Raw genomic sequence first — 72,089 nt, forward strand, 5'->3', positions numbered from 1 at the left:
GTCTTTTGTCAAGACCGGCGCTAAAAATCGCCCGATAACAACAATTCCTAAATCCCGGGTCAATCCTGAGAAGGAATTAATTGAAAGGTTCGAGAAATTGTTTAGTGATGTGAATATGTTGGAAAGCGGAGAAGGGTGTAGCAACGCAGAAGTTCAATTCATTGGGCCAGAAACAAAGCTCAATAATTGGAAAGCCACTCCTCTCCCAATTCGAAAGGAGTCTTGGTAGTTTATTTTGATTTTCTTTCAGTTTGTTTGGGTTATTTCAAGGTTGTAATCCCAAAGTTTATTTTACAGTCGGTTTGAAGTGTGCAAAACCTTGTTATCTTTCATCATCCAATAAAAAGCAGTTTCCTTTTTCTTATCATTCCTAATAGCTTTCTTTTCTTTTTTCTTTTTTCTTCTTTCTTGTACAGTTCCTTTTACGCTGGCTCTAGTGATATGGCATGCATGAGGAATCCTCAGCCCAGTCTTAAAAATCAATCTGGTTCCGAAATATTAATTCAAGAAATATATTGTGATTATGAATCAGAATATGATGAAGATGAGGTTTTTGAAGAGATTAGTAAAGAGTTAATTCACTTTGAGGAAAAAATCAAACCTAACTTGAGTGATACCGAGGACGTCAATATAGGGGACACGAGTAATGTCCGGGAAACTAAAATAAGTGTCCATCTCGAACCAAAGATCCGAGAAGAGTTAATTAAAGCACTCATAGAATTCAAAGATGTTTTTGCATGGTCGTATGACGACATGCCGGGCTTGAGCACTGATTTAGTGGTCCACAAATTGCCCACCGATCCAACGGTGCCTCCTGTCAAGCAGAGGCTGAGAAAATTCAAGCCTGATATGAGTATGAGAATTAAGGAAGAAATCACCAAACAATTGGAAGCAAAGGTCATTCGAGTCACTCGATATCCTGTTTGGTTGGCTAATGTCGTTCCTGTGCCAAAGAAAGACGGCAAAATTAGAGTATGCGTCGACTATCGCAATCTCAACAAAGCAAGTCCAAAGGATAATTTCCCATTACCCAATATCCATATTTTGATCGACAATTGCGCCAAGCATGATATAGGGTCTTTCGTGGATTGTTATGCCGGGTATCATCAAATTCTAATGGATGAAGAAGATGCAGAAAAGACGGCATTCATCACACCATGGGGAACTTATTGCTATCGGGTAATGCCATTCGGTTTAAAGAACGCCGGGGCAACCTATATGAGAGCAATGACCACAGTGTTTCATGATATGATACACAAGGAAATTGAGGTGTACGTGGATGATGTGATCATAAAATCAAAGCATCAGGCCGACCACGTTGGGGATTTGAGGAAGTTTTTCTTGAGACTTCGCAGATACAACCTCAAGCTTAACACTGCCAAATGCGCATTTGGAGTTCCATCCGGAAAATTGTTGGGATTCATAGTCAGTCGACGAGGCATCGAGCTAGATCCGTCAAAGATTAAAGCCATCCAAGAACTGCCACCTCCAAAAAACAAAACTGAAGTAATGAGTTTGTTGGGGAGGTTAAATTATATCAGCAGGTTTATTGCTCAGCTCACAACAACCTGTGAGCCAATTTTCAAATTGTTAAAAAAGGATGCTGCAGTCAAATGGACCGATGAGTGTCAAGAAGCGTTCGACGAAATAAAAAGGTACTTGTCAAACCCACCCGTGTTGGTCCCGCCAGAGCCAGGAAGACCTTTGATTCTTTACTTAACGGTTTTGGAAAATTCATTTGGTTGTGTATTGGGGCAACATGACCTCACTGGCAGAAAAGAACAAGCCATCTACTACCTTAGCAAGAAGTTCACAGCTTATGAGGTTAAGTATACTCATCTGGAAAAGACATGTTGCGCCCTAACATGGGTAGCTCAAAAATTGAAACACTATTTGTCATCCTATACTACTTACCTCATTTCTCGGTTGGATCCATTGAAATACATTTTTCAAAAGCCTATGCCAACGGGAAGACTTGCAAAGTGGCAGATATTGCTCACGGAATTCGACATCATCTATGTGACTCGAACTGCAATGAAGGCTCAAGCACTGGCCGATCATTTAGCCGAAAACCCGGTCGATGAGGAATATGAGCCGTTGAAGACTTATTTTCCTGATGAAGAAACAATGCATATCGACGAGGTGGAGCAAATTGAAAAGTATGGCCGGAAACTTTTCTTTGATGGAGCCGCTAACATGAAAGGAGTTGGGATAGGAGCTGTAATCATTTCTGAAACAGGGCATCACTATCCTGTTACGGCTCAATTACGATTTTATTGCACCAATAATATGGCTGAATATGAAGCTTGCATTTTGGGGTTAAGGCTAGCTGCAGACATGGGTATCCGAGAAATCTTAGTCATGGGAGATTCGGATCTTTTGGTACATCAAATTCAAGGAGAATGGGAGACCCGAGATTTAAAGCTCATCCCATACCGGCAATGTCTACATGATCTTTGTCAGCGGTTTCAATCAGTGGAATTCCAACATATTCCAAGAATCCATAATGAGGTTGCCGATGCATTAGCTACCCTAGCATCAATGTTGCACCATCCGGACAAAGCTTATGTAGATCCAATACATATTCAAGTCCACGATCAGCACGCTTATTGCAATATGGTTGAAGAAGAATTTGATGGTGAACCATGGTTCCACGACATTAAGGAGTATATCAGAATGGGGATATATCCTGCACAAGCCACAGGAGATCAAAAGAGGACCATTAGGCGATTAGCAAATGGATTCTTCTTAAGCGGAGGAGTTTTGTATAAAAGAACACCAGATCTTGGATTATTAAGATGCATAGATGCCAGACAAGCTACAACTGTCATGTCTGAAGTACATTCAGGAGTTTGCGGACCCCACATGAGTGGATATGTGTTGGCAAAGAAAATCCTCCGAGCTGGTTACTATTGGCTTACCATGGAGCGAGATTGTATCAGTTTTGTGCGCAAGTGTCATCAATGCCAAATACACGGAGATTTGATTCATTCTCCACCATCCGAGTTGCACACAATGTCGGCACCATGGCCCTTCGTTGCCTGGGGCATGGATGTGATTGGACCAATTGAGCCGGCAGCATCCAATGGGCACAGGTTCATTCTGGTAGCTATTGATTATTTTACCAAATGGGTTGAGGCCAAGACATTCAAATCAGTGACCAAGAAAGCTGTGGTCGATTTTGTCCACTCAAATATCATATGTCGATTCGGAATCCCGAAGGTGATCATCACAGATAACGGTGCTAATCTTAATAGCAACCTAATGAAGGAAGTATGTCAACAGTTTAAGATTACACATCGCAACTCTACCCGATATCGGCCCAAGGCGAATGGAGCAGTAGAAGCAGCCAACAAAAACATAAAGAAGATACTTCGGAAAATGATAGAAGGATCAAAACAATGGCACGAAAAATTACCATTTGCATTATTGGGATACCGCACTACTGTTCGCACTTCAGTAGGAGCCACTCCTTATTTATTAGTATATGGCACTGAAGCAGTAATTCCTGCAGAAGTTGAAATTCCTTCCCTTCGGATCATCGCCGAAGCAAAGATTGATGATGATGAATGGGTCAAAACCCGTCTGGAACAGTTAAACTTGATTGATGAAAAACGATTGACCGCAGTATGCCATGGTCAATTATATCAAAGAAGAATAGAAAGAGCATACAACAAAAAGGTGCGTCCTCGGAAGTTTGAAGTAGGTCAGCATGTGCTGAAACGTATTCTTCCACATCAGGTTGAAGCAAAGGGCAAATTTGCCCCGAATTGGCAAGGACCATTCATTGTGACCAGAGTATTATCGAATGGTGCACTATGCTTAACAGACATTGAAGGCAAATGCATAGATATGGCGATCAATTCTGACGCGGTAAAGAGATATTATGCATAACTTTTTGAGTGTTTGTATTTAGCATTATTTCGAAGATTGGAATGACAAAGGCAATTTATTCTGCTATCCAAACACTATACCATTTGCTTCCCTTTTGAGCCATACTTGTTTCTTTCCTACCCTCTCTTGGAATCAATATATAAAAAAAAAAATCAATCAAAATCATCACTATTATGTAGTGAACTACGTTTGACCTGATTCCTCAAAGAAGGATACGTAGGCGCTTCACGGCTCGGTCATAGGGTGCACAATATACATAAAATGTGCACAAAAAGAAACATCAAGCGACCCCAGTCAAGGAACTGGGGCAAGAATTGTATTGGGAATAAGAAAAGATTCCAAGAGTTGTAATTTTAAACACATACCAAAATTGTTTAAGCTTTTCCATTTCTAACCCCATACCAGAGAGACCTTTCGACCAATCTTAGAAAAATGCTAAGTCAAGCAAATGAAGATGGTTCATAACATTCTGGTATAAACAAGAAAAGAAAGTAAAAACGAGAGAGTCTTATAGGTGAAAACCCAAACGGGCACCATAAGGCGACGGAAGTTGAGAGAAAAGTAAAAATGAGAGAGTCTTATTGGTGAAAACCTTTGTAGGCACCATAAGGCAAAAAGGAAGTGAGAAATGAACAAATGAGGAAAGTTTATCGGTGAAAAACTCTTTGAGACGTTACAAGCCCAACAGGTCTGTGAAATGAAAAATGGAGTTGGATTATGGAAATTTTGGGGGAAAATGAAAATAAGACAATTGAGAGGAGATTGATTAAAAGACTGGGTTGATTAATCCGAAATGCATACCCTGATCATTGGTGCCAGTAACTCCAATCAGATAAGTTTTTATTCTTTCTCAAACAGTCATCCAAAATTGGATTTTTCTTTTCATTCTATAATTATCGAAATCAACGTATTTCGTCACTAATAATCTTACCTTTCTAAAAAGCTTTGAGATAAGTTTTATTCCAAACAAATAAGAAGGAATGTCAAGGTATACTACCAAGATTCAAGGTTACAAAGTACGGCCACAAAAGGTGGGAGATAAAAGATATAAGAAAAGTGAAATCAAAAGTGGATCAGCAAAGTCAGAAGGGACATATGATTACAGTTAAAAGGTTTTGGAGGAAAACATACAGAGGGAAATCCTATAGTCAAGAATCAATTACAAAGACAAAACAGTCTTTTCAACCATTCTAAGGCAACAAAGAGAAACGAAGAGAAGCATCACCATCGGCAAGAATACCCCCAGTCAACCACCCTGCTTTAAACTAACGAAGTTTTCTTTGATTTAAAACAGGGGCAAATACAATATTTGTGTCAGGAAATGCCGGATGAAATTAAAGAAGTCAGGCGTCCACCTAGAAAATGAGGACAGAAAATTAAAGAAGTCAGGCGTCCACCTGGAGAATGAGGATGAAGAAATTGAAGAAGTCAGGCGTCCACCTGGAGAATGAGGACAAAGAATTGAAGAAGTCAGGCGTCCACCTGGAGAATGAGGATAAAGAAAAGAATAAGTCAGGCGTCCACCTGGAGAATGAGGATAAAGAATTAAAGAAGTCAGGCGTCCACCTGGAGAATGAGGATAAAGAAAGAAGAAGTCAGGCGTCCACCTGGAGAATGAGGACAAAGAATTAAAGAAGTCAGGCGTCCACCTGTAGAATGAGGATAAAGAAAAGAATAAGTCAGGCGTCCACCTGGAGAATGAGGATGAAAAATTGAAGAAGTCGGGCGTCCACCTGGAGAATGAGGACAAAGAATTGAAGAAGTCAGGCGTCCACCTGGAGAATGAGGATGAAAGAATTGAAGAAGTCAGGCGTCCACCTGGAGAATGAGGATGAAGAAAGAAAAGAAACAGTCAAGGCACCCACCTGAAGAACGAGGGAATGAAATTGAAATGTTGAAATCAAAAGCCCGCTCATATGGAAGAGGAGCACACTTAGAATCAATAAAGCAGAGAAGTCCAACAGAATCCCCAGCAAGAAACAACAAGAGTCCCAAAAGAAAATTCGGGACATAATGAAAAAGAATACGGAATAAGCCAAATGCCCAAGAGTCACCAAGATATCAAGACAACAAGAAACACAAGGGCATGATCTAGATAAGATTTTTATAATTCTTGTACCATAATCTAGTTTAATTTTGTATTTCCTTTAAAGTAAGGTGTAATAAGGAGGTCAGCAAGCAGTAAAAACAGCACGAAGCAGCAGTAACATCACAGTCCCACGGTAGTCCCAGCTACCCAAAACTTCCCGAACTACATTGACCTGATTCCTTTATAGCCAAGGATATGTAGGAAACCTTTGAAGCAGAGGTTCGGTCAAATCTTTCTAAAAATGCTTCCCACGGAGTATTCGAACGGGCAAAAATCGCTCGTATCCGCTCACTTTATCTTTGCACGAAAACTCTTCGAGTTTCCGCACAAAGAGGGGCAGCTGTGAGCACGTAATTTTTGCCTTAACGAAAACTACTCCAAAAATAAATCGAAAAATAAAATAAATTTCTTTTATTGTATAATTTTTGAATTTTGCGTGGTGTTAAATATTTGTGTTATGTCTTTAAATGATTACTTTGTCATAATAAAATGAAAAAATAAAATAAAATACATGTTGCATGCATATAGGGTTTAATTATGCATTTAAGAGATAATTTAAATAAAATCACAAAAATATGCATTGGTTCTATTTTAAATGCTTCACTGTGTGATTGATATTTTGTCTATGTGTTAAATAACTGTTATAAAATAATTAATATATTTTTGTGAAGTAAAACTTGTTTTATAATTAAAATTAGAAATTTAAATTAGAAAATGAAATAATTGAAAAAAATATATAAATGTACAGGTTGTAAAGATTGGACCTGGATTAAAATCCAGGACCAAATCAATTTACCCCCCCTGTCAGCCCAATCCAAACAGCATGTCCGTTCCAATTCAAAGCCAGAACCAAACGACGTCGTTTGGTAACCTCTCATCAAGGGCCGTTGGATTAAATCCAACCAACGGCCAAGATCTCATCACCCTAACCCAAGACCCTTACCCGATCCATTGACCCGATTCAGTCCGACCCCAACTTTAAATCAAACGACGTCGTTTGGTTTAATGAATTAATCCTGGCCATCTATTCTCCTTGATCCAATGGTCAATATCCACCCACCATTCCCCTATATAAACCCATAACCCTTACCCCGGCCCCCCTAACTGAACACCTCCCCCCTCTCCGCTCCTGTTCATCATCGTTCCAAACAGACCCCTAACCCTAGCCGCCCCTATTCCCCTTCGCCTGAAACCCGGCGGCATCAACGCCGCCGGTCACCAACTTAACACCCTAGGACCTCCTGAACCTCCCCTACCAAATATGTTATCTGCTTGGTTCGAATCTCCCTGAAGGTTCTCGAATCTTCATTTGAAGATTCGAGCCAAGTTCAGATCTAAGCCTAATAGTCCCAAATCGACACCATAGCTTCCCCTAGTCACTCTGAGTATGGATCTATCGTTTGTTTGGTTCGAATCAGTTCGGAACTTCTCGAATCTTCTTTTGAAGATTCGAACCAAACAAGAACAGACTCAGATCCGTTTCAAACTAACACAAAATGACCCCTAGGCTACCCTCACCCTTGTATCATGTTTGGTTCCCTTCAAATCTGCCCAGAAATGTTCGGATTTAAGATCCAAGAACCTGAAACCCTAAAAATTTCCAATCTTGGAATTTTTCCGATTTCGAGTAAAAGATTGAGGTTCAATCGACCTTAGTCAAAGTATTTTCAGTGGAAAATACTTCGACTAAGGTCTGTTTGATTTCAAACAAAAATCCAAATCCAAGCTGAGTTCGAGTCGGATTAAAATTGAAGATTCAAAGGTATTTTTTCTATTATTTTGTGTATTCTACGTGTGTTGTTGTTTGTCTTAATAGCTTGTTAATTTTTCATGATTTTATTTGATTAATTCTGTCACCTTTGTCTCATGCCCGTCTATATGGTCAAATATGAAACTGTTTCAGTTGGTTGTGATTGTTCATAATGTAAGTAATCGACTCGATTAAGTTCGTCGATTAGTTATATTATGAATTCTCACTTATGATAATGCTAATGAAAAACAGTCTGCTTCTACTGTTTTAGACCAATTATGGACAATTGTTGTAGATAATCAGTTTAAATTAATACTCGTCAGTTAAATCACCCTTGTTTACATTTATATGAATCTGTCAAAATAAGTGTTGTATATATGTTATTGTCCGAACATTAAAGTTTCAAGGGCATTGTCAGTATTGACAATGATCCTGTGTTTGTTTGATTTATTGTTCAAAGTTAAAGCTCAGTTACTGAACTCAGTGTAATATGTTGCTATAATGATTGTTTCTGAATTCAGTATGATCCTATCAATGTTTGATTAAATGTAATTGTGTTAGGAGTTACCCTTTTTAATCAGAATTCAGTCCAAACTTTAGGATTGGTTATAGCTGCTTAAACAGATTGTAAAATCTGTACTGTGAAATTCTGAGTTTAAAGGCAGTAATAACAGAATTACAGTAGGATTTCTGGGGTATTTGAGGAATGAAACAGTAGGGTAATGTAATAATAATAGTGTGCTTATAATGGAATGTTAGTGGCTATAATTTAAATGGGATAATGGGAAACAAAGGGTAATGGGCTGCTGAAAAACAGGATAAATAGCACTTAGTTTTAAAATATTCAAAAGTAGTTTTAATGGAAAAACTTTCTGATTTTTAAAAGATAAAAGGGTGCAACCAGCCCTGTATAAATACAGGAGCTGGACAGACCTTAGGGAGGAGAGACTAGGGCAGACTTTAAGAGATTTTGAAGAGAGAAAAAAAAAATCAGTTTTCAGAGAGAGAAAGAGTTTTTTTTTCAGAAAAAAGAGAGCTTAGGGAGAGTTTTTTTTTCCAGAGAATAGGGGCAGTTTTCAGAAGAAGAGAGTTTAAGAGATAGAGCTTAAGGCAGATTTTAGGAGATTGAAAGAGGAAAATCAAGCAGAAACAGAAATTTGAAGAGGAAGATAGAAAGAAAGGAAAACAGAGACACTAAAACAGAATTCTACATCGGAAATTAGTATTGAAGCTGATTCTGTGTTCTTGAAATTGAAAGTTTTCAGTCTGCTTTGTTCTAAACATCAAAAATCAGAAATATTACTCTTGGTATTGAATCTGTCCGGATTTGTTCGATCTCATTCTTCAGTTAAAAATCTGAAGTTTCTTAAAAGTTCTTTTACTGTGCATCTGGGCTCTTCGAATCCTATTCTTGTTCAGATTTGCTGTGTTATCGGTATATTCTACTGATTTTGTTACTGCTGCTACTGCTGAAATTTACTCCTCCTACCTTCATTTTCAGGTACATGTCTTTTAAATTTTATGTTGGAAAGAGATTCAACATGACAGATAAATAGAGTTTGAATTGTAATATTGTCATCTACCCATTTGAGTTCTTTAGTTGAAAATTTCAGCTTTAGTTTCATGTTGGTTAACCAGTAGTGAGTTCGACTCGATGGCTACAAGTTAATTGTCTTATTTTGAAATTCATATAAAACTTTGTAATAATGTTATCCATGTCAAATTTCATTAGTTTAGTTATCTATGAGTTGTGTAAATAGGAAGCATGGCAGAAAGTTGGTTTTTTTTTTATTTACACTTCATGGTATTGTTAGATAGGTATAGCATAATATGGCATTATCAAAGAAAATATGCTATTAGTTTATCTTGTTAGTTAATTAGTTGTTGTTTAAAAGCTAGATGATGATTAGTTGCAATTTGCCATCTTTTGGCATAACATTGGTTGTGTTCATAATTTATAGTTGAAAGATGCGTTAGTATAATCCGTATGTTCAAAAATGTCAAATATAGTAAGTAATATTGTACGCAATATCATTTTATTAAGTCAACAAGACTTGTTCTCTTTCTTAATAATAAAGGGCTTAGGAACTTATACAATGTGAAAATTAATAATTAGTAATAACTCACATAGATTGAGAATCAAATTGGTTTGATTATATCTATATCTATCCTAACTCAATCATAGGCATAACTAAGTAAATTAATTTCATCTATTAAGATTAAAACGAGTATATGAGAATAAGTTGAGTTGTATATACACAAATGGCAACACTTTAAATCAATGGTAATTAGAAATAGAATTTGCATTAAATAAATAATGAAAATTCTTGGAAAATATTTCCTTCCTTTAGGAATCATTCATTTTCAGTTTCATATGTAATTTATTCCTTGGCATATATATATATATATATATATATATATATATATATATATATATATATATATATATATATATATATATATGTCATATTTGTTTTAAAGATAGTATTAATCATATTTTTATTTTGTCCTTTGAATTTGAATAATTGGAATGAATATAATTTATATTCGGAAATTATAATCAATGGTCAACATTTAATAAATTGTGGGTTCTTTTCAAAAAAATTAAAGAATATCTTAAAACGAGATTTCTCGTGATATAACAAACATTTTTGTGAAAATTCCATAATATCATTACAAATATGTTGCGCAATTAGGGATACGTTCGCGTACCCTGATTATACTTTTAAAAGCAAAATTTCGGATTATGTGTACGCGCAATTTCGAGCGAATATTTAATAAAAGGATTTTTCCAAAGGTGTTAAATCAATTTCATAAAAATCCGAGATGTACGGTTCACTATTCAAGAAAAACAATTATTCTTGATTCAACACAATCTCGAAAAAATGTGCTTAATAAATATATTGTCAAAAGTTATTGTGTACACGTGCGCGTGACACAATTCCGCATCTTTTCAATTTATAACACGAATATACGTACGCGTAATTCGATTCAAAGAAGGGTCCTTAATCACAATAAGTAAAAGCGGTAGAAAAATCACGTAACAAAAAGTATTTAATAAAAATCAAGACAATTAAGCCAATAATAAAAACAGTTAAGCGACCGTGCTAGAACCACGGAATTCGGAAATGCCTAACACCTTCTTCCGGATTAACAGAATTCCTTACTCAGGATTTCTGGTTCGCAGAATAATAAACAGAGTCATATTCTCCTCGATTCAGGGATTATAATTGGTGACTTGGGACGCCTTAAAATTCCCAGGTGGCGACTCTGAAATAACTAAATAAATCCCGTTTCGACTGTCCTTCAATTGGAGAAAACTCCCCACGCGCCCCGCGGGTGCGGCAAAAAAGAGGTGCGACTGGTAGCATGCGTCCTCACCATCTGTGAGAGAATAGAATAACAAAGGTTTAGTACTTGGGTCAACAAATTCGCACAACAAGAATTTCAAGAATATGAATTTTTTCTAAAGGTTCTACAGCCTCTTAAGGATAAATACAGACGTCTCCGTACTGATCTGCGAGACTCTACTAAACCTGCTCATGACTCGTGAGACCTATGTAACCTAGGCTCTGATATCAACTTGTCACGACCCTAACCCGGACCCGGTCGTGATGGCACCTCTCATGAAGACAAGGCTAACCAACTATTCCCAATTCGACGTTAAACAGTTAATCAACAATAAAATAGCAAAAACCATGATTAATAATATGAAGTAGCAGATTATATCAATAAAATACGAAAGTACAACCCAACACAGCCCTAATCGGGGTGTCATAAGTCACGAGCATCTACCAACACTAAGTCCTCAAATGTAACTATAGAGTTTGAATACTGAACTAAGGACATAAAGGAAAGAGATAGGAAGGAGCTCCAGGATGTGAACGCCAACAGCTACCTAAAGACTCCTCGAAGCTCCGCCTGAAGCTAGAATGAATCAGCACTCGGGAGCGGGACCAGCTACGCCTGAATCTGCACACGGGGTGCAAGGAGTAAAGTGAGTACTCCAACTCAGTGAGTAACAAATCTAAATAAAGACTGAAAGCAGGAAATCATGTAGGGCAAAAAACATTCTATAATGAAGCAGTAAAACCATTACAAAACAGTAAAACAGTGAAAGATAGGTAAAATCCTTTAACTCAAAATTTAACTTCATGAAAATGCCCTTTCAATGATTAAGAAGGTAATTGATAGTCAATTATGAAAAGTAAACACGTAAAGGCTTGTCTCTCGGGCATAGTATTAACAAATCCGCCTTTCGGGCAACATCTCAGAACAGTACCAGCCCCTCGGGCAATCATATAAAACAATACCAGCCCCTCGGGCTCAATCTCACATCACAATGGGTACCCGTACTCACTAGGGGTGTGCAGACTCCTGGAGGGACCCCTTACGGCCCAAGCGCAATAACAAGCCATCTCGTGGCATCAAAACTAGGCCCTCGGCCTCATATCAATTAAGCCACCTTGTGGCGTACATATCTCAGGCCCTCGGCCTCAAATCAGTGTTTCCTCACAACATAGGCCCTCGGCCTTAATCAGTCAAAAATCCTCACAAGCCCCTCGGGCAATAGTAATACAATGTTTCTCAGCCCAAATATCATTTGAAATATCATTTAAGTATTAAAACTAAGTAAACATGGTTGAGTAGTAAAACAGTGGAATAACATGACCGAGTTCAAGTATAAAGTCAAAACAGTGAGGAAATATCAATAAAAATCCTCGAAGGGTTCAAGTAGTTGGCACTAGGCACAATATGACATTCAGCCCAAATAATGATGATAGCAAATAGTTTTCAATCAAATACACGGTAAAATCATCAATCGGGACGGACCAAGTCACAATCCCCAATAGTGCACGACCCCACGCTCGTCATCAAGCGTGTGCCTCACCTCAATATAGCACTACGATGTGCAATCCGGGGTTTCAAACCCTCAAAACACCATTACAATCATTACTCACCTCGAACCAGCTAATTTTTTAGCTCGCAATATATTTTCCCCTCGAATCGGCCTCCACGCATGTCGAATCTATCCAAAATTAGAACAAGGACGTCAAAGTATGCTAAGGGAACAAAGTCCAAGCGAAAATAATCAATAAAGGGCACAAATCTCGAAATTACCAAAACCCGACCCCCGAACCCACATCTCGAAAGTCAGAAATTTTTACATCAATAGATTCCTCATCTCCCTACGAGTCTATGCATATCAAGAACACTAAAATCGAAGTCCAAATGACCCCTCAAATCCTCCTTTAAAGGCCTCTTAAATTTAAGCCCTAATCCTCCATTTTTAGCCATTTAATTCCTTTAATTACAGCCTTAATCCATGAAATATTACCATAGAAATGTGTTTTAGGTCCAAAATCCTTACCTTAGCTCAGTTCCCTTGAAATCTCCCTCCCTTCCAAATCGTCCAGAAGCTCTCATGCCGAAGTAAAAAATGGTGAAAACCTTCAAAAATCACGAAGGAAAGCTTATATACATTCTGCCCAGGGACACCCGTATTTGCGGTCCAAAACCCGCTTCTACGGTACTTCATTTACGGTCCACCCTCCGCTTCTATGGAAATAACTTAACGAACCAAATACTGCATCTGCGGTCCACTCGCCGCATCTGCGACTCCGCAGGTGCGGTCCCTCTACCGCATCTGCGATTCCTGACTATACCTCTCCATTCAGCATCTGCGCCTCCCCTTTCGCACATGTTACACCGCACCTGCGGTCCCCAAACCGCAGGTGCGAAAACACCAGAAGCAGAAAAATCTCAGTAGTTGCAATAACCTTTCAACTTCTCCGATGACCACCCGAAATCATCCCGAGGCCCCCGGGACCTCAACCAAAAGCACCAACCTGACCCAATACCTTATTCAAACTTTTTCCAATCATCAAAATACTTCAAACAACACCAAATCAACCAAAACACCTCGGATTCAAGCCTAAGTTTCTAAAATCTTCCGAAATTCGCTTTTGATCAAAAACCCAACCAAACCACGTCCGAATGACCTGAAATTTTACACACACATCACAAATGACACAATGAAGATATTACAACTCTCGGAATTCTATTCCAACCCCTATATCAAAATCTCACCTATCAACTAGAAATCGCCAAAATATCAACTTCGCCAATTCAAGCCTAATTCTACTCCGAACCTCCAACACTCATTCCGACCACGCTCCTAAGCCACAAATCACCTCCCGAAGCTATCCGAACACCAGAACTCACATCCAAGCCCTCTAACACATAAGTCAATATCCTGTTGACTTTTCCAACATAAACTCACTCTAAAGAGACTAAGTGTCTCAAGCTTACCAAATCCTTTCTGAACTCGATCCGACCAACCGATACCACTTAACACGGATAAATAAATCATAAGGAAGCAAAAATGGGAAAAACAGAGCGGTAACTCATGAGACAATTGGTCGGTTCGTCACATTGAGGGCTCTGGAAGAGCAGCCGTATTAATACCTGGAGGAACGATATTAACTATTAATAATGCATTGTATTGTAGTAAGTCTCAAAGAAATTTTTTGAGTTTTAAAGCTATTCGCCAAAATGGCTACCATGTTGATACCTCTAACGAAGGAAAGGTTGAATACCTTTATATTACTACAATAAAAGCGGGGGAAAAATGTGTGCACAAAAAATTACCCCGCATTTTCTTTTGAGTTGTACCACACAAACATTGGTGTGGTTGAATCACATGTCATAGTAAACAAAAGGTATACTACTTCTAATGATTTTATCATTTGGCATGGTTGGTGGGGCCATCCCGGTTCTAACATAATGCGCAGAATAATAGAGAATTCAAATGGGCACACATTGAAGAATAAGAAGATTCTTCAATTTAAGGAATTCTCTTGTGTTGTTTGTTCTCAAGGAAAATTGGTTATTAAACCATCAACATCTAATGTTGGTATTGAATCCCCTGCATTTCTGGAACGTGTACAGGGTGATATATGTGGTCATATATACCCTCCTTGTGGGCTATTCAAGTATTTTATGGTCTTGATAAAGCATCTACAAGATGGTCACATGTGTGCTTATTGTCAACTCGTAATATGACATTTGCGAGATTGTTGGCCCAAATAATAAGGTTAAGAGCACAATTTTTAGATTATGCAATTAAGACAATTCGTCTTGATAATGCTGGTGAATTTACATCTCAGACCTTTACTAATCATTGTATGGCTACTGGAATAAAAGTTGAGCATCTGGTTGCTCATGTTCATACTTAAAATGGTATAGTGGAATCCTTGATTAAACGCTTCCAATTAATAGCTAGACCATTGCTAATGAGGACAAAACTTTCCCTTTCAGTGTGGGGACATGCTAGCACTTGTGCGCATATGTGATGACCCAAAAGGTCATCACTCATTTTGAAAAGTAAATTCTGTATTTCAAGGCCTTAAAAATCTCTTTTTATCTCACCTCGAGTTGCGTGCGCAGTCTGGGCGCATTTTCGAAAAGCTTTTATGTGAAATCTAAGAAAAATAAGGACATTGGCTTTTAAAATTGATTAAAGTTGACTTTGATCAATATTCTTGGTAAACGGACCCAAACCTGTAATCCGATAGTCTCGTAGGGTCCGTAGTAAAATATGGGACTTGGCGTATGCCCGGAATCAAATTCTGAGGTCCCAAGCCCGATAAATAAATTTTTGAAAGAAATTTTTTAACTGAAATTATAAGAGTTTTTGGAAATGTAAAGATGTTTGAAATTGATGGTATCGGGCCCTTATTTTTTTTTCGGAGCACGGTAAAGGTGTTATATAATAATTAAGTTGATTCTGTGAAGTTTGGTAAGAATCGGAGTTCGTTTAGTATAAATCGGACATTTATTTGAGAAAATGGAAATTTTGATGTTCTTAAGTAATTTCATAAATTTGAGGTTTAATTCATATTTATTGATGTTATTTTGATGATTTGATCGCATGAGCAAGTCCGTATGATGTTTTTAGACTTGCGTGCAAGTTTGGTTTGGAGCCCCGAGGGCTCGGGTGAGTTTTGGATAGGCCGCTGAGTGTTCTGAACTTAGGAGCAACAACTGATGTGTTGCAGGTCTGCAGGCTTCGCATTTGCAAAGCCTGGCTCGCAAATGCGAGCTTGCATTTGCGACTAAACATCGCATTTGCGATGACTGTGCAGGGGGGGTGACCTTCGCATTTGCAAAGCTCCATGTCGCAAAAGCGACTCCAACAGTGATCGCAAATGCGAACGATGGTTCGTATTTGCGAAGTTAACAGGGTAGACCTGCCTTCACATTTGCGAAGCCTGGGCCGCAATTGCAAGTTCGCATTTGCAAACCTGACATCGCAAATGCGATATCTTGCGCCTGTATAAAAATCAAACTTAGACAAAATTTTCTTTATTTTTCAAACTTCGTCCAACCCTAAGCTCTCTTGGGCGATTTTCTAAATAAACGTTCTTCTCCAAATCATAGGTAAACAACTTCTAACTTATTTTCTTCAATATATAACATCTTTTCACATGATTTCAATTCAAAATCAAGGGTTTTCATGGGAAAATTGGGTGTTTTGGGGTAAAACTTAGGATTTTCAATTTTTGGGGATTTGGACCTCGATTTGAGGTCCGATTTCAAAATAAATTATATATTCGCATTCGTAGGTGAATGGGTAATTGGATTTTGGTTCGAATCTCGGGTTTTCACCATGTGGGCCCAGGTCAATTTTTGACTTTTTAGGGAAATCATTAGAAAACCTATTTTCATGCATTAGAATTGATTCATTTAGCATTTATTGATATCGTTAGGTAAATTGTGGCTAGCTACAAGCGAATTGGTGGTGGAATCAGGGGTAAAGAGGTTGTTGAGGCTTGATTGTGTTCGTGGCATTGAGGTAAGTGTTTGGTCTAACCTTAGCTTGAGGGATTAAGAGTTGTGTCTTATTTGCTATGTGTTAATTGTTGAGTACGACATATAGGTGTGGTGATGAGTATCTATACGTCGGTGTCAAGCATGTCTGTGAGTCTTATACTATGATTTATGTGACTCCGTATGTATTGTCCATGCTTAATATGATGATTTCTAATGTTGAACAAGTCTTGTGGAAGTATTCTTGGTAATTGAACATTGTAGACTGTTGGCTCAAGTTGAGAATTGAATTGTGAAGTAACTGTGGAAAAGAGAAGAGAAGAGGTTTATGATATTGTCTCACTTGCCGAGATGTTATTGCTTTTGATATTATTTCCCTTGCCGGGATGTTATTGCTCATGATATTGTTTCCTTTGTCAGGATATTATTGTTACACTATTGTTCCCTTGCCAGGATTCTATTACGATTTTATTTATTCCCTTGCCCGAATTGCTTTGTGATTGTTGCTTGGGTAAGGATGAGTGTAAAAGCACAAAGGGTGATGTCATGCGTGATATTTGTTAGTGAGTGTTAATGCACGAAGGGTGATGTCATGCCGATACTGTAAATGTAAAAGCACGAAGGGTGATGTCGTGCCGAATATATTGATTCTTATGGTGAGGATGAAAGTAAAAGCACGAAGGGTGATGCCGTGCACTTGTCATTGATTTCCTTATTCTTGCTTATAGTTGAATTTGGTATTCCGTATGCTTCTTTACTGAATTCTTGTTTGTACATAATATTCCCCGAGCATGTTTCCTCTCCCCATCTTTAACTGCTAGTTTCTGTCGTTATTACTTACTAATATGATATAATTGCACAGGTTTTTTTGGTAGTCTTGTCCTAGCCTCGTCACTACTTCGTCGAGGTTAGGCTCGACACTTACCAACACATGGGGTCGGTTATGCTGATACTACACTTTGCACTGTGTGCGGATCCCGATGCTGGAGCTTTTGGACCATAGTGAGGTTGCTGCCTTCAGTCCATCAAGAAACCCGAGGTAGTCCTGCAGGCGTCCGCAGGCCGTGGCGTCCCCTTTCTATCTAGTTTTTCTTCTATTCTTTACTATTTCAGAGACAGACATGTATCTATTTTGTTCGGTCACTATTTGTAGTATTCTTATATAGTTTGTGAGATATTGGCACCAGTTCTGGGTGGATTATGTTTATGTGTTCGTATCGGTATTACTTTAAATTGTTATATTTCATTCTTCCTCTTTATTATTTCCGCTGTTTATAAAATATTAACTCACAACTATTAAGGGATTAAAAATGAAAAGGGTAAAATAATTGGAATAATTGTCTTGCCTAGATTTCACTAGTAGGCTCCATCACGACCCCCGAGGGTGGGAAATCCGAGTCGTGACTAGTTGGTATCAGAGCTCTAGGTTGCTTAGGTCTCAAAAATTCACGGACAAGCTTAGTAGAGTCTGAGGGATCGGTATGAAGTCATTTGTATTTATCCACCAAAGGCTACAGAGTTAGGAAAAACTTCACATCTATTCTTTCTTGTCTTGCGACTTGATTTTCTCAATGCTAATTGAACTTCCACTTTATTCTTCTGCAGATGGTGAGAACATGTACCGCTTTATCAGCTGACCAGCAGCCCGAGCCCCTAGTAACAGCTCCTGCGAGGGGCAGAGGTTGAGGTCGTGCTAGGGCCCGAGGCAGAGGTAGGGCTTAGTCTATAGCTCGAGCAGCAACACCAGCGGCGAAGCCTCAGGTTGAGTTTGATGATGAGGTTCCAGCCCAGACAGTTCCAGCAGGACCAGCACAGGTCCTAGAGGGGTTCATCGTCATCTCGGTACTTCAGGATGCTCTGGTCCGTCTAGTGGGCCATATGGAGAGTGTCGCCCAGACAGGCTTGCTCCCTGTAGCACCAGCCGTCTCTCAGGCTGGAGGAAGAGCCCAGACTCCTGCTACTCACACTCCAGAGCAGGTGGCTCCCAAATTTCAGACTCCAACAGCTCAGCCAGTTGGGGTAGTTCAGTCGGGTATTGTGGCACAGACCGGTGAGGGCCCATCCATATCTACTGATGCCTTGTGGAGGTTGGACAGTTTCACAAAAATTTTCACTACTATTTTTGGTGGTGCATTTTCTGAGAATCCCCAGGATTATTTGGATAGCTGTCATGAGGTTCTACAGAACATGGGGATAGTGGATACCAATGGGGTTGACTTTGCTGCTTTTTATTTTTCTGGATCCGCCAAGACTTGGTAGAGAGATTATTGTTTGGCTAGACTAGCTGGATCACCGGCTTTGACTTGGGATCAGTTCTCTCAGCTATTTCTGAAGAAGTTTCTTCCTATCACTCCGAGGGAGAACTATTAGAGGCACTTTGAGCGTCTCCAGCAAGGTTCTATGACTGTTACATAGTACAAAACCAGATTTATTGACTTGGCCCATAATGCTCTTCTTATACTTCCTACTGAGAGAGAGAGTGAGGAGGTTCATTGAGGGACTCGTTCAGCATATTTGATTGCAGATGGCTAAGGAGACGGGGAGCGATATTTCTTTTCAGGATGCGGCCAATGTGGCCCGGAGAGTTGAGATGGTTCTATCACAGGGGAGTGGTCAGGGGTCGGACAAGAGGCCTCATCATTCGGGCAGGTTCAGTGGTGCCTCATCTAGAGGAAGAGATTCTTTTGGTAGAGGCCATTCTTCTAGGCCGTTTCATTCAGCACTTAGTCTTCTCACGGTGCTCCAGGTGGTCATGGTTCTCATATGCAGTATTCTGATCAGCTGCCCTATAATGCACTTCCATCTCTTATCAGTGCACCTCCGCTCCAATGTTTTCAGAGTGGTTATTCAGGCCGTCAGGGCTAGCAGTCTCAACATCCGAGGGCTTGTTATACTTGTGGCGATACGAGGTATATTGCTAGATTTTGCCCTCGAGCACCGAGCAACTCTCAGTATCAGGGTTCCCATACCATGGTTCAGGCACCGAGTGTTCTACCGCCTGCTTAGCCAACTATAGGTGGAGGTAGAGGTGCTATAGGTAGAGGTAGAGGTATTAGAGGTGGAGGTCAGACCGCTAGAGGTAGAGGCCAACTAGCAGGAGGCCATCCTAGAGAAGTAGTTCAAAGTGGTGGGGCCTAGCCCTGATGTTATACTCTTCCAGCCAGACCTGAGGCTGAGGCCTCCGATGCAGTTATCACAGGTACTGTTCTTGTTTGTGGTAGATATGCTTCAATTCTATTTGATCCAGGATCTACATTCTCCTAGGTGTCATCTTATTTTGCACCGTATATGGTCATGCCTAGTGATTCCTTGAGTGCTCATGTATATGTGTCTACACCGATAGGTGATTCTATTGTGGTAGATCGTGTCCATCGTTCATGTATAGTTGTGATTGGGGGTCTTGAGACTCGAGTAGATTTGTTACTTTTTGATATGGTTGATTTTGATGTCATATTGGGGATCGACTGGTTATCACCTTACCACGCCATCTTGGACTGTCATAACAAGACTGTGACATTAGCCTTCCGGGTTTACCTCGTCTAGAGTGGACAGGGACTCCTATTCATTCTACCCATAGGGTTATCTCATATATGGAGGCTCGGTGTATGGTTGATAAGGCATGTTTAGCCTATTTGGCATATGTTCGTGATTCTAGTGTCGAGGTTCATTCTATGGATTCTGTGCTTGTTGTTCATGAGTTTCCTGAGGTATTTCCTTCAGACCTGTCGGGTATGCTGCCCGACAGGGATATTGACTTCTGCATTGATTTGGCTCCGGGCACTCAGCCTATTTCTATTCCGCCGTATCGTATGGCCCCACCAGAGTTGAAGGAATTGAAGGAGCAGTTGCAAGACTTGTTTGATAATGGCTTTATTAGACCTAGTCTCTCACCTTGGGGTGCACCAGTGTTGTTTGTTAAGAAGAAGGATGGATCGATGAGGATGTGTATAGATTATCGGTAGTTGAACAAGGTTACAATCATTAACAAGTATCCATTGCCGAGAATTGATGATTTGTTTGATCAGCTTCAAGGTGCCAAGGTATTTTTTAAGATTTACTTGAGATCTAGCTACCATCAGTTGAAGATTAGGACATCTGATGTCCCTAAGACAGCTTTCTGCACTCGGTACGGGCATTATGAGTTCTTGGTGATGTCGTTCGGATTGACAAATGCCCCAGCAGCTTTCATGTATTTGATGAATCGAGTGTTCAAGCCTTACTTGAATTCATTCGTTATAGTCTTCATTGATGATATTTTGATGTATCCCCGCAGTCGGGAGGAGCATGAGCAACATCTGAGAGTTTTTCTTCAGACTTTGAGAGATAGTCAGTTGTATGCTATGTTTTCGAAGTGTGAGTTCTGGTTGAGTTCAGTTGCAATCTTGGTTCATGTTGTTTCAGTAAAGGGTATTCAGGTGGATCCGAAGAAGATAGAGGCAGTCAAAAACTGACCTAGACCCGCGTCAGCTATAGAGATCCGGAGTTTCTTGGGTTTGGCAGGCTATTACTGTCGGTTTGTGCAGGGGTTTTCATCTATTGCAGCCCCGATGATCAGGTTGACCCAGAAGGGTGCCCAGTTCAGGTGGTCGGACGAGTGTGAGGCGAGCATTCAGAAGCTCAAGACAGCTTTGACTATGACGCCGATGTTGGTTTTGCCTACAGGTTCAGGGCCATATACAGTTTATTGCGATGCATCTCGTATTGGACTTGGTGCGGTGTTGATGCAGGATGGCAAGGTCATTGCTTATGCTTCGCGACAGTTGAAGATTCATGAGAAGAATTATCCAGTTCATGATTTGGAGTTAGCAGCCATTGTTCACGCACTGAAGATTTTGAGGCACTATTTGTATGGCGTGTCATATGAGGTGTTCACAGATCACAAGAGTCTACAGTATATGTTCAAGCAGAAGGAATTAAATTTGAGGCAGAGGAGGTGGTTGGAGCTATTGAAAGATTATGATATCACCATCTTATATCATCCTGGGAATGCCAATGTAGTGGCTGATGCTTTGAGTAGAAAGTCAGCTAGTATGGGCAGTCTTGCATATATTTCGGTCGGTGAGAGGCCGCTTGCTTGGGATGTTCAGGCTTTGGCCAATCACTTCATGAGGTTGGATGTTTCTGAGCCCAGTCGTGTGTTAGCTTGTATAGTTGCCCATTCTTCATTATTTGAGTGTATCAGAGATTGTCAGTATGATGATCCTCGTTTGTGTGTCCTTAAGGACATAGTGCGGCACGGTGGTTCCAGGCAGGTTACATTAGGAGATGATGGAGTTTTGAGGATGTAGGGTCGCGTTTGTGTGCCTAATATGGATGGACTTCGAGAGTTTATTTTAGAGAAGGCCCATAGTTCCCAGTACTCTATTTATCTGGGCGCCGCTAAGATGTATCTGGACTTACGGCAGCATTATTGGTGGAGGAGGATGAAGAAGGATATTGTCGCATATATGGCTCAGTGTTTGAATTGTCAATAGGTAAAGTACGAGCATCAGAGACCTAGTGATTTGTTCCAGAAAATTGAGATTTCTGAGTGAAAGTGTGAGCGTATCACTATGGACTTCGTTGTTGGATTCCCACAAACTCAGAGGAAGTTCGATGCCGTGTGGGTTATTGTTGATAGGCTGACTAAGTTAGCACATTTCATTCTTGTGGCAGTTTCTTATTCTTCTGAGAAGTTAGCCGAGATATATATCCGAGGATTGTTCGTATTCATGGTGTGCCCGTGTCTATCATTTCAGACCGAGGTACGCAGTTTACCTCACATTTCTAGAGGGCAGTTCAACATGAGTTGGGCACATGGGTCGAGTTGAGCACAGCATTTCATCCTCAGACGGACGGGCAGTCCGGGCATACTATTTAGATTTTGGAGGATATGCTCTGAACTTGTGTTATGGACTTTGGAGGCTCGTGGGATCAATTTTTGCCTTTAGCGGAGTTTGCCTACAACAACAGCTACCAGTCGAGCATCCAGATGGCTCCATATAAGGCTTTATATGGTAGGCGGTGTCGGTCACCGGTTGGATGGTTTGAGTCGGGAAAGGCTCAGTTATTGGGTACAGATCTAGTACAGGATGCCTAGACAAGGTTAAGATCATTCAGGATAGGCTTCGTATAGGTCAGTCCAGGTAGAAGAGTTATGCCGACCGTAAAGTTCATGATGTGGCTTTCATGGTAGGCGAGCGGGTGTTGCTTCGGGTGTCGCCTATGAAGGGCGTGATGAGATTTGGGAAGAGGGGCAAGCTTATCCCTAGATTTATTGGCCTGTTTGAGATTCTTTATCGAGTGGGAGAGGTGGCTTACAGACTTGCATTGCCGCTGAGTTTATCAGCCGTGCATCCAGTGTTTCATGTGTCCATGCTTCGGAAGTATCACGGCAATCCATCCCACGTGTTAGACTTTAGCACCGTCCAGTTGGACAAGGACTTGTCCTATGAAGAGGAGTCAATAACTATTCTAAACTGGCAGGTTTGTCAGTTGAGATCGAAGAGTTTCCCTTCTATTCGTGTTCAGTAGAAAGGTCAGCCTGCTGAGGCAACTACCTAGGAGTCCAAGTCCGATATGCAGAGCCGATATCCCCATCTTTTCTCTGACTCAACTACTTTTCTTATGTCCGTTCGAGGACGAACGGTCATTTTAGAGGTGGAGAATGTGATGACCCAAAAGATCATCACTCATTTTGAAAAGTAAATTCTGTGTTCCGAGGCCTTAAAACCTTTTTTTGTCTCACCTCGACTTGCGTATATAGTCCGGGCGCATTTCCGGAAAGATTTTATGAGAAATTTAAGAAAAATAAGGAAATTGGCTTTTAAAATTGATTAAAGTTGACTTTAGTCAACATTCTTGGTAAATGGACCTGGACCCGTGATCTGACGGTCTCGTAGTGTCCGAGGGCTCGGGTAAGTTTTGGATAGGCCGCAGAGTGTTTTGAACTTAGGAGCAGCAACTGATGTGTTGTAGGTCTGCAGGCTTCACATTTCTCGTAAATGCGAGCTCGCATTTGTGACTAACCATCGCATTTGCGATGACTGGGCAGGGGGTGACCTACGCATTTGCGAAGCTCCATGTCGCAAAAGCGACTCCAACAGTGATCGCAATTGCGAACGATGGTTCGTATTTGCGATGTTAACAGGGCAGGCCTACCTTCGCATTTGCGAAGCCTGGGCCGCAATTGCGAGTTCGCATTTGCGAACCTGACATCGCAAATGCGATATCTGCGCCTGTGTAAAAATCAAACTTAGACGAATTTTTCTTCATTTTTCAAACTTCCTCCAACCCTAAGCTCTCTTGGGCGATTTTCCAAAGAAAGGTTCTTCTCCAAACCATAGGTAAATAACTTCTAACTTATTTTCTTCAATCTATAACATCTTTTCACATGATTTCAATTCAAAATCAAGGGTTTTCATGGGGAAATCGGGTGTTTTTGGGTAGAACTTAGGATTTTTTATTTTTGGGGATTGGGACCTCGATTTGAGGTCTGATTTCAAAATAAATTATATATTCACATTCGTGGGTGAAAGGTTAATCAGGTTTTGGTTCAAACCTCGAGTTTTGACCATGTTGGCCCGGGGTTGAATTTTGACTTTTTGGGAAAATTATTAGAAACCTATTTTCATGCATTAAAATTGATTCATTTAGCATTTATTGATATCGTTAAGTAAATTGTGGCTAGATACAAGCGAATTGGTGGTGGAATCGAGGGGTAAAGCAGTAGTTGAGGCTTGATTGTGTTCGTAGCATTGAGGTAAGTGTTTGGTCTAACCTTAGCTTGAGGGATTAAGAGTTGTGTCTTATTTGCTATGTGTTAATTGTTGAGTACGACATATAGGTATGGTGACGAGTATCTATACTTTGGTGTCAAGCATGTCCGTGAGTCTTATACTATGATTGATGTGAGTTTGTATTTTCCATGCTTAATATGATGATTTCTAATGTTGAACAAGGCTTGTGGAAGTATTCTTAGTAATTGAACATTGTAGAGCGTTGACTCATGTTGAGAATTGAATTGTGAAATAATTGTGGAAAAGAGAAGAGAAGAGGTTTATGATATTTTTCTCCCTTGCCGGGATGCTGTTGCTTTTGATATTACTTTCCTTGCCGGGATGTTATTGCTCATGATATTGTTTCCTTTGCCGGGATATTATTGTTATATTATTGTTCCCTTATCGGGATTCTATTGTGATTTTATTGATTCCCTTGCCCGAATTGCTTTGTGATTGTTGCTTGGGTAAGGATGAGTGTAAAAGCACGAAGGGTGATGCCGTGCGTGATATTTGTGTGTGAGTGTTAATGCACGAAGGGTGATGTCGTGCCGATATTGTAAATGTAAAAGCACAAAGGGTGATGTCGTGCCATGATATGAGTAATAATGCACGAAGGATAATGTCGTTCTATGATTATGTGAGGTAAAAGCACGAAGGGTGATATCGTGCTGCATATATTGATTCTTATGGTGAGGACGAGAGTAAAAGCACGAAGGGTGATGTCGTGCACTTGTCATTGATTTCCTTATTCTTGCTTGTAGTTGAATTTTGGTATTCTGTATGCTTCTTTACTGAATTCCTATTTGTACATGATATTCCCCAAGCATGTTTCCCCTTCCCATCTTTAACTGCTAGTTTCTGTCGTTATTACTTGTTGTATATGATATAACTACACAGGTTTATTTAGTAGTCTTGTCCTAGCCTCGCCGCTACTTCGCTGAGGTTAGGCTCGACACTTACCAGCACATGGGGTCGGTTGTGCTGATACTACACTTTGCTGTATGTGCAGATCCCGGTGCTGAAGCTTTTGGACCATAGTGAGGTTGCTGCCTTTAGTCCATCAGGAGAACCGAGGTAGTCCTGCAGGCATCCGCAGGCCTTGGCGTCCCCTTCCTAACTAGTTTTTCTTCTGTTCTTTATTATTTTAGAGACAAACATGTATCTATTTTGTTCGGACCCTATTTGTAGAATTCTTAGATAGTCTGTGAGATTGTGACACCAGTTCTAGGTGGATTATGTTTATGGGTCTGTATCAGTATTATTTTAAATTGTTATATTTCATTCTTCTCCTTTATTATTTCCGTTGTTTATAAAATGTTAAATCACAATTGTTAAGGGATTAAAAATGAAAAGGGTAAAATAATTGGAATAATTGGCTTGCCTAGCTTTCACTAGTAGGCGCCATCACGACACCCGAGGGTGGAAAGTCCAGGTCGTGACATCATAAGGCCAACTAGTTATCATGAAGTCTCCCCACTACAGTTGGCTTTTGGTCTGAAGCCAAATATTTCCCATCTAAGAATTTTTGGATGTGCGGTATATGTTCTAATTGCTCCACCACAAACCACAAAGACAAAGACGGGTCACCAAAGAAGGTTGGGAGTATATGTTGGTTATGAATCTCCTTCTATTATTAAATATTTGGAGCTTATGACAGGAGATTTATTTACAGTCAGATTTGCTGATTGTCATTTGGATGAATCAGTTTTCCCAACATTAGAGGGAGAAAGTAAACAACTAAAAAAGAGATCGATTGGAACATTATCTCTATATCATTTAGATCCTCATACAAATTAATGTGAACAATAAGTTAAAAAGATCATTTATATGCAAAATATTGCAAATCAATTGCTAGATGAATTTACTAACCTTCCACGGGTTACTAAATTGCATATTCCAGCTCTAAATGCTCCAATTCGAGTTGATGTCCCAGCTAGACAGTATGATAATGAAAATGAGTCTAGGCCATACCTTAAACATGGTAGACCAATTGATTCCAAGGATAAGAATCCCCGAGAAAGGAAAGGAGAAAATGATCAAGTTGATCATAACATGGAGGTAATTTCTCAAGAGGAGCATAAAGACATAATAATTGATAAGACCTCACAGGAGGTTTTAGTACCTAGAAATAATGAAAATGAAAAGATCTCAATAAGTTATGTCTCTAGGGGAAAATGTGAAACCGAAATAATGTTGTTGTTGACAGTAATTTTTCATATAATGTTGCAGTTGAAGTAATGCAACATAATGAAGGTCTTGTGCCAAAATCTGTCGATGAATGTAGACAGAGAAATGATTGGCCAAAATGAAAAAACGCAATTCAAGCGGAATTGGCTTCACTCGAAAAACGTGAAGTTTTCGAGCCAATAGTTCGAATGACTGAAGGTGTCAAGCCAGTAGGGTACAAATGAGTTTTTGTGCGAAAACCAAATGAGAAAGGTGAAGTCGTAAGATATAAAGCATGACTTGTGCCACAAGGGTTTTCGCAAAGGCTTGGCATTGATTATATGGAGACATATTCTCCTGTGAGAGAAGCAATTACCCTCAAGTATCTAATAAATCTGGCAGTCCATGAAAAATTTGATATGCGGTTAATGGATTGTCACAGACTACTTATATGGCTCATTGGACAATAAATTTTTTATGCAAATCCCTGAAGGATTTAAAGTTCCTGAAGCACATAAAAGTTCAAGAGAAACTTGTTCAATAAAGCTTCAAAAATCCTTATACGGATTGAAGCAATCAGGGAGGATGTTGTACAATAGCCTTAGAGAGTATTTGCTAAATGAAGGTACAAAAATGACCCTATTTGCCCTTGGATCTTTATTAAGAGGTCTGGATCTGAATTTGTCACCATAGCTCTGTATGTTGATGACTTGAATATCATTGGCACTTCTAAAGAGATTCCAAAGGTTGTAGAGTGTTTGAAATGAAAGATCTTGGTAAGACAAAATTTTGTCTTGGCCTACAAATTGAGCATGTACCAAATGAAACTTTTGTCCATCAATAAACATACACTAAAAAGGTTTTAAAGTGATTTTACATGGATAATGCACATCCATTGAGTACCCCAATGGTTGTGAGATCGCTCGACATAAATAAATATCCATTTCGGCCTCAAGAAAATAATGAAGATCTCATTGGTGATGAAACTCCATATCTTAGTACAATTGGGGCGCTGATGTATCTTGCCAATAATACCCGACCAGATATTGCTTTTGCAATAAGCTTATTAGCAAGATTCAGCTCCTCCCCAACAAGAAGACATTGCAATGGTGTTAAACATATATTTAGATATCTTCGGGGAACTATAGATATGAGATTGTTTTATTCTAATGAATTCAAGTCAGAAATAATTGGCTATGCCGATGCAGGTTATTTGTCTGATCCACATAAAGCCCTTTCACAAAAAAGGCTATTTGTTTACGTATGGAGGTACAACTATATCATGGAGTTCAATGGAACAAACAGTAGCTGCCACATCTTCAAATCATGCCGAGATAATAGCCATTCATAAAGCTAGTCGGGAATGTGTTTGGTTGAGATCAATGACTCAGCATATTCAGAAAATGTGTAGTTTTCTTATGAAAAAGGATAATCCAACTACACTATATGAAGACAATGCTGCTTGTATTGCTCAACTGAAAGGAGGATACATCAAAGAAGAGAACAAAACACATTTCACCAAAGTTCTTTTTTCACGCATGATTTTCAACAAAATGGTGAAATTAATATTCTACAGATTCGTTCATGTGAAAATTTGGCTGATCTGTTCGCAAAGGCATTACCAACCTTAACATTTGAGAAGTTGAGACATGAGATTAGAATGTGGCGTCTTCGAGAAATAAAGTGATGTTTTCACGAGAGGGAGTAAGATACGCGATATACTCTTTTTCCCTTAGCCTAGGTTTTGTCCCACTGGGTTTTCCTGATAAGGTTTTTAACGAGGCATCAAATAAAGCATATTACAAATATGTGTACTCTTTTTCCTTCACTAAGATTTTTTTCCCACGGGGTTTTTTCTTAGTAAGGTTTTAACGAGGCATATTATCTATTTTTGGACATCCAAATGGGAGTGCTGTAAAACCTAGAGTTAATGTGGATGTCCACTACTCCCACTATTTTTACCCATGATGTGAATAACCTCTCATTACTCATCAATATTATGATTGTAATTCCACAAATCTGTAACCTCTCCCCATAATCTTCTCCCGTGATATTGATCACACCCAATTATGCCTTATAAAAAGGACTAAGCGGTCGTTGCAAATATAATCCGGTTTACAAGTCCGGAGTCGAATCCCACAGAGAACTAAGGCCTAGCTACAACTGTTCACTATCACCAAGAAGACAAACTTGAACAGTTCCTAACTTATAGATATTAAGATTCTTGTGTTTAACTAATTAACTAACAAATTAAAATAGGAAATTAACAACTACAGATACTAAGGGTTAGAGACAAGATTAAGGAGGTCTAGAGTTATGATTTCCCCAATTGTCGGAATCCTTCCCGCTATGTCTTCTATAATTTCGCCTAAGTATTCTCTACCGATCATGAGTGCTCTGCATATTGTACTTCTCTCCCTAGTAATTACGATAATTTACTAGACATACTCTCCCGAGTTATGCTAGCTGGCTTTAATTACAGCTCACTTAGATCGCACCCAATGTTTCGTTATCCCTAATCCCGCCTTTAAACCCTCGATTATTGATCCCTCATATACTTTGGGGGTGGTGTTGTTCAACAATTACCTAAATATGCACTCTTTTCCGAGTTATGCATACTAAATAGGCACAGCTAATTGAGGGCCCTTCAATCAACCACAAAAATAATATAGCTGAACAAATAGAGAAAATACTACGACTCAATTATATATAAACATAACAAGAATTTATCCTACAAAAGGTTCCATCAAAACCCTAGATAACAAATTAGCTATTCATAATAGTATGTAAAACAACAATACTAAAAGTCATAACCAACAATGAAAAATAGGAAGAGGAAGGAAAAACTCGTAGAAGAATTCCCCGCCTTGCTCCTATTTATGTCTCTGCCTCCTTAGGTCGAATCTGTATCAAAAGTATATCCAACCTGCCAAAATACCGTTTTTCCACGTATATATATCAAGTAGGGTCAGGCCCAAACTATTATACCTTCTCCAACATGAAAAAGGACAATTGTTTTAGGTCTGGACGCTGCGGCCGCGGTCCGACCACGGTACAAACGCGGTATATGGCAGGTATACTGCCTCAGTCCGCCTCAGGTCCGCGGTCGCGGTTTCGACTATATTTTTCACCCTGTTCTGTTTGGAATTTGGAAAATCGTAAAACATGAAAGTTTTAGTTCTTTGAGTTAGATTTCTAATCATATATTGTGGAGCCCAAATAAAGGTTTGAGCAAAAAGTTATGTGCATTTTACTAGACAGTACGCAATATGCCTACTCGACTTTTCGTGTTGTTGCTCTATCATTCGTTGATCCTCGAATACGATCCCAACTTAAATTCTTGGGCTTTTACTCAGACGTCAAAGCTCCAAATCACTTGAATTCACTCCATAACATCTATATAGCTCGAAATCACTCCTACAAGACATAAAATACACAATTAGTGCAAAGCACTAACGATTAAAATGCAAACTCAACTAAAGTGCAGTAAATTTGAGTGTAATAAGCGACTAAAGAACGTAATTATAACCTATCGTCAACACCCCACACTTAAATCATTGCTTTTCCTCGAGCAATCAAACTACACTTTTTTTTATAGACATGACATTTTTAAACAATTCTCCTTACTCATCATACCAAGAGTATTTAAAATAGACTAAGCACAAAAGCGTAGCATCTTCACCTCAAGATTTGACTCATAAGTACCACGCATTATTCACAACTCACTGGCTTACTCTAACATAGAGGTCAAGGATTAACTTTCCTTCATGAATCAAGTACCTCACACAACAAAAGAGAGTAGTTCCACACAATAAAATTTAAGAACACTTAGGAACTCAAGATAGAAAGAATTCACTCACTCTCAGAAATAATATTCATATGCCACAAAAGATACACCATAAGCTTGCCCGTAGTGTACTACTCTACTAATCGAGCTCATTCAGTCTAGGATCAAGTAGGACTTAATTTGGTTGTAATGTAGGCTATAGGACGTGTAAGATACATTTTGATATAAGAGTGACTACACCTCCCTAAGCACTTTAATACATATATTTAACATTCAAGCCCATGCTTACGTCAAACCATGACTCCACCTTCACATCAATGTTATTATCACATACTTCTCTAAGTACAATTACATTAAGAGTCACCATTTATTAATGAATACTTTTTTTCCACAGCAATACAACTATTGTTTTTCAATTCAAGTGGCTCTTACTCGTTCAAAACAATGCACCTTTCTCCTGATTTCATTAGTTTCACTTAAAAGCCAAACCAACCGCCCCACACTTTAACTTTTACATAGTTCATAATAATTCAAGTGCTCATGAGAGGTTAAAAGGTTCAAATAGATGATTAATTCAAACAAATGAGTAAGACTTGTAATGTGGTTGCCAAAGAAACAAGATTACAGGCTCAAAGGGGTTAACTACGATACATAACAATTAGGTGGGTAAAATATACATATCTGGCTCAACAAAGAAACACCTATATCACTTCCAAGACTGAAAAAAAACTACTATTTCTCTTTGCAAACACACATGGCAAGTTCTAGGAATCAAATGCAATGCACAGAATATAACAAATCCTTACACACACATGACACATAACTCACTCAGGATTAGTTTTATCAAGACACTCTAGTCAAAGTAGTTAAACAAAGTTAAGATAATAAATTTAAGGTATTTATACAAGAGTCGAAAACTGAGCCTAAGCGTCACACCCAAAGTACTCACTATTCTCAAGGCATAATAAAGTCAAGAGATATTGCTTCAATTCAAAACACAACACAATGGCTCCTACTCCCAAAAAAACTAACTACACCCGGTTCAAACAAAACCCTTGGAAAAGAACCGTGGTTTAAAGAAAAACCAAGGGGTAATTGCTGCACTACCTAACAAAAGAAAATATTTTTGTTTTTTTTTCTTTAGACTTAAATCCCTCAAGAAAATTGTCTAATAGATTCATCATCGGGAAAAGTCCAATCTTTAAAAAAATATTATTTAATTAAACTAACACAGCTAAAGTAGCATGAAAAGTCACCCAGACAATCTCCTCACCCCACACTTATAATTGTGCATTGTCCTTAATGCATAGAATAACCATAAGAGGGTAAGAGAAACTCCCTGGAAGCCCAAAGGCCAAAGTACTAGCATCTCATGGGGTACTCAGACTTCTCCCAGACCTGGTCCTTCGTGCGGGTACCGCACACTTAGTTCCAACCATACCATCAGCATCCTTCCAATGGCTTTGCGTTCCATTCTCCTAAAAATCAAAAATCGACACTACAAGAATAATACAATAAAAAAAATAATAAACTAAATAAAAAATAAAAATAAAATAAAGTTGGGTTGCCTCCCAACAAGCGCTTGATTTAACGCCGCGGCACGACGTGAATCATTTTTTGCCTCCACCTCGAGCTTATGAATTGAACCCCAAGTTTTGATTCAAGCTTATGATTATGGTCATGGGTCGGTGGAACGAATCTAACTGGCCCAAGGAAATAATGTAGTATTCTGCACTCCTTGGCCTTTGTATGAGGTATGTAATCCTGACTTTCTGGCAAGAAGAATTCTAGAATATATGCACCTTGTTCCTCATTCCTTGACTCTTCAATTGGATCGGATGACTCTATTTCCGTATCATCATCCAAACATAATGTGGAAAATGCTTGGAGTGTGGACCAATGCGCTCAAACATATGAACTTCAGGACTTTCAACATCCTCAACATCATTCACACTAGAGTCAACTAAATTTGTATCTTCAGTGTCCCTGGTTGACTCTAGTATTACTTCTTCAACATCGGCATCCTCAAATTCTAGCTGGATAGATTGTTGGTGTTCTATTCTGACCTCCTCCTCTAGCTCATCCTCGTATTTTTTTAAATCCTCCAGTATAATAGCAATTTCTGCAGCCAATTCATACTTATATTGGCTACTATCCACAATGTCAACTTGTTGCGCTTTACAAGGTTCAATTAATTTATTCGCTTGAGACTCCAAGTTGTGAATAGTTGCCCCTTGCCTTTGTACCCGCAGTTGTATCTCATCATATTGTTCCATAAGGCACTTTAGCATATCCTCGATCTCTTTCAGGTCCTCATACCTGGGTTCTTTGTTCCTATTAACTTCACAAGAAAAAGAAGAATCATCAAAGTAAGGGGTTGGGGGAAGATAAGAAATATAAGCACAACCATGAAAGTGACCATCTTGACCACCACACATATTGCACACATTCCACACATAAGATTGAGTTGGTGCACATAACTCGCTCTCGGGAATATTTTGATAATTTTGCCCTGGGTGGTTTCCTCCACTAAACGCATAAGAAGGATCAAAAGTAGAATTACTAATATCAAAATTCTCATAATTCCAAGATGTCATGTTTCTCAAATTAATAAGTAAAACAAAAATAAAAATCAAATATAAAAAAAAAGTTCAAACTTGAAACCTAGCAATATGTACACCTACAACTACACCGTTAGTTCCCTGGCAACGACGCCAAAATTTGATCAAGCCCAACTATGGCTTATAAAAAGGACTAAGCGGTCGTTGCAAATATAATCCAGTTTACAAGTCCGGAGATAAATCACACAGAGAACTAAGGCCTAGCTACAGCTGTTCACTATCACCAAGAAGACAAGCTTGAACAGTTCCTAACTTATAGATATTAAGATTCTTGTGTTTAACTAATTAACTAACAAATTAAAATAGTAAATTAACAACTACAAATACTAAGGGTTAAAGACAAGATTAAGGAGGTCTAGAGTTATAATTTCCCCAATTGTCGGAATCCTTCCCGCTATGTCTTATATAATTTCGCCTAAGTATTCTCTACCGATCATGAGCACTCTGCGTGTTGTACTTCTCTCCCAAGTAATTACGACAATTTACTAGACATACTCTCTCGAGTTACGCTAGCTGGCTTTAATAACAGCTCACTTAGATCGCACCCAATGTTTCGTTATCCCTAATCCCGCCTTTAAACCCTCGGTTATTGATCCCTCATATACTTTGGGAGTGATGTTGTTCAACAATTACCTAAATATGCACTCTCTCCCGAGTTATGCATACTAAATAGGCACAGCTAATAGAGGCCCTTCAATCAACCACAAGAATAATATAATTGAACAAATAGAGAAAATACTACGGCTTAATTATATATAAACATAACAAGAATTTATCCTACAAAAGGTTCCATCAAAACCCTAGATAACAAATTAGCTATTCATAATAGTATGTAAAACAACAATACTAAAAGTCATAACCAACAATGAAAAATAGGAAGAGGAAGGAAAAACTCGTAGAAGAATTCCCCGCCTAGCTCCTATTATGTCTCTGCCTCCTTAGGTTGAATCTGTGTCAAAAGTATATCCAACCTGCCAAAATACCGTTTTCCATGTATATATATCAAGTCGGGTCAGGTCCAAACTATTATACCTTCTCCTACGCGAAAAGGACAATTTTTTTAGGTCTGGACGCCGCGGCCGCGGTCCGACCGCGGTACAAACGCGGTATATGGCAAGTATACTGCCTCAGCCCGCCTCAGGTCCGCTATCGCGGTTTCGACTGCGTTTTTCACCCTGTTCCGTTTGGAATTTGGAAAAACATAAAACATGAAAGTTGTAACCCTTCGATTTATCTTTCCAACCATTTATTGTGGAGCCCAAATGGAATTCCGAGCAAAAAGTTATATGCATTTTACTAGACAGTGCGCAATATGCCTATTCGATTCTTTGTATTGTTGCTCTATCATCCGTTGATCCTGAATACGATCCCGGCTTAATTCCTTGGGCTTTTACTCCGACTTCAAAGCTTCAAATCACTTGAATTCATTCCATAATATCTATATAGCTCGGAATCACTCCTACAAGGCATAAAACACATAATTAGTGCAAAACGCAAACTCAACTAAAGTGCAGTAAATTTGAGCGTAATAAGCGACTAAAATACGTAATTATAGCCTATTATCAGATATCAATTGTTAATGTCATGTTTAAGACAATCATTTTGTAACCTTTTATATAATAGCATAAATAGAGGCATGAGATGTGATATGGGATACATTTGAACACTTGATGAAATAAGGTTACTATGTTATTGTTTTATATTATTAGTTCGAGCTACATTTTTTAATAAAAGCCATATAATATAATAGTAACACAAGTTGAAGTGATTACACAAAATTAATTCTGGGTTCAAGGTCCTCAGAGAAGTAGATTAATATTAAACCTCAAATGCCATTTTTAGCAAATACAAGTATATTCTTATTTGCAAACCCCATTCTTCTTTTGTACTGTAAATTTCATTCTTAGTCAAGAAGATTTTAAATGAAGATACATGGTCGGATTGATATAGCTGACGTTAACTTGTTTGATAATAAGCTGTAGTAGTAGTAGTAGTTGTTGTTGTAATTTCGTTCTTACAACTATAGAAATGAAGCTAAAGAAGCTGAAGAGTGGAGTAATGCTCAATATTTTGTCAATCTAAAAACATTTACAGGAAGCCAGGAATCCCTGGTATTGTGGAAAAGTTAATATCAGATCTTGCAGTTGGATTTTCTGTGAAGAAAATGGCATTGGGGAGAAATGTGTGTGGGATTAGGGCTTGTCAAAACTACCTCATTTGGGAGGAAAAGAGTTGCCCTGCCGAATATTCGCGAAGCCTTGCCGCACGGTATCCGGGTCAGCACAGAAATTGTACTTAGTTTTATCTGACAATTTAGTCTACTTAATTTCATTGTTGCCTAATTGCCTATTATACAAGCCGTGATGCCTGAAGTGTTTGTTAGCATGCAATTTTCCACATTGTTTCCTTTACATTTGTTTTTTGAGCAGTTATTTCTTGTGAAGTTTCGGCTGGATTGTGTTGTTGAAAAAGATGTGATTTTGTCCCCATTCTGCAGATTATGATTGTGTCTGGAGTTTATTATGATGATCAGACGAGGCTGTTTTATGTATCAAGGGTACTTAGATGCCGTTTAGGCAGGTCCTACCCTTGCTAAATCGATGCCACCTTTAGTTGTCTTAGTCAAAATCAATGTGGATGGAGCAGTCAGTATTGGAGCTGCTAGGATTGTTTTTTTCGTTTGAGACCATGAAGGTAATAAATTAGCTTCACAATCACAGCATTTTTCTTTCAATATTGATGGTGAAATGATTGAAGCTTGGGCAACTTTGAAAGGAGTTACACTAGGTTGTATCTCTTTTTTTTATCGCTTGCTCCTGACCTGCTTGTAGTCAAATGTAATTGGTATGCAGCCTATTTGTGTTATATGATGAATTTCAACACATATAGAAAGCATGACATAGGAAATCGTGGTTCTCTTTGGAGAAGAACCAAAACAGCAGAGTTCCGCCTACTCAAAACTAAGACGAGGCATTGCGGGATGAATCAAACATTTGAATAAGGGTTGCTAAGCCAATAATTTCATCAAATGTTGGAGAAAGGGTTTTTTATTGGAATAGTCCAAGACTCTACATGTTTCGTTCTCACTACTGTTATCTATTGCTTTATCTCTGTTGAATATTTACTCAAGATTTCTTTTTGTGTTTTACAGGGCCCCTCTAATTTGTTTGAGCCTTGCCTATGGTGGCTATAAACAAGTTTGAATGCGTATTTCCTTTAGGGCATGATTCGAAGATTTTAATCTTAAATGATATAAAGATGAGAGGAGAGCTAGGTCTTATTCCAATGTGAAATTACTTTTCTTGGTTATGCCACTATTCAATGTAACCCGACTTTCTTATAGGTGAACTACATTTTGGTTTTTCCCTCCATAAGATGAGCCTACTGTGATTTAGCAAAAGTAGCAGATGGTGACTAGGGTTGTCACTAGGTTAGACCTCTTTACCGAGCATAATTTATCTGATGTCCTCAGAACAATTTTTTTCTTATTAGTATCCTTTAAACATCTTATGTCAGAAATAACTGCAGCTTTCTTTCATTTTTTGCCTGCTACCACCTATATGCATTGATTCAGGTATTTGCCAAACATATGTGGAAAGTGTGTTGTGTGTATCTGTGGGTGAATCCGCCGAGCACAAACTCACTCTAGTCGTTTCACATGTGGTTTAATATAGCCTGTGCTAGTGTGAAGTAGTGTTATGCGCTCATCCTTGAGCACACACTCATCCTATAGTCGTTTCAATTATGGTTTCATTTCATAGAGTCTGTAATTTTGAGAAGCAGTGTTATTGGCTAATCCTTATCCTTAATGGGTTGATCATAAATCTCAGTAGGCTAACAATTTTCCTTTCCTTACTTTGGGCTTTGTTTGATGATTATGTCTATGTCTATCTAAGTAATAATGAGAGGAAGGGCCTTAAATTGAGTAAGTGGTTGAATAAGGATCTTCTACAGAATAAATTGTACCTTGTGGAGTAACATGGATTTATAACATAGTCTAGAGCTATTAAAGTAACTTAGTATAAGAGGTGGTTCGCATACAAACTAAGTGGGTCATGTAGGCAAACATTCATCCTTCGCTCGAGTTAAACTTGAGAAAAATATAAGAGAAGGAATAAAAAGGGCAAAGGAAAAGGAAAAGAGAAACTGGATATGGCCAACTGAGCTTAACTCAGTACAGTTAGATTATATGTGGTTTTACCAGTAAGGTTGGGCTGAGTAGCTAAACCGTATGTTTCACTACTTCACTTGCAGATAAAATTACTTGCAAATAATGTTACTTCATTGGCATGTTGAAGTTTGTTTGTGAAGCTTTGGTTTAATTTGAACTTGACCTTTGATTAGATTGTAATTTTCCATTGCATTCCTTCCAAGTTGTTGGTTCTCCAGAACACTATTTTTCTCCCTTATCTCTTTTCTGTCTTTGTTAACTCTCAAGTGTATCCGCCCAAAAGTCGAAGTACAACTATGGTTACATAAGCTGTGTTTAATGTGGACTTTTCTTCTCATTTAGTAAACACCTTTTCCATCTGTCAGTAGAAATGTAATCTAACACTTCTACTTATTTTTGTGTGATTTTTTGGATCTAATAATTTATATGTTGTTTTGTGTAAAACTACTCATGTCCAAGCGATATGTTAATATTTTTGAACTTTTCTTCTCATTTGATAAGCACTTCTCCATCTGTCAATCTGATCGTTGAAGTGGATATGTATTCTAACACTTTTTACTTAATGTTTTCTGGTTTGATTATTCAGATCTATTGATTTGTATATTATTTCGTGTTAGATATATTTATTTCTTTGTGATATGATGATTTATACCCTTGTGATATGACTTGTTATTATGATAGAAGTTGACTTTGCTCTATATCCAGAGTCTAATGTCCTTAAACTGGATAGTAATTGATAAGTGCAAAGGGAAAAGGAATCTAGTGCACATGCATACAGGGTTGACCTTTGGTTTAGTTGAAGAAAATAAATATAATGGCAGGTTGAAACATTTAATTCCTAAATATAAAAACTATGATTAAGTGGAAACCAAAGAGAAGAAAGAAACTTTTAGAGGTTGTTTCAAACGTTTGATTTGTACCTCAGCTACTCTTCTTCTTCTTTCCCTTGCAATTTTAGTTTACAATAGTTTCTGTTATCACAACTTCTTAAAAATAAAAGGAGAGATGTCTTCAGACCAATATATGTTTGTAAAGAAAATTCATCCCCTTGAACGTCTGCAAGCCATTGAAAGACATTGGGGCTTCCTCTTGTCGCCGGGTATTGCAATTGAAGAAATCAAGTTCCTTAAAAGGGAATTCAAATTCCTTGATATTTTTCCCAGATTGCAGAGTTTTAACTATGAATGCGGCATGCAAGATGTCACACAGGAAGTGCAAACTCTGTTTGATGATGTTATAGTTGACCTCAACGAGATCTACAAGGATCCATATCCAAAAACAAAATTTGATCCCTTAATCTCTCAGGTGAAAAACAAGATTTGGATAACCAAGTTGGACATCAGAGCTAAATATTCTTTTCAGGAAACGTCATTATGGCCTTCAGCCAACAAGGACGGTGCTGCTACTTCCAAAATTATACTCGAATTTGTTGATGCAGTTGTTGAGATTCTTGGTGATCTAGTGCAGACTGATGATCCTAGTTCCCTACTTTATGTTCCGGAACCCAAGGACCAAATTAAAGAGATTTTAAAGGAGTTGAAGTTACTGAGATTTTTCGTCTACTTTGTTTCAATCAAATGCATAGAGCCTCAAAGCCGACATACTTTCTTTAGTCACGTTTTAATAGTGGCTGGCCACACAGCAATCGTTGTATGGTTGTATTTGGCTAGCCGTGGCAATAGAAATGATCAAGACTTGGCTCCAAGTGAAATGAATGCTTTGCTTTCTGATCTCATGCAAATGAAGATTAAGCCCATTCAGCCAGGCATCCGCAAAATCTATATTGATGTCCTGCAAGATTTGAAGTCGGCAATACAATCAGAAATGCATCCCAACATTCAAAACAAGCATGCAGCTGACAGTGGCTTTGTTGAGACTCTTGCGCACGATTTGGTGGGGCTACCAACTAGTAGTAATGCTTGTCAGGTATTTGTTTTGAATGATCAAATGGCAATCCTTCAGGAGATACTCAGCAACTTAAGAGACATTCTCATCCATCTGCCAACAGTAAATCTTGATTTTTGTCTTCAAGATATGGACACTGTTATTGTTGATGCCGGATTTCTAATTTACTCATTATATGATATCAAGGGGGAGAAGGAAGACACAATGTTGGAGGATATCAACCGAGCACTTAACCTTGATCTTCCGAGCAACATTGTGCCTATCAAGTCAATGATCTACCTCATCGTTCGAAAGGCATTTCCTAACTTGCGAAGGATTCATGGACTAGGCTATGTTGATTTTTTTTTAAATAACCTAAAGGAGTTCCAAGGCCGTTATGCAAATTCACTTGTTTTCATCAAGAACCAACTTCAAATTATTCAGAAGGAGCTTGAGAGCTTGCAACCTTTTCTAAAAGCTGTTGCAGAAGAGCAACACCATAGGTTCAAGACACTTCAAGTTTGTGCTACACAATTGATTAGCAAAGCATATGAGGTGGAATATGTAGTTGACGCAGCTTGTATAAGCAAAGAAATACCTAACTGGTGTCTCAAGCTTTGGCTCCTAGATATCATAGAGGAGATAACTCGTATCAAAGCAGAGGTAGCAGAGATTCCAGAAAAGCAATGGCACATGATACCATTGATACTTCCACTGTTCATACATCATCACAATTGGCATGGAATCAAAGCATAGCTGATGGATTTGGAGACGTGATACAAGAATTGAGAAGACGACTAATCAAAGAACCTAAACAGCTGGATGTTATCTCAATCGTAGGCATGCCTGGTCTGGGTAAGACAACTTTAGCCTGCAAACTCTATTATGACAAGTCAATTATCTCTCACTTTGATATTCGTGCACAATGTTGTGTGTCTCAAGTATATACATTTCGGAATTTATTACTAGCCATTCTATGTGATGCTATTGGCGAGGACTCTAAATATGAAAACAAGTCTACTAATGAATTAGCTGATGAGCTTCGTAGAACTTTACTACCCAAAAGATACCTTATCCTTGTTGATGACGTGTGGGAAGCTAGTGCATGGGATGATTTAAGGCCTTGCTTTCATGATGCCAAAAATGGAAGCAGAATCATTCTAACAACTCGACATTTTGAAGTTGCCAATTATGCTACATCTGTTAGTAAACCCATTCCTCTTCGTATGTTTAGCGATGATGAAAGTTGGAATTTACTAGAAAATAAATTGTTTGCTGAAGAAAGCTGCCCCCTTCCCTTTGAAGAAGTTAGGCAAGAAATAGCAAAAAAGTGTGGAGGGCTGCCTCTTTCAGTTGTTTTGATGGCTGGTATTCTGTCAAAGATGGAGAAGAAAGAAGAGAGTTGGAAAGAAGTGGCTGCGACATTAAGTTCCCACATACGCAGTGATTCAAAAGCTATTGTAGAACAAAGTTATCAGGATTTACCCTTTCATCTTAAGCCTTGCTTCCTTTATTTTGGAGCATTTTTAGAGGATAAAGTGATTTGACGTTTCAAAGTTAACAAGGTTATGGATATCAGAAGCATTTATTAAAAGTTGCGAAGGCAAGAATTTGGAGGATATAGCAGCAGGTTACTTGGAGAATCTTATTGGAAGAAATCTAGTGATGATTGCTGAGAGGGCCAGTTTAGATGGTAAAGTTGAAGCATGTCGGATTCATGATGTATTGCTCGAGTTCTGCAAGATAAGAGCAACGGAAGAGAATTTTCTACAGTGGATAAAATGGTAATATATACTGTACCAATTAGTGGTACTTTATTTGTTCAATTAATCAAGTATTTCGCGTTACATTTGGAAATTAATGTTATGATTTACTAGTTTAAATATTCACAGTGATATAATATTCAAGTTATATTTGAAAATCAATGTTATGATTTATCTAATTATATTTCCACAGGGATCAGAATGCCAATCCTTCTTCCTGTATTTACTCTTACAAGCAGCATGCTCATGGTCGCTTGGCCTTTAGTGATGTGGGTACTCTTGAAAAATGGAGCTCGTCTTGCTCACTTGTTGGCTCTATACTTTTCAGAAAAGATACCTTACTCCATTTGACAATTTCACGCATATTTCACAATTTCAAGTTTCTGAAAGTCTTGGATTTGGAGGGCACTGTTAATGTTGATTGTTTCCCGATTGAGCTAATTTTTTTTTTGAATTGGTAACTATTGTATATATTATAAAAATCAGTACATAGGTTGCACTGAAAACCAAATTTACATAGAGAGAATTTGAAGATATTCTAATTTAAAACCTAGCAGGATCCTAGTATGTCTATGATTGTCAATGTATCTTCTGTGTACATCTGTTTGCACCAAAAACAAAATAGAAGAATACAATTGAGTTTGATCTTCTGCAGTGGATTGCTTCTGTCTTCAAAACATCTAGTGTTCCTTTCCCTCCAGACTGTCCACCAAATACATGTCGGAACTGTCCTCCATCTATCTCTGCTAGTTGCTTCAGCTCCAGCTTCTTCCCAACTATAAATGACATCTTTAATCCTGTATGGCATTGACCATGAAATACCCCTAAGATTAATAAAGATTTTCCATAGATGGTCTGTAATCTTGCAATGTAGAAACAAATGGTTGACAGTCTCTGCACTCTCCCTACACAGAAAACATCTTGAACACAGTGATATTCCCCTTTTTATGAGATTATCCTGGGTTAAAACCGCTTCTTTTGCTAGTAGCCAAGTGAAGCAAGCTACCTTGTATGAAATCTTTGTTTTCCATATATGTTTCCAAGACCATGTGTCTACCTGTTGATTGTCATGATTCAAAATCTTATATGCATCCTTCACTCGGTAAACCCCTCTGTTGTGCCTCTCCCACCATATTGAATCCAAACCTTCTTGTAATCCTGTAAATGCTTCCAGCTCTTTGTAGAGGTCAGTTAATCTTGTTATCTCCTAGTCATTCAGCTGCCTTCTTAGAGCTATTTCCCATCCTTGACAACTCCTCATTTCAGCTACTGTCTTATGCTGGTTTTGTGCTAAACCGAACATATCTGGGTATCTTTCCTTTAAGCTTCCAATTCCTAACCAGTTATCATTCCAAAATGATGTGTTCCTTCCGTTGTTCACTCTTATGGAGGAGTGATTCTTCATTATTGGCCAAAGTTCTCTGATGGATTTCCACACACTTACTCCATATGATGTTCTGACTTTTTTTGACACCCAGTTGCTTTCTTCACCATACTTTGCTTTGATCACTTAGGACCATAAAGATTGGGGTTCTTTAGAGTACTTCCATAACCATTTAATTCTGAGAGCCTTGCTTTGGTTCTTCAAATTCCTTATCCCCATTCCACCTTGTTTTTTCTCCATTGTTAGCATCTTCCAATTGACTAAATGGAAGACCTTTTTCTCCTTATTGCCTTGCCAAAGGAATGTTCTTCGGAGTTTGTCCAATCTCTGTAAAACGCCTGCTGGAATTGGGAACAAAGACATCATGTAAGTAGGTAGAGAGTCTAATACTGAGTTGATTAGAACTAGCCTACCCCCCAATGATAGGTACTGCGATTTCCATCTTGACAACTTCTTCTCACACTTTTCTATGACTGAATTCCAGATTTCTTTTGATTTGGACCTTGCACCAAGAGGCATCCCGAGGTAAACTGTTGGTAGGGACCCAACTTCTCTTCCCAATATCTGAGTCAGTTGCCCCATGTTGTTAACTTCATTAATGGGAAAACTATTGCTCTTCCTCCAGTTAATGTGTAATCCTGATACTCCCTCAAATAAAACCAAAATGATCCTTAAGAATCTAAGTTGTTCTTTTTCAGCATCACAAAAGACTAGAGTATCATCTGCGTATTGGAGATGTGTGATATCTAGATTGTTAGCCCCACTCCTGTTTACCTCAAAGCCTTTAACCCATCCACTGACTTTTGCCGTTTTGATCATGTTGTTCAATCCTTCCATAGCTATGATGAATAGGAAGGAGATAAAGGATCACCTTGTCTGAGACCTCTATGTGAATGAAAATAACCTTTAGGACATCCATTTATAAGAATGAAGAATTTCACAGTAGATATGCAAAATTTCATCCATCTAATCCATTTTTGCCCAAAACCCATTTGTTCTAACATTCTTAGTAGGAAGCTCCAGTTCACATGATCATAGGCCTTCTCGATATCCAATTTGCATAAGATTCCAGGTTCTTTCTTTTTTATTCTTGAGTCCACAGCTTCATTAGCAATCATCACTGCATCAATTATTTGTCTTCCTTTGATAAACGCCATTTGTTGAGCATCGACAATTTTCCCAACCACCCTCTTAAGTCTTTCAGTTAAGACTTTTGCGAGCAGTTTGTAGAAGCTCCCTATAAGACTGATCGGTCAGAAATCTCTCAATTCTTTCGCACCCGTCTTCTTTGGAATCAAAGCTATATATGTTGCATTGAAGCTTTTCTCAAACATCTCATGTGAATGGAAGTTGTTAAAAGCCGCCATGATATCTTCCTTCAAAATGTCCCAGCACTTTCTGAAAAAACCCATTGTGTATCCATCTGGCCCTGGAGCCTTGTCACTTGCACACATCTTCAGACTGCTCAGCACTTCTTGTTCCTCAAAATTACTCTGTAAAGACTCCCTTTCTGATTCAGAAATGCTTGAACTATTTTCGAAATTGACTGTTGGTCTCCACTGTTCAGGTTCTGTGTAAAGCTCCTTGTAGAATTCAATGATCTCGTCCTCTATTCTTCCTGGATCCTCGATTACTTCATGTCGAATCATTATTTGGTCAATGTTGTTGTTTCTCTTGCGTGCATTTGCAGTCCGATGGAAAAATTTTATATTCCTATCCCCTTCTTTGAGCCACAAATCTCTTGATTTTTATCTCCATGCCAATTCTTCATTCTTGAGTTGCACCACAATCTCCATTAGAGTGGCTGCTTTCCTGACTGATTCCTCCTCTGTCAACGCTCTTAGTTGTTGCGTTGTCTCAAAATCTGCTAGTTTACTTAGCAATTTTGATTTCTGCATTCCCAAATTGCCTTTGTAACTTCTGCTCCATCCTTTTAGCTTGGCCTTGAGAGCTTTTAACTTGCAAGCTAAAATGTAATCAGGTCTTCCTGAGAATTCAAAAGATCCCCACCACTCTCTAATTCTGTCCTCAAAGCCTTCCACATTCAGCCACCAATTTTCAAACTTAAAGTATGATTTAGCTTGTTCCCACGCACCACAGTCTAGAGCCACAGGTGAATGGTTCGAAATCAACCTTTGTTGGATAGATTGCTTGCTGTTTCTGAACCTTGCATCCCATTCTTCTGAGATGAGAAATCTATCAATTCTTGACGCCGCTGTATGATTGAACCAAGTATAGTTTCCTCCTTCAAGTCGAAGATCTATCAACTCCATATCTTCTATACAATCCGAAAACTCCACCATCGCTCTGGACCTCCTTGAACATTCCCGTTTTTCAGAAGGGTACCTTGTAACGTTAAAATCGCCACAAACCGCCCAAGGACCTTCCATCAATCCCCTCACTGCACCAATTTCTCTCCATACTTTTTTCCTTTCTATTCTACAATTTGGAGCATACACTCCTGTTATGTGACATTGAAAGTTCTGTAGAAGAGCGTCAAACTTGCACGTCAAAGTGTATGCACCAGTCTGTAACACCTCCCCTTTCCATACTCTGCAATCCCATAACAACAAAATCCCCCCTCTTGTGCCGCTTGCTTCTAAACATGCATACCTCACCCATCTACCACCCCATATTTGCCTGACTATTTCCTCGATACCCCCCTCGACTTTTGTTTCTTGCAAGCAAATAATGTCTGCCCTCCAATTCTGCACTTGACTTTTTATTATCTCCCTTTTCTTCTTATCGTTTAAACCCCTTAAATTCCAGGAAATTACTTTGATCATCATATAGAAATGATTGATAGATCTCTTCCCCTACTCCTTTTCCCATCACTCTTGAATTTGACATCGAAAGTAGTTAACCCTTTTAATTCCAGTGATCCTTTGAATCTTTGTTTCTTCACCTCCGACTCTGTCTCCACCCTTCTTACCTTTCTGCAGCTGTCAATTTGCATTAGCAACTCCAGTGCTTCTTCTTCATGTCCTTGAAAATCTACTCCAAACATTTTCCCCAATTTGATCATATTTTGATGGACCCATATTGTTGCATCCATGTCTTTATCCAGTGATGGAATGTGTTGCTGAACCGCTATAGGATTCACCTCCTCGATTTCCCACTCTTGAATAGAGCTAAGTTGCTTTAGGTGTTCCACAGTACTTCCCACCTGATCATTCCCCATCTCTGAGTTTATGCTTCGCTCCCCTTCCTTCTGTTCCAATCTTGGCAAAACTGCTCCACCTTCTGGCTGATTGCAACTGGTAATTGTTTCCTTTTGCATACTTTCTAGATTCACATTAAGGATTTGGTCCCCTGGAGAGGACTCTTTTGCCCCCGAGTAAGAGGGTCCTCCCATTTCCTCACTATAAGGCTTCAGCCCAGTATCATCAGATATCTCACACGAGAGGTCATTAAAAATGACTTGCGCAGCCATATCGGGGTCATAGGATTTCAGCTTGTCTTTTGACACTTTACTGCTCTGATTCATCGAGGTTGAACCTTGTGTAAATTGTCCATTTGCCTTTCCTTTACCAGTGTTCAGCTCATACCGTGTCTTTCTTTCAGCCCAGATTGGGATGAAAAATTTGGTACCATTTCTTTCAATCCCCACCTCATTGGGAGTCTTTCTGCCATCACCAGCAATTTTGATTCTTGCCCACTTAAGATGGTTTTTGAGATCAGTTTCTTCTTCTGTAGCTAACCATCCCCCGCAGAGATCTCCTATTTCTTTGAAGATCTTTTGTGACCATAGATGTAAAGGAATCCCCATGGCTCTAATCCAGCATGTTTCCTCAATTTGTGAGTTTGGAATGCAACCGGCATTATGATTCCACCATTCCAGATGAAGCTTGAATTTTTTCCATCTCCATTCTCCTTGCACAATCTGCTCTGCCATGAATCTGTTTGGAAATTCGAAAAGAAACATGTTTCCTATCATTTCATATATATTAACTCCGTATGCTTTGTTCCATGAAGCACTCGCCCATCGCCTTATGTCTGCTAAAGTGGGTCTCTCATTGATTTCTTTCCCAAAAGACCCGATAATGCATCTTTTTAGTAGGCCTGTGTCCTCTCCTCCAGTAGGTTCCATAACAGAGATTTTCCCATTGTCCGTGTTGATCCTTGCCTCTCGAAGTGTATTGGACTGCCATTTACTCTCCTTAACTACTTGTGCATATGGGAGATTTTCCACAGTGTTTCTGGGTGGTGCTATGGAAATCAGCCTGGTGGTCTGATAGATGAATCTTTCTATCTTAGCTGCTATGTCTTTCCAGCCAGAGTTCAGAGTTAACTCTGGGAGTATTATCACTGACCTCCCTTCTCCCTTCAGTGACAGAATACTCATATATCTTCCATGAGCGTTATATTTCCTAGTACAGAAATGTTCTGTCATTTGTTCCTTGTACTTCCATCTCTTCACTAGATTGTTTTGATCTGTCGAGGCTTCATTAAGTGCAAAGCAGATCCATTCCATTGCCTTTCTGCCCATGGATGATCTTCTCATCATGTTGCGACTTCTCTCAACCCATTCAAACCATGTGTCTTTGTTAGAGTTCCATCTGGTGATGTCAAAGGATTTGAATCCTACGTTGAAATATATCTTGTTGTCTCCCATATTGTACTAAACCAGCTGCTCAGCTTATGAAAGTTAAAGTTTGTTTGGAAGTTATCCCAGTGAGCTAGAAAACTCGGCAATGTAAGAGGTAAAACCAGAACCAGAAATCTGGAAGGTTCCTACCACCGGAAAAATAAAAGTTGTCGGAATTCAGAAAGGATTATATGGTTGTGGTCGGAAATCCCCATTGAGTGTACTGTCTAAAAGATTTTTTTTGAAAAAGTGGCCGGAAATGTGCTCACGCGCCGGCGCGTGGCATTGTTCTCGCCGGCGACTGGCTGCGCGTGGGGGCGCGTGCGGATGATTTATCGGAGCTATTTTCAGAATGGTGGTCGGAATTTGATCGGCGCTTTAATGGTGTTTATGGATTCTCAGAATACCTTGTTCTCAGGCTCCTCGGGGAGTGTGCCTGAGAGCTTTAAGAAAGAAGAGAGAGAAAATATATTTTTTCCGATTGAGCTAATTTACTTGAGGTATTTTTCTGCAAGATATGTTCTGCAGTCAATTCCATCATCCATAGTCAATCTTTGGAATCTGATATTAAATGGTAGTGGAGGAAAGTTGTCATTACCCTTTACAATATGGAAGATGGTTAAACTGAGACATCTACATGCCTCTCCGTACTTCATTATAAATAATGCAGAAGAATCACTTGAGGACTCCTCAGAACTTTATGATTTAAAGACTCTTTCCTTTCCATGTTTTTCTTGTGTGGACGATGCACATTTGATGCTGAGAAAAACACCTAATCTACGGGAACTGACATGCAGAATCAAGGGTATTAGCAGAGATCAGCTACCTGTATTGGATTTTCCACCACGACTTGAAACGCTACACATCCATCCTACGCTCGCAGAATCCCAATGTGGATACCCTATATGCATTTCCGCATCAAATCTAAAGAAATTGACAGTAACACTTTTTAGATTGGGCCTTGAGCACTTATCAAACATTGCTCAGCTTCAGAACCTTCAGGTGCTAGAATTGCTTTCTGTTAAATTTGAGGATGGAAAATGGGAAGTGAGAAATGAAGAGTTCCCTCCGCTCAAAGTCTTGAAACTATCGAATGGTTACTTTAAAGAATGGACTGTTGCCGATGATGCCTTTCCTAATCTTGAACACTTGGCTTTGCATCAATGTTTCGATCTTAAGGAGATCCCAACATGTTTCGGAGACATCTGTTCCCTCCATTGAGGTACGAGAATGCAACGGATTTGTTGACAAGTCAGCCAGGGATATTTGGGAAATACAATTTGAAGATTATCAAAATACTAATTTCGAGGTCTTTATTCACAAGTCCATGGCACACAAGGATAACAATTCGGATTACGGTACTCTACTGAAAATTCCTACCACATCCATAACTCACTTTTATACTCTGATAGATGCATTCTCCTTACTATAACTTGCCTGTTACTATTTACTTCATTCCATCTGTTTGACACCTTGTTTAAAGCTTTAGTATTACCTATTTAGTATTTTATTTTTAAAGGTAAAAGTTCTTGAAATAGAAGTACTATAAATTAAAAATATGATTTTTTCTATGTTGCTCGGACTCTCCAAAAATATCGATGGGTGCATGTCGGATCCTCCAAAAATAGTGTATTTTTGGAGGATCCGACACGGGCGCGGCAGATGTTTTGGAGAGTCCGTGCAACATAGGATTTTTTAGCAATAAAGATGATAAACACAAGAAATCCGAGACTATATAGTTTCTATCAATGTAAACAATTAACTAGAAAATTCCTTCATCATAAATATTTTTTTGTCAAAACAGACACATATGATTGGTTATGAAAATGATCTACAAAGCAAGGCGGAGGAGCTGGTAACCGGAAGCCGAAACTTTAAGGTTTTTTGTTTATTCTCAACTAGTGGTGTTCATTTTATTTTCAATTTGATTTTGTTTTGTTGATTTTCGTTTTCGAAAATATGTTTTAGAAACATAATTAAATAATTAAATAAATATATGCTCTCTCTAGCAGTTTAAACTTTTAGATGAGATGGTCACACAATTCAACATATATCAGAGCAGGCAAAGGTCCTGAGTTCGAGCCTCAATGCTAATATGCTATCCACTATAAAAAAAATCGCGTGCTTGACCCATGAAAAATAATCAGACTCGCATGTCAAGGGGCGTGGTAGAGACATAATTAGACTCGCATGTCAATGGGCCAAGCCCATTGGTGGCCACATGGCCTAACACTTAGAAATACACATACAAAAAAGAAGTAAAGCAACTAATAAGGAAAACCAGAGAAAGGATAAGCAACACCTTTTCAGCCATTTAAGGACAAGTGCATGCCTGTGTTGAACTATATATAATTAGGCAGATTGATTTAAAATGTTTGTTCTTTTATGACATACTAAGCTTTCATAGGCATCTTTAATACTGTTAGGCATGATCCAGGCTACTTGTGAAGCCGATTGGAGCAGAGGTTATGGACGGAAAGAACCCTGAAATGGTGGGACCCTCTTCCTCAATGACTGTGGATGAGAAGGGGATGTTCATGTAGGAGGAGGACGATGAGGTGGTGAATGAGGAGGTGCTACTAATTGGCAGAGGAGAGTGCAGGATTTGCCAGGAGGAGGATTCTTTGGACCTATATTGCTCGAACTCTCCAAAAATGTCGTCGGGTTCATGTCGAATTTTTCAAAAGTAGTGTATTTTTGAAGAATCTGATACGTGTGCGGCAGTATTTTGGAGAGTTCGCACAATATAGCTTTGGACAAGTTGGAGAGCCCATGTGCTTGCAGTGGAAGTCTCAAGGTGAAGTCTTTAACTCTCTTGATCTTTTTTGTTGTATGATATGGGGATACCATTTATGATTAGGAGTAGTTTGGTAAGTGGTGTGGGTTTGGATGGTGTGAGAAATAGAATATGAGATAGAAATGAAAGAGTGCATTCATTTGATTATTCTCCTAAGCTATTGGGTGTTAAATAGTACATGCACCTTATTTAAACTAGGAAAGAAATGGAGGCTACATAATTATGATACACCAATGCCTCCCTAATTGATGCTAACTAATACACACAATTTTCTTAACACTCCTTTTCAAGCTGGTACATATAGGTTGTGTGTACAAAGCTTGTTACAAATGTAATTAATTCGAAAACCGGTACGGAACTTAGTGAAAATATATGCAAGCTGATCATTTGACTTCACGAACTTTGTGACAATGTATCCCGAGGGTATCGTTTCTTTTACAAAATGACAGTCGATCTCTATGTATTTAGTTCTCTCGTGAAACACCGAATTTTGATGCAATATGAAGAGTTGCTTGATTATCACACACAAGTTTCATCTCACTAATTTGTCCAAAATTCAATTCTTTTAGCAGTTGTTTGTTTGATCCAAAAATCCAATTCAGGAACTGAGATGCAAATTCAAGCCTTTTAGAGCGTGTTCAAAGTCATCTGTTGCCTGTTTTGGATTTTCCAGCACGGCTTGAGAAGCTAGACAGTTTTGGTTCGATACCTTCATACCTCGGTGCATCAAATCTTTAAAATTTGACATTAAGCTCTTGTGGACTGTGCCTTCATCAGACATTTTTCAGCTTCAGAATGCACTTGAACTGAGAACCGTTAAATTTGGAAAAGTTTGGAAAGTGAGAAATGACGAGTTCCTTCAACTCAGTCTTAAAACCAGAATACTTGTTACAATGGACTGTCGCTGATGATGCCGTCCCTAACCTTAAACGCTTGTTTCTGTTATTGCAAAAAGCTTAAGGAGGATCCGTCTTGGTTTGAAGACATCTCTTCTCCAAAGTACATTGAGGCAGAGAACTGCAGCGAAATTTTTTGGTCAGTCAGAGAATTATACACTACTAAAAAAATAAAACTATATTCAGTCGTTTGTTTATGTATATGTCGTAGCTCTAAATATTTTAGGCAGCACTTACAACTACTTTTTGAGCTATTAACTCGTTATGGTATTTCTTTTAACAGACTGATGAGTTTATAGCTGGAGCAATTTGGAAGATCAATATGTAATATTTTTATTAGTTACTCCATTTCTTTAATGGATTCTGTAAAATTATTCGTCAGTTGCGTGCATTGTAAGCTACATTTCAAGTTTAACACAGGAGCAAATTATTCAATCCTTAATATTTGGTGCAAGTCATTAGATTTTGTCTCCTTGAGGTGAATGGTTTCCCCCTTTTCCTTTTTTCTTATGAGTTATAATGCTATGTTTGTGCTACTTATGATTTCACCAAAATGCTGTATAAAATTTTGAATCTAAACTTATTGAAGGTCCACATTGACAAAATAATGTGGACTTACTTAGCCAGTTGTGCAACTAAAATAAATGTGGAGTGAAACCATTAGTTTCAATGCGTCAGATCTGAAGCTTAGTTGTTCTGCGTCTTCCCCTTTGCAGCTGAAGTTCATTCACAGTTTCTTTGAATCACAGCTCCTTTAAAAGATGTCTTCCAACGAATATCTGTCTTCAAACGATCGTCTTTTTGAACGTCTGCAACAACTTGATGATATTTCAGACCACCATAGTCAAGTTGTTAAAAAAGGAATTTAAATTTCTGGATATTTTTCTCAGCTTGCATAGCTTCACAGAGGAAACTAACATGCCAGATGCCTATCAGAAGTCAGAAAGTCCAAGCTCTGCTGCGCTAATTGGCTTTTAAAGCTCCAAGCCGGGGCGGAGCTAGACCCTCCGCTTACGGGTTCGGCCGAATCCAGAAGTTTTTGTGCAAACTTGTATTTGTCTTGTGAAATTCGTGGAATATATACAAATTATTGTTTTAGAACCCAATAACTTAAAAGAACTAGAATCTCGAACCCATAAGCTTCAAATCCTAGCTCCGTCTCTGTCTCCAAGGTCTGCTTAGCCGAGTACTTTGATTTTTATACCTCTAGCTCTAAGGTAAAAAATAAGATTTGGTTGACTAATGGAAATTAGAACCAAATACTCCTTTCCCAAAATATCATTAAAGTCACTATCAGCCGACAAGAATGGTATTGCTATTCCCAAATTTGTAAACGAATTCATTGATACTGTGGCGGACAATCTTTATGAACTAGCGGAGATTGATGAGCCTTGTTCATTTCTTTATGTCTCGAAAACAATAGGCGATGTTTCATACCGAGAAATTCCTCTGACGACCCAGGCGGTGCACAAGTAACCTCTGCTTGATGACACCCCTTACAAAATCCATATCCGGTTCTGGAAGAACTGCCTCCACTGCATTAGGGGGCGCGTTTTGGGGGTTTGGCTGGGCGAACTCTTCGTCATTTGAATAACTACTATTATCCGCAAATAGGCCTACACCGAATGACGGCCAACTGGGGCCTCCACTGCTACCCCCAGGTTTCCTTCAGACCCAGACATTCCCCTCCCCCCACACCCCCGATGCATGAAGAAATGGAGCGATAGCCCTTTGAAGTTCATCCATAAAGAGATATCCAAGCGATGCTTTCGTCTGATTTACTTCAAAAAGGTTTATAGAGACTCGGGATGAATGTCATCATGTTAATTTCTTCTGTCACATTAGCTGCGGCCGGCCACACATCAATGCTTTCCTGGTTGTATTTACCATGGCATTGCGGAAGAAATCAAGACTTGGTTCCGCGGGAAATAAATGTTTTGCTTTCTGATTTCTTGCCAGTGAGCGTTAAGCCCATTCAGCCATGCATTCGTAAGATCTATGTTGATGTCCTGCAAGCTTTAAAGTCAGGAAATACAATCAGGATGTTATACCAGCATCCACAATGAGCATTTTGGTGACAGTGAAGTCAACTTTGAAAGTACAAGGGGGGTGGGGTGAATTGTATATTTTTAAACTTAATCGTTTAGTTGACTAGTTTATCAAGTAGTCGACTAGATGTAATAATCTAACAGTTATAATGACAGAAAGTAACTGCAGAAATTAAAGACACCGGAATTTTATACCGGTTCGGATTCAATGTAAATCCTAGTCCAGTCCCATTGGGTTGCAAGTGAGTTCTCTTTAGTAAATGCATTTCTCCGAGTACAGTGGAATTGATTTGACAACACAGTTCCTCTAACACTCGTTTCTTTTTGAAACAATGTCTCACCAGTGTTATACTCTCCTTGGTGTAGGGCTGGGTATAAATTCTTTGATGAAAGTCGAGACTTGACAACCCAAGAGATTTGATACTTGGAAAGAGATTGATTCTTTCCAAGAATAAGATAGCTAGCTGTTGCTTCTTCCTTGATTTCTTCCTTTAACAGATGTATGCAATGCTTGCTCCTTGATTGTTGGTTCTTCCGAAATTAACAGCTTATCAATCTCTACAAGATTTTCGATCCTCCGGATATGGTGGTCGTGATTCATGCCTTAATTTTAGGCTTGCTTGATTCTTTCCATCGTAGCTGTCCATTAATCTTCGTTGATTGAGTTCCTTCCTTAGGCATCCAGATTTGGTGATTGGGTTATAATCTTTGCTGATTGATTTCTTTCCTTAAGTATCAAGATTAACTTATAGCATCTTCTTGATTCCTTAATTTCCTGCATAGATATATTATTTGCATCATTAATACTGAATCTAACAATCTCCCCCTTTTTGACGATGACAAAATAATATATAGGTGTAAAAACTAGTTAACTTCCCTGTGTTTTACTCCCCCTCAATGTATGTAGTTGACTAGTCCATGATGCTCCCCCTCAGTTCATACAGTTGACTAGTCCATGGTAGAGTCGACTCCTGCCATCAAACTGTACCTGTACAGATACAACATATACTCTTTCTCCCCCTTTTTGGCATCAGCGAAGAGGGAACAAGCCAAGAACTAAACAGAATATAGAGCATTGAAACAGGAGAGTTATAGGTAATATCCAATGGCTGGGAAACAACCCACAAAAAACAGCACAGCGAAAAAAACCAAATTATCCAAAGGCTGAGAACATAGCCCATAACCAACACAACAAAAAATTTATCTTAAACAACCACGCTAATGGCGCAGAAAATAAGTAAGGGTGTTGCAAATGGCCTCATTCAATTGTTCAAAGCTGGCATTTGCTGAGATGCTCACTCCCTCCAACCTGTCATAAATTTCCCTGAAGGCTTTGACAACATTCTCCCTAACTCTGAGAACAACAACTCTAATTTTGGACACATCAGACCCTATTTCTTTGGAAATGGCATGAATGTCACCAACAGTAGACTGAGTGGCTGTGAGAAGATTTTTGATTTCAAAGAGTTGAGAGTCAATGGCACGAAGCTTGTCACCAAGATCAGGACTATCAGGACTGGGATGAGGAACAGAGGGTGAAGGTTTGGGCTCTAGAGGGGCATGCTTTGCTTCACTATCATGCTTCTTAACCCAGGAGCCCTTTACACTCACATATCCTATACTAGCAAAGGCTCTAGAATTATAAGACTTTAAAACAGTGATGAAGGGATAGTTGGATAGGAAAATTTGATGAGCTTCCAAAATGTGAGTGATTGCCATGCCATAGGGTAAACTGGTGGGATCTTCAGCACTCTCGATCATGAAATTTATAACCCATGAGGAAAGCTTGATTTTGAGTTTGGTCACAAGGCAATAAATGAAGAAGGTGTCTCTTTGAGAGAAAGTTGAAAAGGAACCAGTACGAGGAAGCAAAGTAGTTGCTACAATGTGGGCCAGAACTCGAGTTTCGAAACTAACATCACTGGGACCTAACTGGTTTGGAAGGGAGTCAGAGGGACACTCAACAATACACTGTTTGGCTTAGTCAAAGAAAATTTCAAAGTCATCAGGCCAAGTGTTTTTAAACAGCGTAAGAAAACCAGAACAACGACACTGAAAGAGCGAATCAAACAGAGCACAGTCATGAACAATGCGCTTACCTAACACTAAAGATTCCAACCTATCAGGCTTACTAGAATGGAGATTTGCATAAAATATTTTGACTAGGGGTTCATATACCTTAGGCGGAGGAATAAAGAACAAATTAACCCAACCTTGATGAACGGAAAGATCTTTAACCTTGCAATTGAGGGCTTACATGTCGTCAAGATCGATAATCCTTCCATGAGCAATGGGCTTGTCCTTCAAAGCAATGAAGAAATCCCGATTTGGGGAATCCCAGAAGTTGAGGTCAGATTCAAGAGAGGTAGAAAAATCAACCTTGGATTTCTTTGGGGTGGAGGAAACAGGGGGTTCTTCCATGGGTCGTTTACCTAGAGCTTTTTCTCCTAGAAGTTGAGAGTATTCAGAAAAATCTCCTTGAGAAAAGGTGAAACCCTCAGAGTGATCGGATCCTAGGTCTACTTGTTCTAGGGGCATATATGGGGTTTTGCTTTGGAGCGGGTGCTTTTTCTGGTAGAGGCAGAGGGATTTCGGGGATGTTTAGCCATTGAAGGAACAAAGGTTTGATTGAAGCTTTGGAGAGGAGATATTGATAAAAGTGATTGACAAGGGTAATCCACCTTAAGAAGAGGGTTTTTGACGGTTGAGTATCGAAAAGGAAAAGTTGTCAATTGAAGGGACGCGATGATTGGCTTTCCAACTTTGAACGACGAACTGATGTGAAAGAAGAGAAAAGAGAGGGAAAGAAACGGAGGCGTAATTAATACATGAGTAAAAGGACAATCATTACCAAAAGAATTAGCAATACATATAGGTCCTGAAGGTTATTAGTAATTCAAGTAATGCCAAGTAATTTTCTTAAATCACAAAACCTCTCCTCTAACAATGGTTTAGTAAAAATATCAGCTAACTGACTAGTGGTTCCAACAAAAGATATTTCTATGCCTCCTTTAAGAACATGATCTCTAATAAAATGATGCTTGATATCTATATGCTTTGCTCTAGAATGATGCACAAGATTTTTTGAAAGACAAATATCACTAGAATTATCACAAAAAATTTGTATAGTCTTAAACGAAAGTTCATAGTCACCCAGTTGATGAGACATCCATAGTAGTTGTGCGCAGCCTTGTCTTACAGCAATGTATTCAGCTTCAGTAGTAGACAATGCAACTGATGCTTGTTTTTTACTGTTCTAGGATATCAATTCCTTTCCTAGTAATTGAAATGTACCGTTTGTGCTTTTTCTATCGTCCTTATCACCTCAAGATTTGCATCTGAAAAACCTTCTAATTTAAAAGAGTTAGAGCGAGGATACCATAGTCTATGAGATACAGTCCCAATGAGATATGAATGATTCTTTTTACTGCGGTCAAATGTGATTCCTTAGGAGCAGACTGAAACCTGGCACATTTACATACGCTGAACATAATATCCGGTCGACTGGCTGTTAGATATAGCAGTGATCCAATCATTCCATGATATTTGGTTTCATCAACAGGAATACCTGTTCATCTTTGTCTAAATTTGCGGAAGGGCTCATTGGTGTGCCAATGGATTTTGTATTGCTCATACCAAATTTTTGCATCAGTTCCCTTGTGTATTTGGTCTGACATATAAAGGATCCTTCTTCAGATTGTTGAATTTGCAGTCCAAGGAAGAGCGTTAGCTCTCCCATCATACTCATTTCGAATTCGCTTTGTATAAGATTTGAAAATTCCTTTCACATAAGAAGGTTAGAACTACCAAATATAATATCGTCAACATAAATCTGAATAATGAGGTTACCTTCCGATGATCTTTTAATGAACAAGGTAGTATCTATTTTACCTCTTGTGAAGCCATGATCAACAAGAAAGGAACTAAGTCTGTCATACCAAGCACGTGGAGCTTGCTTTAGCTCGTACAACGCCTTAGTGAGCTTGTATACATGGTATGGGAACTTTGAATCTACAAACCCAGGCGGTTGTTTTATGTATGCTTCTTCCTCAATAAATATGTTCAAAAAGGCACTTTTAACATCCATTTGAAATAGCCTAAATCCTTTAAAAGATGTGTCATGACCCAAACCCCGCTCCGGTCGTGATGGCGCCTCTCGTGAAGATAATGCCAGCCAACAAACCCATATCGCCTTTTCAAAAATAGTTAAACATTAATAAACAACTTAAATATGATTTAATGATATAATTAACGGAAGCACAACCTGACACAACCCTAACCGGGGTGTCACAAGTCACGAGCATCTACTAGGGTATAAATACAACTGAAAGCCTGGAGTGTACAAATACAGACTAATGAATGAGGAGAGAGAAAAGAAGCGCTGCGAACGCCGGCAGATACCTTGCTAGACCCTGATGACTCTGCCTTCGATCAGCCAAAACATACTTGAATCTGCACACAAGGTGCATGGAGTAATGTGAGTACTCCGATTCAGTGAGTAATAATAATAAATAAATACTTGTAAGCACGTGATTTTTGCCCTATATGAGAAATACTCCCAGAAAATGCAAAATAAAATGATTTTTCTTGGTGTGCAATTTTGAGTAATTTTGTGATATTTTTGGATAATCATTTGTATTTGTCTGCATTTGCTTATTTGTTAAATTAATAAAAAATATAAAAATATGTCGCATTTTGCATGTAGGATTTCATTCTACAATTGTTAGTAATTAAATTAGTTTTACAAAAATTAAAAATTACAAAAATAGGCATCTTTTGCATTTTTAGCATTTAATGTCCAAATGAACAATTTTATGCTTAATTATTACTTAATTGTGCGTTAATTGTTATTGGGAGTTAATTTGCGCTTTTATAATTTAATTTAGTTCTTAATAATAACTTAAGTATTTTTATAATTTAGTTTTAGAAAATAAAAGAAGAAAAGAGAACAAAAATACAAATAAAAATCGGATTGGGCCACTTCTTCAATTTTCAACCCCAGGCCCAAACAATTGTCCACGACCCAGTCCACTTCACACGGGTCGACCCGGTCCGCCCCATTAACCCAATACCCAACCCCTTTCTTCATTTTTTGGTCTAAACACAAAAACAAAACAAAAAAATAACAAAACCAAAAACCCTAAAACACTAACTCATCCGCCTCCTCTCTTCATCCTCTCAAAACTCCAAGCTCACAACCATGGCTACCTCCTCTTCCACACGAGCAGATCCCATGGCTGCCTCCCCATCGACAGCACACACGCACACACATCAACCACACACAAGCTTCCCCTCTCGTCGGAACTCGGGCAGGCGCTGCTGCGTTGTCCAAACTCAGTCACGTCCAGCCCGTTCCGCCATGGACGTCGTCGACCAGCTGCTCCTGTTCTACGAGCTTCATCTTCTCCGAACTTCATCTGCTCCGAGCTGCTGCTCCGTTCCGTCGAGTTCGTCGTCGTTTGGTCGAGCTTCATCTTCTCCAAGCTGCTTCACCATGAACGACGAAAGCAGTCCGCCATGGCTGCTTTGACTGCCTCGTCGTCCAGTCCAGTCCCCCCCGCTGCTGTTTCTTCATGTTCCAAACCCGTCGTCCAGTCCCCCCAAGCTGGTTACGTGACTGCCTCGTCGTCCAGTCCCCCCCGTTGCTGCGTCTTCACAGAACCATCACTGCTGCCCGCGCCATTTTCTTCTTCGTAACCAAACACGCCCCAGCTGCTTCACAGGCCATCTTCTTGTGACGGGCGGCCATCTTCTTTGGTCGTCCGTTCGTGGTCGTCTTCGGCGACAAGTTATCTTGGTGCGATACTCGGTTCCAGACAGTCTGTTTTCATCGTCGTTTGTTCTAAGCTTTGGTCGACAAAACAGTCCGTACGTATTTCGTTTCAATCCGGTTGGTAGATTTTGAGTCTTATTTTTACCCGTATTTTGTTTTGATATTTTCGAATCTAAAATCAACAAATGTTTGTTTTGTTTATCGTTTGAATTAATTTTTAGTTCATGTTCATGTGTTGTTTGTTAAATTAATTTTTCAGATTCCAAATGAAAGATTAATTACTTGTTTTTCATGTTTATTTCATGTTCGTATTATTGTTGAAGTGAATATTTGTTAGTTTAATGTTTGTTAGATTCAAATTGAAATTTAATTAATTATTTCTTCAATTTGTTTCATGTGTTATGTATTTTCCAGAAAATATTAATGTTGTTTGAATCGTTAGAATCCGTCATGTTTGTTGCTTAAAAACAGATTTAATTCATGTTCATCTTTGTTTTAAGTTCATGTTTAAATCCAGTGATTTAATGTGAGTTTATGTTTGTCTTTGATTTGTTAATTTAGTATTTTGTTATTTGTATTGTTGTGTTCTTGCTCATACATTCATGGTCTAAATTAACCAGGATTGGTTCCCGATATGGTTGATTTATTTCCATTAATTTGGAGTTTGTGTTGTTCATCATGTTCATGTAAATTGTTGTTGAAGATTGTTGAGAAATTGGTCATCTTGACTATATTTTGGTTGAGTTATGATTAATTGATTGTTTAGAGCAGAGGGGTAATTTGGTAAATTGCATTGCATTCGGGGGTAGATTTGTAATTGCAATAAGGTCGGAGGGGTAGTTTGGTAATTGAACATTATTTTGATTCTTTATGTTAAGCATGGGGGACAAATATAATGGGGTGGGGTTTTTGATGTACTTGTTTAATATAATGGGGGACAAGACAAAACATAATGGGGAGGAATCTTGTACTTGTTTAATGTAGGCATGGGGGACATATTGTAATGGGTTGGTAATGTGGCATTTATTTAATGTAGGCATGGGGGACATATGGTAATGGTTTGGGAATGTGGTATTTATTTAAAGAAGACATTTAATAGTGGGACAAAGCATGCCATTGGGGGAATAATTTGGGGGTTGGGAATTGAAGACTTGTCTTGCTATAAATATAGAGTCATTTCTTAACATTGGAAGAGGGAGAAGACTTGAGAGTTTTAAGAGGGATTTTTTGGGGGAGAGAAAAAGAGTTGAATATTATTGAGAGGATTTTTAAGAGAGAGTTGACAGATTCTTTTTACACTTGAGAGTTGACACACTTTTATACTTGAGAGAGTTTGTGATAGTAAAAGAGAAAGACAATTTGAACTTTCACTCGAACAATTCTGTTTGTTTTTCTTTGAGTGTTATTCAAAAGTCAGAAACTACTGCATCTCGTATCTTTTCTCTCTTCTACTTTGACTGCGATTGTACTTTTGCACTGCTGAGTTTTCAATCTGTTACTGGGTTATTCTACTGGTTGTTACTGGTTTTGCGGTGTTGCTGAACCTGCTGTTGCCGCGTTATTACTGTTGCTGACTCCTACTTCTTTTGTTCTTGTACTGCTGTTTCCAGGTACACATTTGTACACTCTTGGCTTGAAGCGAAAAATGAAATATTAATCAGGCTCATGTTCCTGTTAAATTCTTTTGTTTGGATCTGTGTTTAAATATTAATTTTCCTCTCTTTGTATAAAAATGTAGTCGACTAATTAATGAGTAATGAGGCTGCATATGTATGATTTCTTCATCTAATAATGCTAGTTTAAATTACTTGAAGAATAGCTAATCGGCTTTGATATTATTGTGTATCCCTCTCATGTTCCAGCATTAGTAAATAATAGAATATAAAAATGAAAGCAGTTTTTCTTTGTATAAACTCGATCGCAATTTTCCAATCGCATTAGCCGTAAACTAATAACTAATAAGTTACGTTTTCAGCATGTAAATAATTAAGAGATTTTCTTTTATTTTAGAGATGAACTTAATAGAAAATATAGTCACTATAGGTTTATCCTTTAAAATAAAAATGAGACGAGCCTCGCCAAATAAATCACAAACCGCCGAGGCCCTCAATAAAATACACAACCATTGACTAGACTTTGGATTTGGCCGTTTAATGAACCTTCACGGCCTCTTCCTAAAATAACAATACGCTAGTTGCTTTAGGCGTACCTTTAATAATTTAACCTTCTTAAACACGGGTGCACATTGATGTGACCCAAATCCAAATCTCAACGGAGTCAAAATGTGTCGACGACCACGGGTGCATTGATTGTGACGTGGTTCGAGATGCATTTTCACGACGTTGCAATTCTATAAAAATAAATGATAATAATAAAAGCGGTTTAAACTTAATAAAAGCACATAAGTCACAACATGTATTTAAATCAGATATTTAGCCATTATAATAATTTAAGCGACCGTGCTAGAACCACGGGATTCGAGGGTGCCTAACACCTTCCCTCGGGTCAACAGAATTCCTTACTTAGAATTTCTGGTTCGCAGACTTCATTTGGAAAAGTCGAATATTTTTCCTCGATTTGGGATTCAAGATAAACCGGTGACTTGGGACACCAAAAGCCAAACTTTTCCCAAGTGGCGACTCTGAATTAAATAAATAATCCCATTTCGAATATTGTCACTTAAATTGGAAAAACTCCACCCGCGCATCTTACCCTTCGAGGCGGGCGCGCAAAAAGGAGGTGTGACAATACTGAAGGCAAGAAATCACGCAAAACACAAAGTATTCCATACTGAAGTAGTAAAATCACTTTAAACAGTAAAGCAGTGAGAAATCAAGTGAAAATCCCTTTTTTCCAACAAGTAAAGCAAGTAGTTTACAAGTGAGTAGCAAAAATGATAGAAATGTAAACAGCCCCTCGGACAAAACATGTACAACAAACCGCCCATCGGGCATAATATCAACAGAACCAGCCTCTCAGGCTTAATATCAAAACAGTGCCAGCCCCTCGGGCTCAATATCAGAACAGTAATAGCCCATTGGGCTCACTCTCAGAATAGTATCAGCCACTCGGGCTACCTCACAATCACTCATATCAGCCCCTCGGGCATAGTATCAATCACTCAGAACAATGGGTACCCGCACTCACTGTGGGTGTGCAGACTCTGGAGGGGCCCCTTACGCCCCAAACGCTATATCAAGCCACCTCGTGGCATCATCACTCGGCATATCCTCACATCACTCAAGCCACCGCGTGGCATATAAAGTATCTCAGGCCCTCGGCCTTATATCACTCGGCCTCACATCACTCAAGCCACCTCGTGACATAAATAGTATCTGAGGCCCTCGGCCTCATATCACTCAGCATATCCTCACATATGGCCCTCGGCCTCACTCAGTCCAAAAATCATCATAAGCCCCTCGGGCATTTGTAAAACAGTAGTTCTCAGCCCAAAATACCATTTAGAAATATCATTTGAGTTTTCAAATCTGCATAAAAGCGGCTGAGTTTGTAAAACAATAACTATCAACAAGATTGAGTTTAAATATAAGTCAAAACAGTGAGGAAATAGTGATAAAAATTCCCAAAAGTTTCAAATAATTGGCACGAAGCTCAAGTATGGCAATCAGCCCAAATCATGATGATAACAAATAAGTTTCAATCAAATATACGGTAAAATCATCAATCGGGATGGACCAAGTCACAATCCCCGGTAGTAAAAGACCCCGCGCTCATCATCCAGCGCGTGTCTCACCTCAATATAGCACTACGATGTGCAAATTCGGGGTTTCAAACCCTCAGGACATCATTTACAATCATTACTCACCTCGAACCGGCTAATCCTCTAGCTCGCGATGCCTTTGTCTCTCAAATCGACCTCCGAATGCCTCGAATCTAGACAAAATAATTCGATTCAGTTAATGAAAATTATAGAAATTTATTCCATATGAAATTCTACATTTTTCATTAAAAATCCGAAATTGCACTCAAAATTCGCCCGTGGGGCCCATATCTCGGAACCCGACAAAAATTACGGAATATGAAACCTCATCCAACCACGAGTCCAACTATACCAGTTTTACTAAAATCCGACATCAACTCGACCCTCAAATCTTCAAATTAAACCAAGAGGGTTTTCAAGATTTTCTCAACTAAAATCACCAATTAAATGCCAAAACTAGTAATAGATTCGGGTAATCTAATCAAAATTAAGTTAAGAACACTTACCCCATTGTTTTCTCTGAAAATCTCCCGAAAATCGCCTATCCCCGAGCTCCAATTTGATAAAAATGGAAAAGAACTCAACATTCTGTCCAGAATTTTCGTGGTTATTGTTCATGCATTTTACTGTTCACATACTGTTCACGGGTACTGTATATGGGGTACTGTTCATATGTATTGTACACGGATACTGTTCATATTTACTGTACATGGTACTACACACGGATACTGTTCACACAGGTGCGGTTACTGTTCACACGTGCGAAAAATGCAGCAACTGCCCAGAAAATTGCAGCAGCTTTTCTTTTCACTAAAAAGGCTCTAACTCCATCATACGAACTCGGAATTAGATGATTCTTATTCCTATGAGTCACAAATAATAATACGAACATATCCCTTCATTCGAAACTCAATTCGTAGCTCATTTGCTCAGTTCAATACCCATTTCGCTCGTTAAACAATTAACTCATGTTTCGTGTCAAAAACTCAATCGCGACTTGATGAAATTAGACCAAACTTTTCATATCAGTCCTATAATTCATTATCAAAATTTTGGAAGTCTCAAAATCAAATTTTGATCTCTAGAACTAAAAATGGACCTTTGGATCATTACATGCTTATGCTCAAAATGGCAAAATCTTCCAAAAACTCTTCCAAAACATATCCGAGCCTCATGGGACCCCGACCAAATATGCCAACACACCCCATAACATAATTCAAACTTGTTCCAATCTTCGGAACACTCAAAACAATATCAAAACATCAAATCACCCTCGGATTCAAGCCTAAGAATTCCAAAACTTCCGAAATCCGAATTCGATCAAAAAGTTGACCAAACGACATCCAAATGACCTGAAATTTTGAACACACATCACAAAAGACGTAACGAAGCTATAAAAACTCTCGGAATTCCATTCTGACCCTCAGATCAAAATCTCACCTATCAACCGGAATTCGCCAAAATATTAACTTTGCCAATTCAAGCCAAATCCTTCCACGGACTTCCAAAATGCATTTCGATCGCGCTCCTAAGTCATAAATCACCCAACGAAGCTATCCAAATAATAAAATTTCCGATCCGAGCTCATATACAAATAAGTCAACTCTTAGTCAAACTTTTCAAATTCAAAGCTTTCAATTGAGACTGTTCCTTCAAATTCATTCTAATTTTTCCTGAAAACCAAAACCAATGATCTACATTAGTCATAATACGTTACACGGGGTAAGTCATGCCCGGGAACTGGCGATCAAAGTGCAAAAGTTCAAAACGATCAGTCGGGTCGTTACAAGATATGTATGCCAGAAAAAATTCGTACGAATTCCAAACGAGCCACTGGGGAGAATGTTTCATCATAGTCGACTCCTTCTTGTTGTGAGTACCCCTGAGCAACTAGTCTTGCTTTATTTCTTACGACCTTTCCATCCTCGTTCAATTTATTTCTGAAGACCCACTTTGTTCCGATTACAGACACATTTTCAGGTTTGGGTATCAGATTCCACACTTGATTTTTACTGAACTGATCTAACTCTTCCTGCATGGCTTTAACCCAACTTGAATCTTTTAGTGCTTCCTCTATCTTCTTTGGCTCAACCTGAGTGATTAATGCAATAATCACTTTCTTTTTAAGAGCTCCCCTTATTTTCATTCCTTCATTTGGACCACTATAATGAATTTTTAAGGATATTCAGGCTCGCTTCTCCATTCATTTGGACGTACTACATTTGCATTTGACTCAATTGGTTGATTTGATACATTACTGCCGATTTCACCAGTCGACTCAGTCACAGCAGGTATGTTAGTCGACTCTTGATATTTGCTTGTCTCCTGAGCTTCTTGAGCTTGATCTTCATAACATGCAGTAATTCCTTTCTCGACCAAGGGATTATTTTCATCGAATATAACATGTACTGACTTTTCCACACATAATGTGCGTTTATTATAGACTCTAAAAGATCTGCTATTTAATGAGTAACCCAGAAAAAGACCTTCGTCACTTCTTGGATCGAATTTTTCAAGATTATCCTTGTTGTTATTGTGGATAAAACATTTACTTCCGAAAGGATCGAAGTAGCTGATATTGTGACGTTTACCTTTCCATAATTCCTATGGAGTCTTCTTCAGAATAGGCCTTATGAGGCAACAGTTGAGAATGTGACATGATGTACTTACACCTTCTGCCTAGAAATGGTTTGGCAGTGAATGATCTAGTAACATGGTTCTTGCCATATCTTGGAGGGTTCTGTCTTTCTTTCTACAACCCCATTCTGTTGTGGTGAGCATGGTGCAGAGAAATTATGTGGGTATCCCTGATCATTGCAGAAATCTTCAAATGCTCTACTTTCAAATTCTTCTCCATGGTCACTCTGAATTGTTGAGATCAGATATCCCTTTTCTCTTTCAACCTTTTTGCAGAAAACTTCAAAATTTCTTAATGCTTTATCCTTATGAGATAAGAAGATTACCCAAGTGAAACGTGAATAATCATCAACAATAACAAAAGCATACCTCTTTCCTCCTATACTAGCAGTTCTAGTATGCCCAAATGAAGTAATTGCAAAGGTTTAGAAGTGGACACTATATCTTTGCTTCTAAAAGAGCTTCTGGTCAGTTTACCCATTTGACATGCATCACAAATATGAGTTCTGGAAAAATTCAGTTTGGGTAGACCAACAACTAACTCATGTTTGGACAATTTTTCAATCAAATGTATGCTAGCATGACCAAGTTTTCTATGCCACAACCATGGATCATCATATATAGAAGTTAAGCAAATATGACTATCTATTTTTTCAAAACTATCAAGGATATAAACATTTCCATACCTTTTTCCAGGAAACTATTTTACCTGATTCGTCTTCAATAGCACATCCTGTTTTCTTAAAATTTACCTCATATCCGGAGTCACAAAGTTGACTTATGCTCAAAAGATTATAGTTGAGGCCATCGACAAGATAAACTTCAGTGATGTCACATTTGTTATTGAAGGGAATTGTTCCAGTACCAATTATTTTTCCTTTTGAGTCGTCCCCAAACTTAACACTTCCTCCATCAATTTTTGTAACTTCTTTGAACAAGTTTTTGTCATGTGTCATGTGACTGGAACATGCACTGTCTAGATACCATTTTCCTTTACGGCTTATTCTGTGGTGTTCCTGCAAAACAAGATGATTACTTTCTTTTAGGTACCTAAGCTTTCCTGGGTCCTGGAGGGTTAGTGTTAACAGATTCAGGATTGTTTTTTGGTTTCCAAACCCATCCTGAAATGTTAGCTTTACGAAAACGACAAAAGGAATATTTATGCCCACTTTTGTTACAGTAATGACATGTAACTTCTGACCCACTTTTAGGTCTTTCATTAGTGTTAGTACTAATCGACTTAGTTATGGCTGGTCCCTTTCTAGTTGACTTGTAAGTCGTCTAGTTTGACCTAACAGAACTGTGACTGGTGGATTTGCGCATGCCATTGACTTGCATTTGCAATTCCTCAAACTCCTTTTTCGATTTCACATACTTCATGTTTGAGTTTCCAGTCTTTAGCTTCTTTAGTGAGTCTCTTAAGCTCATTCATTATTTTTTGAGACTCTTTCAAGGTTAAATCAAGAATGTCCTACAATTCATTGCATCTTTCACAGTTATTAGATCTTACCTCACTAGTTCACCTCATGCCATGAAACAGTTTTCATTTTCTTCATCTGAAGTGTCCTCATTTGACCAACATCTTGAGGATTTGTTCATTCCATTTTCCAGAATCGTCATGAAGAAGAGATTTGCTATCTCTTCGTGGTCTGAATTGTCCTCATCGCTCCAGCTTCCGAAGGATTTGTTCTTGTTAAAGCCTCTAGAGATCTTCCTCTTCAGTTCTGAGCACTCAACTTGAATATGCCCAAATCTTCCACATTTATAGCATTTTCCATCATTCTTGTCCTGTTTGTTTTATTGCTTGGATCGTCTTGGTGGAATTCTTCCTTTCTTTGTGTTCCTGTATCTTCTTATTAATCCATCCATGTTTCTTGATAGCATATCAATTTCTTCTTGTAAAGCTTCAAGATCATCATCAATTTCATTTTCAGCTGTTTTGATTGAGGTTTTGAATGCGACTATTTTCTTTTTTTTTCTTCTTGACTAGTCTTCTTGAGATGCGGAGATGCGTCTTTTCATAAGCTATGAGTTCTCCTCGTAGTTCATCATAAGATAATTTGTTTAGATCTTGAGATTCCACTGTGACCACTTTGGTTTGCCAAGTGGTTGGCAAACTCCTGAGAATTTTTCTAACTTGATCACCATTGGTGTAAGGTTTGCCAAAAGCCTTTAGATCGCTAATTATTTTGCTAAACCTGGCAAACATCTCTTCAATAGATTCTCCTTCTTTTATTAAGAAGAGTTCGTAATCATGAACCAGCATGTTGATGTGTGTTTCCTTCACTTTGCTTGTTCCTTCATAAGTAACCTCAAGCTTATCCCACATTTCTTTGGTTGTGTCACAGCGTGAGATTTTCTCATATTCTTCACCACTTATAGCATTATAAATTTCTCGCTTTGTTGTTAACTTGTACTACTTCCATTTTCTCTTTTGTATATGAATCTATATCTTCAGGATCAACAAGTGGTGGAGTAGCAGCTGGCAAGGGATAATTTCCCTTTTTGATGACTCTCCAAACTTTGACGTCATAGGCCTTAGCAAAGATATCCATTCACACTTTCCAATGGGAGAAATGTTATCTATTGAAGTAGGGTGGTCTAACTTGTGAAGTTCCTTCCTGAAAGAGAGCTCCTATGATAACTTGATTTGCCATGATCTTTTCTCATAAGTTGTTAAGCAAAAGTAGAATGTGAGCTTGCTCTGATACCAATTGAAAGTACAAGAGGGGGTGAATTGTATATTTTTAAACTTAATCATTTATTAGTTGACTAGTTTATCAAGTAGTCGACTAGATGTAATAATCTAACAGTTATAATGACAGAAAGTAAGATGTAGAAAGTAAGTGCAGAAATTAAAGACACCAGAATTTTATACTGGTTCAGATTCAATGTGAATCCTAGTCCAGTCCCCTTGGGTTGCAAGGGAGTTCTCTTTAGTAAATGTGTTTCTCCGAGTACAGTGGAATTGATTTGACAACACAGTTCCTCTAACACTCGTTTCTTTTTGATACAATGACTCACTAGTGTTATACTCTCCCTTTATCTCTGAATTGTTACCCAACAGATCTTAATAAACTACGATATTTGTTTGCAGTAGAATAAAGAGAGGGATTTTTGGTTCGATCAAAGTATATTTGTCTAAGGTGTTGTCACGCCCCAAAAACCGAGGGGCGCGACCGGCGCTCGACCGGGTAGCCCCCAGCCAAGCGAACCTGGGTGCCTTTCCTATTCCACGTGATACGCTGCGTTTCCATCACCCATTAACCAAGTGAAATAGCCATTTATAAATTTAAACACATTCTTACGAGATTTACATAACATACATAGTTACTTAGCATGGTTTACAAGTTATACTGCCCAAAATACATAAGTACATAACCCACGGTTCCTGTCTACGGAGCCTCTAAATACAACTAAAGAATAATACGGAAATGCCGGCAATAAGGCTCCGGCTATACCTTACATAAATACCAAAATAAAACTCCGGGAAGAAAAGCAGCATGAGCCACGCAGGGCCCCCAGAGGAAAGGGGCTCACCAATTCAGCTGACGGGAGATGAAGGAGTGCTATTGTCGGTGGGCTGGAGTACCTGTTATGAAACCACCTACAATCATAACACGAATGTAGCGCCCCCGGCAAAAGGGACGTCAGTACATCTGAATTGTACTGGTATGTATAAACAAACTTTACCCCAAGTAAAATCAAGAAATACACAGACAACAAACAGTAATAGAATCAACAATAAAATGCACATATAAGGAACAACCAAAGCCAAGCAACTCCACAATCTCTCATTTTCCCCTTTCAACATTATTTCATCACATCAATGGTTTCACAACTTTCACATATTTTATTTCAATAGTGATTTCGATCACTTTTCCACCCTTATTACCTCGGCCACCCTTATCACCACAACCCACACCTTATTACTTCGTGTTGCGGTGTGCAACTCGATCCCACCGGAAAATCATATTTCACATAACAACAACAATTCACAAAGAGTGTTCATAAACATCAATACCAATTCCAACATATACAATAACCCGTACACAATTCAAGTCACAACAATAATTGCCCACAACAGGTCATGTATGATGTTGCCACAGTTGTTTCAATTGTATCAATTATGATTTATTTCCATCGTTTGTTCCACAGCTCTTACCACGTAACACATTCATACCCACACGCACTTGTGTTATTGCCATTTTACTCACACCACAATAATGGAAAACTTAACCAACAACGTTCAAGGCACATTAATCACAAGAATTTCACAAATAGTCCACATAAGTAACACATACCAATTACTCGTATACCAACAAGGTAACTTTACAAGGGTTAAAGTTAGCCATACATACCTGGAGTCGAATTCCCTTTTTAACTTCTACTTTCAATTCACCAACAGCCTAATACCATCAATCTAGTTCACAAGTTAGCACATATAACTTAGAATTGAAGTTCACAAACTCAGCCCGAACTTACTTAGGTTTCCAACCCCTCTTTTACAAATCTTTAGTTCTACCCAATTCCTCTTACTAGATTCTAGGTTTTAAAGGACATGCATGTGTATCTCAACTTCCATTTTCAAGAATTAACGCATGAGAGTCCTCCTTTTTGTTTAAATCTGAAAACAATGAAAAAGGGTTGGGGATTTTACCTTCAAGAACGGAGATGAAGACAATTACTTGAAATTCCCCGGCGTGAGTGACTTTGAAAAATCAAATTGATGGAGACAAGACTTTCTCTCTCAAGAATCCTCTCTTCCCTCTCTCTAGTTTTGTTCAGAAAATAGGTTAAAATAAGGGGCTGGGGTGTTTTATTGAAAAAGGGGTCGGGTTTAAAATTTAGAAAATTGGAGCCCGGGTTAGGTATGCGATCGCACTTTGCGATCGCACAGTGGAAATGCGGTCCGCAGAATGGACCGCAAAAGTGCTCCCAAAATCTGAACACACTGCCTGGGTATGCGTCAGAAATGCGGTCCGCGTACTCGTTCTGCGGTCGCATAATGCACCGCAGAACCGCCCCTCACAAAAATCCCAAGGGAAATATACGATGACTATGCGGTACGAATATCGGTTATGCGATCACATATCAGGTCGCAGATTTAACCTCCAATTCGACCAACACACTGACTCACTTTGCGGCGATTATGCGGTCCGCATACCTAATATGCGACCGCATTCTCGACCGCAGAATCGCATTTTCTGGAAAATAGTATTTCTTGACTTTTTATAGCATAGATTAGTACAAAAGGTCCGAACTACCGGGTTTGAGTACAAGTTTTCATGGGGCCTTACATCTTCCCCCACTTAGAATCATTCGTCCTCGAATGAGGATTTTGGAAATCGGTTGGTTTTGAAAACATGAAATGCAAACTCCTTTTTGAAATATTTTGCCAGAGTTTCCTTCGTAATTAGAATTATCTACCTGTTAGAGAGCCCCCCAAAACATTATTTCCAAGCACCATTACGCTATCCCTATTATCCCTACAACTGGTATACAATTCATTACCTCAACACCTGCACATAATTTGGCCACTTCAATGAGTTCCATACAGTCCAACCACTTCAATACACTATACGCATTTCAATTAATCATTACCAATCTACACTACCTTTAATCACTCACTTATCACATGAGTTCTTACAAAACTTTCACTTACCAAAAAGGGGCTTACTCATGACTCAGTTAATCATAACACATACAATTCCTGCACAACTTGAGGAGTTACAATAGTAAAGCATTTAGGGAAAAATATGGGGTGTCTTTGCACCAGATTGAACACAACATCAATTTACTTAGAGACAAGAGTTCGCACGATCACTACTAGACTTGTTCAAACAAATGGGGGTATTTTTCTTTCATTTCACTTTCCGCTTCCCACGTGGCTTCCTCGACTTGTTGACTTTGCCATAACACTTTAACTGAAGCAACTTCCTTGTTTCTCAATTTGCGGACTTGCCTATCAAGAATAGCGACCAGAATTTCTTCATATGATAACTCTTCATTGACCTCGATAGCCTCGATTGGAACGATGGTGGATGGGTCTCCAACCACTTTCTTTAACATATACACATGGAACACCGGGTGCACTAATGACATTTCAGGGGGCAATTCCAGTCTATAGGCCACCTGTCCTATCCTTTGAGTGACCCGATACGGCCCGACATATCTAGGACTCAACTTCCCTTTCTTCTCAAATCGCATGACTCCCTTCATAGGAGATACCCTCAAGAAAACCCAATCATCTACTTGGAATTCCAATTTCCTTCGATGAATGTCCGCATAAGATTTCTGGCGACTCTGAGCAGCTTTCAGCCTTTCCTGAATGATTTTAACTTTTTCCATAGCCTGGTCCACGAGATCTGGCCCTAACAATTCTACTTCACCCACTTCGAACCATCCAATCAAAGACCTACATCTCCTCTCGTACAATGCCTCAAAGGGGGCCATCTGAATGCTAACATGGAAGCTGTTATTGTAAGCAAATTCTATAAGTGGCAAGGGATCATCCCAATTACCTTTGAAATCTAAGACACAAGCCCGTAACATATCTTCAAGAGTCTGAATAGTCCGCTCCGCTTGACCGTCAGTCTGCGGATGGAAAGTCGTGCTAAGATTCACCTGATTACCCAAACCTTGCTGAAATTTCTTCCAAAAATTAGCTGTGAACTGGGCCCCTCGATCTGAAATATTAGAAAGTGGAGTGCCATGAAGTCTTACTATTTCCTTGATATACAGTTGAGCATATTGTTCCGCAGTATCCGTGGATTTGACTGGCAAGAAGTGAGCTGATTTGGTGAGTCGGTCACTATTACCCAAATTGAGTCGAACTTGCGCTGAGTGCGAGGTAACCCTACCACGAAATCCATGTTGATCATCTCCCATTTCCACATTGGTATTTCCGTAAGCTGAGTTAACCTACCGGGCCGCTGGTGCTCAGCTTTTACTTGCTGACAATTCGGACATTTAGATACAAAGTCCGCCACACCCCTCTTCATACCGTTCCAACAATAAATTTCCTTGAGATCACAGTACATTTTCGTAGAACCTGGGTTTATAGAATACCTGGAATTATGAGCCTTCACCATTACCCTCCCCCGAAGATTATCCACATCTGGAACACATAGCCTACCTTGACATCGTAATACACCATCCTCACTACCGAGTGAAAATTTCGAAGTCTTGTTATTCAAAACTGCCTCTTTCATCTGTGCTAATGCTAGATCAATGAGCTGCTTTTCCTTGACTTCCGCTACCAGTGACGATTCTGCTCCATTACGCACCATAACCTTCCCCTCATCTGAGGTCGAAATACGAACCCCCAGACTGGCCAATTGATAAGCCTCCCGAGCCAAAGGCCTCTGATCCGCTCCCAAATGGGCCAAACTACCTAGGGACTTCCGACTGAGAGCGTCGGCCACCACATTCGCCTTTCCTGGATGGTATAAAAGATCCATATCATAATCCTTGATCAATTCTAACCACCGCCGCTGCCTTAAATTCAACTCCTTCTGCTTGAACA

At 38.9% G+C, this 72,089-nt stretch overlaps 3 protein-coding genes across 5 annotated transcripts; 2 read left to right on the plus strand and 1 right to left on the minus strand.

The window, feature by feature from the left end:
• The first annotated feature begins 34,705 nt into the window (after positions 1–34,705).
• LOC104238288 (late blight resistance protein R1-A-like) lies at positions 34,706–39,793 on the plus strand. 3 transcript variants are annotated; one of them, XM_070160654.1, is made up of 3 exons: positions 34,706–35,175; positions 35,397–35,593; positions 36,051–39,793. In XM_070160654.1, the coding sequence occupies exon 3, from the start codon at positions 38,076–38,078 to the stop codon at positions 39,708–39,710; it is 1,635 nt and encodes a 544-aa protein (XP_070016755.1). In that variant the 5' UTR covers positions 34,706–35,175; positions 35,397–35,593; positions 36,051–38,075; the 3' UTR covers positions 39,711–39,793. The 3 variants fall into 3 exon arrangements, with proteins under 3 accessions (XP_070016755.1, XP_070016754.1, XP_070016753.1); XM_070160653.1 differs by having other exon boundaries at positions 34,706–35,190; positions 35,397–39,793; XM_070160652.1 differs by having other exon boundaries at positions 35,397–39,793.
• A 3-nt stretch (positions 39,794–39,796) lies between these two features.
• LOC138868162 (putative late blight resistance protein homolog R1B-12) lies at positions 39,797–41,132 on the plus strand. The gene is made up of 4 exons (XM_070159744.1): positions 39,797–40,424; positions 40,534–40,738; positions 40,911–40,986; positions 41,046–41,132. Exons 1-4 carry the CDS (start codon positions 39,797–39,799, stop codon positions 41,130–41,132), a joined length of 996 nt encoding a protein of 331 aa, XP_070015845.1.
• A 2,717-nt stretch (positions 41,133–43,849) lies between these two features.
• On the minus strand, positions 43,850–44,887 carry LOC138880089 (uncharacterized). Its single transcript, XM_070159745.1, has one exon. The coding sequence runs from the start codon at positions 44,885–44,887 to the stop codon at positions 43,850–43,852; it is 1,038 nt and encodes a 345-aa protein (XP_070015846.1).
• Positions 44,888–72,089: the final 27,202 nt, after the last annotated feature.

This window comes from Nicotiana sylvestris, chromosome 10 (assembly GCF_000393655.2).
Source record: "Nicotiana sylvestris chromosome 10, ASM39365v2, whole genome shotgun sequence".
Classification (NCBI taxonomy): Eukaryota; Viridiplantae; Streptophyta; class Magnoliopsida; order Solanales; family Solanaceae; genus Nicotiana; species Nicotiana sylvestris.

What these genes read in the sequence shown, in the direction of transcription:
- LOC104238288 (XM_070160653.1), top strand. Translation starts at nt 38,076, where the DNA reads ATGTCTTCAGACCAATATATGTTTGTAAAGAAAATTCATCCCCTTGAA.
- LOC138868162 (XM_070159744.1), top strand. Translation starts at nt 39,797, where the DNA reads ATGCCTGGTCTGGGTAAGACAACTTTAGCCTGCAAACTCTATTATGAC. An exon ending in TTTCTACAGTGGATAAAATG is followed by an intron (nt 40,739 to 40,910) that starts GTAATATATACT and finishes ATATTTCCACAG; the next exon opens with GGATCAGAATGCCAATCCTT. An exon ending in GTCGCTTGGCCTTTAGTGAT is followed by an intron (nt 40,987 to 41,045) that starts GTGGGTACTCTT and finishes TATACTTTTCAG; the next exon opens with AAAAGATACCTTACTCCATT.
- LOC138880089 (XM_070159745.1), bottom strand. Translation starts at nt 44,887, where the DNA reads ATGATCAAAGTAATTTCCTGGAATTTAAGGGGTTTAAACGATAAGAAG.